Raw genomic sequence first — 72,089 nt, 5'->3', positions numbered from 1 at the left:
ATGGGTCTTGAGGTACCATTTAATAGGTTTCATATGTTTATGATATGTGAAATTCTTAGTTGTTATCACAATGTGTTTCATCTTTTGATTATGAGTGTCCAAAATTGTTATGATAATGATATTTATGTTTCATAGATGGAGGCTGATCCTTTTGGTGGTAGTTCTGATGAGGGAGAGCAACGCCCTAATTCTCAGTCAGTGGAGCAAGAAAATAAATCTGTGAGAGGACGTACATGGATGTCTAGAAACACCAAAAAAAGGAGTGAAGGACATCTTACTCCTGTTGAATACAATGAGTATGGTCAACTAGTGGGTGGATCTAGAAGTAATGTTTCATCACAGCTTGGATCAGTTGTTCGAGCAATTGTGTCCATCAACATTAACAGTTGGAAAGATGTTAGTGTGGTGGATAAAAATAAAATATGGGACAAAATGAAGGTATATTTTTATTAATTATATTTCATTTAATGTTTTTAAAATATATATTATTTTGATAATATGCTTCTTATTACTTTCAAACTTGCAGAAAACTTATGATTTGGACCCCAAACAAAAGCAACAGATGTTGAAGGATGCGGGAAAGTACTTCCGAAATTGGAAGACTAATCTTACTAGGGTACACGTTTACGATGCTTTGAAAAAATACCCAAATGAGTTCCCGCCAGCTTTGCCATTTGGATTTGAGAATGTCATAACTCCGGATGAATGGTTAGCGTTTGTGAACTCAAGATTAACTCCCGAGTGGCAAAGAAAGAGAGAGGAGATGCAAAATTATCGAGCACTGAATAAATACAATCACAACCTCTCTAGAGGAGGCTATGTGCGTATTGAAGAGATGTTAATGGAACAAAGTGGGAAAAGTCTGACTGAACTTGATAGGGCAGATTTATGGAGCATGGGTCGTCGGAATGCAAAAGGAGAGCTAATTGGAGAGGCCTCTGAGATTCAAAAAAATATTGTAAGTGCTCATATTTAATAATGTTGATATGTCAAATTATTAGCTTATATATATAACTTTCTGTGAATATTGTTTCACAGGATCATTACCGGCAACTCCAAGCTGAGGGTAAATGGGCACCTGATGGCCCTGATGATGTGCTGACGAGGGCGTTGGGCACTCCTGAGCCTCGAGGACGTGTTAGGGCTGGAGGACACGGTGTGTCCCGCTCAGTATATTGGAATACTCCAACACCTACCTCAACGAAAAATAAATCAAAAGCCTCTTCTTCGAATGACGACATTAGAAAGGAATTTGAAGAAAGATTTCGAAAACAAGAAGAAGAGCATCGTCAACAAGCACAACGCCTAGAAGAGCGCCTTCAACAACAAGATGAGCTCTTGAGAAAATTATTGGCCCAACAGAGCGGGTCAGGATCTAACGTTGGAGTCCCACCAGCGCCATCATCATACTATGTGCCCGACCCACCAGTGCCACCAGCGCAGGCGTCCTACTATACTCCGGACCCAGTAGTGCCTCAAGCAGAACACCACATTGTTGCACTACAACCGCTTTTGCAAGAGGTAATTAAACTTTCTTGAATATTCTGAAACCAAATAAATTTCTTTACTGCTTCAACATGATTATTTGTATATAATATGTTTCTTATGCAGGGCCGAGCATGCCAATTAGCAATTGGTTCGGTTTCAAACATTGTTGCATCAGGTACACTCATTGAAAGAGAGGCAGGCAACAACTTCCAAGTTATGATTACGAGTGTTCTTAAGCCAACCTGTCCTCTCCCTTTTGCATATCCTGATTTGGACATGTACATAGTTGCTCAGGCCATTGGGACGCCAATAGCGTGGCCTAAGGATTTTGTCATTATATCTGAAGATGTAACTCATGAGGTGATGCCATGTTTTTACATAATTATCTTTACAATTCTATATTTGTTTGTAATTTTTTTAATTGTTGATATAATTGTATACAGACTCCCTCTACAAGTAGGACCAGATCACAACGACCAAGAGCTCCATCAACACAACAACCTCGAGAAAGAAGACGACAACAAACTCCTCCAACACAATTGGCCCAAACTCCATTGGAACGATTACAGAATATCGTATCTCATTGGGATGATGGCGAGTGTGTCAATCTAGGCATAGAGTCTGAAGTTTTTGATCAGGATATGTCTCACTGTTATATATTTAAGGATGACATACTTCAGTTTGCTCGAAAGGAGAAGATTGGACAAGCAGTACTCGTCAGCTACATGAGGTATATATCTGACAAATAAGTTTGTTCATTTAATTTTCTAATTTGATTTATTCATTCATATAACAATTTTTCATATTTTTGTATTAGGTTCATTTACAGATATGTGGTACAACAAGGTCGCCAAAATAAGTTTTTATTTGTCAATCCTAATATCGTCGCCACTCAAGGGAGTTCATTCGACGATCGTGTTCAGAATCTGTTCAGACGTTGCAATGACGTAAAATCAAAAGAACAAGTTATGCTTGTCCCTTGGAACCATGGGTAAGTTTAAAAACTTGTCATTTTTCCGACCCATATCAATAATTTCTTTGTTTAACATTTGAGCTATAATTTTTTTGTTTTTCTTATACAGTGAACATTGGATGTTGCTTATTTTGGCACCATATGCATATCATGTTTATTGTTGTGATCCGGTGAATTCAGAGCTAAATAACCGTGAGGAGATTGTATCAGTGATCGTCAGCGCTTTCAATCTTTTTTTCTCTATGAATCTTCCTGATGTCGAGATCCCTGATACTCTACGCATTAAGCAACCTCAGGTAAGTAACTTTAGCAGAAATTTTTGAACATTTATAATAATTAAGTAGAATAATATGTATGCATTTTTTAAAAAGTTTCAATTTAATAATAAATTACTCATATTTTTAAATAATTAGTGTCCACACCAACCGGACAATGTGGCATGTGGATACTACTTAATGAGGATGTTGAAGGATTTGATTGAGCATGCGAGTCCTGGGCATTACTTGAGAACAGTATTATTAATTAAAATTTACAAATTATTTTTGAAACTATAAATGTAATCAAATAATTAATTAATATATTTTACTTTATATTTCTTGCAGCTAACAAGCACATCATATACAGAGGCACAAATTGATGAGTTGCGACAAGAATGGGCGACATATATGTTGCCGATAATCCAAAGTTACCGACCTCGTTGATAGGTTTTTTTTTTTAATTTTTTAACTCTTTCTTCATACACAATGCAATATTTGTTCATTTTGAATATTTCTAACAAATATTGTATTTCTTGTATATATCTAACAAATATATTTTTTTCTTCCAATTTAATTGATTATTAAATTAATTTAAATTTAGATTAAAATAATTTAAATTTAAATTAATATTATTTAAATTTAATTAATTATTAAATTAATTTAATAATATTAAATTAATTAATATTAATTATTCAATTTAAATTAATAATATTAATTATAAATTTATTTAATTTATTTTTTTTAAATGTGGGAGACTTTCAATGTCTCCCAATGGGAGAGGTGGGAGACTTCCCACGTCTCCCAATGGGAGATGTGGAAAGTCAACATTTGACTTTCCACCTCTCCCATTGGGAAACGTGGGAAGTCACTCACCTCTCCCAATGGGAGACGTGGGATGTCTCCTAGGGACTTCCCACGTCTCCCATTGGGAGAGGTGAGTGACTTCCCACGTCTCCCAATGGGAGAGGTGGAAAGTCAACGTTTGACTTTCCACCTCTCCCAGTGGGAGACGTGGGAAGTGAGGCACGTCTCCCAACGGGAGACGTGGGATATATACCTACAATGACCCTAGCAACAACGTCTCACTAAGTGGGAGACATTGTAGACTTCCAATGTCTCCCAATTAAAGTCATAAAACATCTATTTTGTTGTAGTGAAAATCAAGATATTTTCATTCCCAAACTCTATAAATAGGACCTAGTACCCAGCCATTATTCACCATTTGCTCTAAGTTCAGAAGCTGCTAGTGTAAAGTGAGTGTGAGAGTGTAAACACTTGGTTTGGGGAAAAACTATAAGCTTAAACATCATAAGCTTATCAAACACTTTGGGAAGTGAGTTCTATAGTATTTCGGTGAAGGTTAGATTGATCTTGCAATCTTTGAGGTAAACCCAAAACTCTAGTTCCTTTCTGTATTTTATGTTATTTCCTTTCTCAAAACCTTCTACTCAGTCCCCTAACCTTATTCTTATTTTGGTTAGGGAATCCAAGCTCTTAAGCATATAAGTCGGTAAGTATGTTTTTTTTATGGTTTAGTCTTTCCATCTCTTTCATTTCATCTCCTTTCTTTAGACTCACTCTTTCTTATGGTTTTAGGAGTGTTCCAAAAGTCCCAACTCAGTCCATAATCCCGGTAACTTTGGTAAGGAAAATAGGCTAGAATCTATATGTTTATGTTTATGCTATTTTATGTGTTATGTTTTCATATGTTATGAATATGTTATTGATGTGTATGTTGTAGGCTTGGGCATATGCCCTATTTGACTAACAAGACCCCAAAAAGATTGTGGGCATAAGCCTATTTAGCTGGTAGGACCCCACTAATCTCATGGGCATAAGCTTGTTTAGTCTATGGGACCCCAAGTAATAATGACCATTATAATAAGTGTATGTTATATGTGTTATGTTAAGTCTTTATGTTTCTTATGAAATTATGTATATGATTAAGTGTTAGATTTTTCCTTGCTGGGCATTAGGCTCATTCCTTTCTGTTTATGTGCAGGAAATAAGCTTTAGAGGTGGAAAGATTCGTGACGCTTGGAGGATGTGTATCGATGGTGAATGGAGTCAAGGGGGCCGAGCGTTATTCGATTCGAGGATGTAGTCTTGTTTATGTTTTTTTTTTATGGTTTTAAATGTATTTTCCGCATTTTCTACGTAACTCTTTTTAGTTTTTAAGTTATTTTTGTTTTAAAGACAATGGGTACCCATATCCTACTTATTTTATGAAAGTAAACTTTGTTTCTACAAGTTTCTGATAAATTATGGTATTTTCGCAAAAATGTAAGTTTTATGTATAGTTTCGTTAATGGTCCAAAAAGTCTAGAGTAGTGGGTCATTACAGATAAATAGTAGATTTTAATAAAAAAATAGTTTAAAACAATTCTTAAAATAAATCAAAATTGAAATAACATCTTCCTAAAAAGACTAAATGTGTATAGTGTTTTAAAAAAAATCTAAATACAATATAATCGTTTAACCTTAACGTTACATCTCCTATTTTCTTCCTGCTACTGTAGATCGGCTAGAGGTGGATGTCCAGAGGTGAGATGGATGAGTATTCTTATTTATGTCGCTACGACTATACTAAAGAGATCTGTGGGCAAGAACTCTTCAGCAACCTATGAAGGAAGTGACTTGCTATGTCAATCTGGGCTGAAATGCAAGGGTGATGACTCTAATCTAGGTTGGGAAGATGGCTTGGCAGATTTGGTCGATGGTTGGAGCTCCTTAACAAACAACGACCAGGAGGATCTGAGGAATGCTTCCACAAAGATGACGATGAAGATTGCGATCTAAGTTGTTGAAAATTCTAGGTTATTATTCTTTGTATTTGGGTTTTTTTTGTTTATAGATTTTCAGATCTAGTTTTTGCATCTGCGTTTTTTGTTTATGCATTTCATGTCAGTACCTACTCAACATGGAAAAGTTTCATGATTCTACATCGTTAGTCAACGCTTTTGACCAACGCAAATGAGTGGCACAATATATATAGCGACAATAGTGATTATGAAAAACACAATATTTTTATATAAGAAATGATTACTTTCACTACAAGAAATATGGGCTTTAGGAGCGACATCAGTCGCCCTTAAGGGCATCTTCAATGAGATTCTATCTTTATCTTCAAAACTACTTTTCCTTCATTTTGAACAAAAAATTCATCTCCAACCAAGCTTCAACTTCATTTTTATAATGAAGGAAAACACTATTTGTCTTCAATAATGAAGACACTACTATTCATTTAAAGTCAAAATTAAATGTCTAAATTAGCCTTGATAATTTTTTTAAGAGAATTTACTCATTTGGTACCCTATGTTTTTGCAAAGTATCATTTTGGTACCCTCTGTTTTCAAAATGCTCATATGGTACCCTGTATTTTAAAATTATACATATTTGATACCCTAGACTCAGATTTGATAGATAAAATTTTGTCAATATGATCAAACTGTCATCAGTTATATGTAATTAAGTAATTAAATTTAAATTTGGAACTTACATAATTGACAGCAGTTTGATTAAATTGGTAAAATTTTATTAATTAAATTTGAGTTTAGGGTACCAAATATGCACGATTTTAAAATATAGGGTACCATATGAGCATTATTGAAAACATATGATACTAAAATGATACTTTGCAAAAACACAGGGTACCAAATGATTACCTACCTTTTTTTTTTAAATACAAATATATCCTCATATATAATATTATAAGTTTTAATTATTTATTTTTGTTATTTTAATTATATTTCATTTATAAAATTTAAATTTATGTTATACTAATAATTAAAGTAAAAAAGTATACAACACAAAAATTAATAATAAAAATAAAAAGCCTATAACATTATCAAATTTAAAACTACAAAATTTAAATTACTGAATTAAATCAACAACAATTAAAAAAACAACAACAATTAAAAAAACCAACAAAAACAATAAAAAAAACAACAATTGTTACTAAAATTAATTGATGATTAAAAAAAAGAAAAGTAGAATATTGATGATCAAAATTTAATTATTTATTGATGATTAAAAAGAATAAAAGTAGATTTTTCTTTTTTAAAGTAATATTTGAAGTAGTGATTAATAATACCAAAAGTCATCACTCATTGTCATTAGGGGGTGACATGTCACCGCTAATATTTCGACACTAATGCTGAACAAGTTCTTCTTCTTCTTCTTCGTCTTCTTCTTCTTATTCTGTTTGTTTTGTTTTGATCTTCAATCGTAGTTCATTCACTCTATCTAATCGAATTCAACCTAAATCTCAAAAAATGAAAGTAATGTCTAGCGATGATGATACTAAAGTATATATTTTTGTTGATTTCTTGAAAGTTCTGAAAAGGGACACCCAATGGGAGACCTACATGACCACAGAGTTCATCACCGGAACATGTCTTCAACTGTTAAGGTGTTACGATAATAGATCAGAGAGTTACAGAGCCCAATTGCTCGATGATGTAATTTCTTGATCACTTCTCTTCGCAATTTTTGTTTAAAATACATTGGTTGCTCATTGAATTAGATGGTTTGATTGGGGTAGGATGGATCAGCTTATGTCTTGGTGTTTGTTAGCATTTGCGCGACATTCATAAGGAAGGACCTGTAGAATATGTACTGGCATTGATTGATGAAATGATTGAAGGTACTTACTTGCAACTTCTTTGTATTTATAGTTATATATATATATGTGTTGTTAGAATTATTATTATGGACTAATATAATAACAAACATTATTCAATAATTACAACCATGAACTAAAATGCCTATTAATTACTAATAACCATAATGGGATGGTTCACACTTACTGTAATGACCCAAATTTCCTAATAAGGCTTATGACTTTGATTAGGAGGTCGGGAGGACCATAATTGATTTATTATGCAATTAAATGATTATATGCATGTTTATGTGTATTAAATATGCATGTGAACCCATTTCTGATTAATTGGGTGATTTTCATAATTTGGCCATTTCAGGTATATTTGGCATATATGTGGCATGTGTGGTGCTTCGTTATTATTTGGTTATGCTAGGGTTACTCAACACGAGACGATCCTAGGAGGTAAGCTAGCGGGAAATTCACACCGATATTTATACTTGACTCGGAGTGAGTCAATGGGGTATTTAGCACATTACCGGGATGTTGGGTAATGAGAATAAATATTTGATGATAAATTGGGAGTAACGGAAATTGGAGGGCGTTAATTATAATTAGAGTGATAGAGGAGAAAGGATGGTTTTCCCCTTAGTGGCTATTAAGGGTTTTAAATGACCTAGGGGCATTTTGCTCTTTTGACCTAAAGGATATATATCAGTTAGAAAGCTGTAGAAAGCTAACCAAAACAGAGCATTGTTTTTCTTCTCCCGATCATCTTTTTCTCTTCTTTTCTCTTTGAATTTTTGAGCTCCATTTGAGGAATCAAGCTAGGAAGTTGAGCCTTGATGGTCTAGGGTTATGTTCTACCATTAAAGAGGGTGTAATTCTGAGCTTGAGGTAAGTTTTTAACCATGGAAGCTTTGGTTTATGCTCTGTTTTCTTATTGAGTTTTAGTTGGAATTTTGAAGTTGAAAGTTGAGAATTGATGGGAGTTTTTAGCAAAGTTTGGTTGGGTTATGATGCCTATGACTTGTATGTTGGGTATTTGGGTTCATTTGGGAGTTTGAATGAAGTTTGGAATCATGTTTTGAAGCTTGAAATTGGAAAACTCGAAGGAGGAAGAACTACAGCAGATTAAGCTTGGTCCCAGCGCTACAGCGCCCAAGGGAGGGCGCTACAACGCTGTCCAGTGCCAGTCAGCTCTGGTTGTAGCACTGGGACGCTAGGGGGCAGCGCTGTAGCACTACCCTGTTTTTCCAGGGTCCTATTTTGGGCACTTTTGAGGGTTTTTGGCTTGGGGTTTCAATTCCTAAGGCTCGGGATCGAATCTACTAACCTTTTGAGTATGATTCGAGGTCTTGGGAGTGAGGTTTAGGTCAAGAACCTTTTATTGTTGATTTCATTAATTGGATTCCATATTTGGTTATGACTAGGTGACCGCTAAGGGATCAAATGATTGATCGTTCTCAAGGGTCCTTCATTTGTTATTTCTTGCTTGAACCAGAGGTAAGAAAACTACACCCAGTATGTGATGCATGTGATGCATGAGATACATGTGATTAGGGCATGACATGATTATTGAATATGAGATTGATCAGAGCTTGAGTCTCTGTAAATGTGCATGGTCATAATTATGCTAGTGATTGTTGAGTAAGCATGCTGAATGCCCTATATCTGGATATTTGACATAGGATATATGCCTGGTTGCATTGCTTACTTGTGAATGGAACTGACCTATGAGTTAGGAATCAACAATGGTGTCAGTATTAACTGTGAAGTTGTGACTTATTAGTCAAGTTCAACAGTAGTACGCATGAGCACTGGTCGTATAGTATTGGCTTAAGAGTCAAGAATGGTATTAGCGTGTTTAACGCAAGCCGAAAAGATTAGATCTATTCGACATAAGCATTGAATGAATCATCACGAACATTAATGCTTGATCGACCTCAAGTTCGATGAAAATTAAAAGCGCTTGTCTAGTCTAAAATCTATTTACTTAGAGCCAAGGCCAGAAGGCCCAGGTGACTGCATCGTCACATGGCTAAGGGTGCGGAGCCCAAGTTTGTAACTCACTCATCATTCACTCATCTGATTAGGGCTACACGCCCCAGCATGATTATCAGAATCTCAAAGTGTTAATCACTCATTTGATTAAGATTGAATTGATAGTCATCCATACAGGAGGGCAGGATCCACCATCATTATCTAGACTTATTTGCATGCATGAATAGGGCTAATATTGCTAGGCATGCCTATTATGATTTAGTAACATGTTATTACTTGTTCATGAGCATATTAAGTTTTCTTGCCGAGCTTCAGCTCACGGGTGCTATGTGGTGCAGGTAAAGGCAAAAAAAAGCTAGACCATCCTTGAGTTGGAGAGCTTAGGTGACGATGTGTACATATGCGGCTACTCAACCGCCACGGCCGAGGGTTTAAAAAGGAATTAGGGTTAAACCCTATTTTGCCGCTTAGGTCGGCTGGTTGTAAATATTTTCTTGTAATTAACCTTTAAATTATATTTTTGGGATCCCAATGTATATAGTAAACGTTTTAGTGAAACGTTGTATCTTAACCAATTTTTTTTAACCCTAAACCACTAATCATACTTAGTTACACAATTATGGCCAAATGACTCAATTATCAAGTTTAGCACTGTTTAAAATGCACACTGTAACGGTCCCTGGAGATTAGGGCGTTACACTTACTAATTGCATTAGAGGCACATGGTGGCACCCTAATGACTATATGTTGGCCCATTAAACTATAGTCCACCACCACTATCATAATGAACCCAATTAACCCACTAATACCCCTTAGGGTAAGAGGGTATACTAAATGAGAGGGCATGTAGTTGCATTAATGTGTATGGTGGTATTGTGGTAAGGGTATCTATCTATAAGCTCCCTCTTGCATTTCCACTTGATCTTGTGTGTGACTTTGGCAGATTTCTAAGTGTGGAAATGACTCAAGATAGGATGGGCAATATGGGAGGTATGTTCTCTTCATTGCTTAATTAATGCCCTAAATAAAATGTGTTCTTGGATCTATTGTGAGCATTAATTGATTGTGTAGAATCTGTTTTGAGCATTAATGATGCTCATATTGTGTTTACAAACTAACAATTGATATCAAGAGCTGGTTCATTTGATTTTAGGGCTTAATATTTTAACATAAACCCATTTTTCCAATTTTGATTTTTGCACAAACTTTTCAAAATAATGCTATGTTAATGTGGGAAATCGGGTTTGATAATGTGTGTTGGGTTTTCACAATGTTGTAGACAAAACTTTCGTGTGTATTGCTATGAAACCGAGCTTTTCTTGGAGCTCAAAAATGGAGGAGACCCATTTTGTGTTTCATGTTTTTTTGACATTTTTTATTGGAGATGAGGAGAATGGAGATGCTAGGGTGGTCGATGATGGTGAGAGGAAGAAAACCCAAGTGACGGTAGCCAAAACGGTGGCCGGAGTTGCTCGTTTCAGTCAGGTCGGACCTGCGGACTGAACCGGGTCGAAAGCGACCCGCGCACCTAGAAATAGCTCAAGGACGACGAAAAAAATGACAAGTTGTTTTTGCCTCTGTCAGGAAAAACGACATGTCATTTCCAAGGGTATAGAGGATGTCGTGTTTAAGCAACACATGTTGTACGAACACAGATATTAAAAAAAAAATCCAGACTTGTTTTTTGGGAGCGTGGGAGGTCCATTTTGGGCCAATTTTTTACCATTTCACTCCATTTTTAATATCCTATTATTTTCATATGTTTATGCGCAATATTAATCCATGAATTTTATTTCATAATTGTATTTGTATTCAATCTTTTGTGGCATAAATCTAATTATATATTGACAACAATTATTGCTTATTTTCTTGTTTGTCGTAAGAATAAGCATGTAAATTGTTTAGTGATGAAGAATATTTAAATAATTATTTATTTAAATTTTGTGTTTTTCCTCCAAAGTTACATTAAGGTCCATATGAGTAATTAATTATCCTATCGATAATAATTATTTGGTAAGGATGCTTAATATGGTGAAGAAAGTCTATTGAATTTTATAAACCACAATTTGTTTATCCTCTAGATAGTAAATTCAAGTATTTGGTTGTAATGCTTAATGGATTTTTCTTACTTGTGAATGAGTTCTATCTTTTGTTTATTTAAGAACTCTAGCATACATAATGATCATTTGTTATTTTTTGCAATCATTTATGAGAAAAGAGCACAAATGACATGATTTTTTTATAACATGCATTTAATAGTTATTGCTCTTGTTTCTCATTCAGCGCTAAGCTATCCTAGAACCTCCGTCGTCTTGACACTGAATGCAACCAACCACAAGCAGTGGGTTGAGTCTATCACGATGAACTTGACTTTCATGAAAGTGGACTTCGCCTTGAGAATTGATGCACCATCTAAGCCTACTGACGATGCTACTGAGAAGGATAAGAAATTCTACGAGGATTGGGAACACTACAATCGTTGTTGCTTGATGCTCATGAGATATCACATGGATGAATCCATTCGTGATAGTATTCCTAAGTCCGAGAATGCGAAGGACTTTCTTGTTGACATTAAGGAAAAGTACCAGAAATTCTCAAAGAATGAGAAGAATGAACACTTGAACATGCTCCATCACACCATTTATGGTGTTTCAAGTGACATCAGGGCTCATATTGATAAGCTCATGGGCTATTATCACAAACTTAAGGCCATGGGTATGGACCTTGGTGAGGATTACATGGTATGGTTAGTGATAGAGACCATTCCATCTCAGTTTGATGCGATCACATCAAGCTACAATGCTCAGAAAGAACAATGAACTGTTGGGGAGATGTCTGCTATTCTTGCCAAGGAAGAGGAGGACATGAGAAAAGGTAGGGCAAGAAGCATCTCTATGGTGACAAATCCTAACAATCCTCACAAGAGAAAGTTCACTTCCAATAACTCTGGTAACCAAAAACCTCCCAAGAAAAATGCACTTAGTCCTAAATGGAATGGACAGTCAGGCTCATCCTCTAATGGTCATAAGAATGAGTTTTTCAAAGGGAAGTGCAACTTTTGCCAGAATTTTGGGCACATGAAAGTTGATTGTCGAAAGCTCAAAGCTCACTTAGAGAAGAAAGGTAACTGTCTTGTGATGATTTGTTTAGTTACCAATATTATTGATGTGCCATCAAATTCTTGGTGGTTAGATACTGGAGCCACAATTCATGTTACAAATTCCTTGCAGGCAGTGACAAGTTGAAGAAGACCGAGTAGTCTGGAGCAGCATGTGTACATGGGAGACAATATAAAAGTCCAAGTTGAATTTTTGGGGACAGTTAGATTACAGTTGAATACAAGACATTTTTTGGAGTTACAGGACGTTGCTTACATACCCTCTATTATGAGGAATTTGATTTCTGTATCTATTTTGGATAGACTAGGTTATAGTCTTCTTTTTGGAACTGGAAAACTTACTTTGTATCGTGACTCTCTTTTGGTTGGAAATGGAACTTTATGTGGAAATTTATATAAACTTGATTTGTATGATGTTGCTTCTATTTCTTCTACTTCTTGTCTTAATACTGTTGTTGGTTCTAAACGTGCAAGATTAGATTTGAAATCTTCTATGTTGTGGCATAAATGTTTAGGCCATATCTCTAAAGACAGAATGGAAAGGTTGGTCAAAGATGGGGTACTTCAAGATCTGGATTTTTCAGATTTCATTGCCTGTGTTGATTGTAATAAAGGAAAGTTCACTGCCAATGTTAGAAATAGTAAAACAGACAGGTGCACAGGATTGTTGTAGTTGATTCACACTGATATATGTGGACCATTTGTTCCACCTGCCATGGGTGGTTATAGATACTTCGTCACCTTTATTGATAATTTTTCTCGGTATGGCCATGTAGAGCTCATTCGTGAAAAATCTGAATCTTTGGATGCGTTTAAGATTTTTAAGACGAAGGTTGAGCTTCAAAAGGGGAAGAAGATCAAGGCAATAAATTCTGATAGAGGTGGAGAGTATTATGGGCATTATGATGAAAATGGAAGGAACCCCGGGCCTTTCGCTAGGTACTTATAGGAATGTGGCATTGATGCAAGATAGACAATGCCAGGAACACCCCAACAGAATGGAATTTCTGAAAAAGAGAAATCATACTCTTCTTGACATGGTGCGATGTATGTTAATCCATTCTAGTTCACCAGAGTTTTTAGACTGCAGCTTATATCTTGAATCAAGTGCCCACCAAGTCTGTCCCAAAGACGCCTTATGAGCTATGGTCAAGTAAGAAACCAAGCTTGTGTCATTTTCATGTTTGGAGTTGCAAAGCAAAAGTGAGGCCCTACAATCCACAATCTAAGAAAATTGATCCGAAGACCATTAGTGGCTATTGTGTAGGCTACACCATTGATCAAGGGGTTCTAGATTTTATTGCCCATCCCACACCACCAGAGTTATAGAATCAGATATAGCTGTCTATTTTGAAGATGAATTTGGTTCAAGTCAAGGGTCAAGAGAAATTGTTTTCAGGGAAGAATGCATTTTTATCCCTGTACCTGTCGCTTCCGCTCCTATTGATGAACCTATGATTGAAAAAATTCTAGTAGAAACTCATGATGAACCTCAAAATCAAGAACAAGGTGAAAATCTTGATGTTGAGGATGATGAAGTTATGGTGAGAAGATCACAGAGAACCCGCAGGTCTGCTATTCCTGATGACTACCTTATCTATTTGTAAGAACATGAGTTTGATGTGGGAGACACTTTTGAGCCAGTCACTTATCAAGAAGCCATGAGTAGTCCTAAATCTGTGCTGTGGATGGATGCAATGAAAGAAGAATTGAGTTCTATGTCACAAAATGAAGTTTGGGAGTTGGTTGAACTACCCAAAGGTTGCAGACCCATTGGATGCAAATGGGTGTATAAGATCAAACGTGACTCGAATGGACAAGTGGAAAGGTATAAGGCTATGCTTGTGGCTAAAGGATATAACTAAAGAGAAGGTATTGATTTCAAAGAAACATTTTCACTTGTTTCTACCAAAGATTCGTTGCGAATCATTATGGCTATAGTGGCTCATTTTGATCTAGAACTCAATCAAATGGATGTGAGGACCGCCTTCTTAAATGGAGATTTGTCTGAAGATGTTTACATGACTCAACATGTTGGTTTTGAAATGTCTGGCAAATAACACACGGTTTGCAAGCTCAAGAAGTCTATCTATGGGCTTAAACAAGCATAAAGGCAGTGATATCTTAAGTTTGATATGATTGTCACTACAAATGACTTCAAGGAGAATGTAGTAGATCAATGTATATACATGAAGGTCAGTGGGAGCATCTTTATTTTTCTAGTATTGTATGTTGACAACATCCTGCTTGCATTTAATAATTCTGACCTGTTGTTTGAGACAAAACAACTTTTGTTTAGCCATTTTGATATGAAGGATCTTAGTGAGGCCTCCTATGTGCTTGGGATTCAGAATCTTTGGGATAGGGATAATGGTATTCTTCATTTGTCTTAGAAGACTTGCATTGATAGGATCTTGAAAAGATTCAATATGCATGCTTGTTCTCCTGGGAAGGCACCAATAGTGAAGGGTGACAAGTTCTCAAAGGCTCAATGTCCACAAAATGATAAAGAGAGAGATGAAATGAAAGTCGTTCCTTATGCGTCACTGGTTGGTAGCTTGATGTATGCTTAAGTATGTACACGCCCTGATATTGTTTTTGTTGTCGGCGTGTTGGGTAGATACTTAAGTGATCCTGGACTTAGCCTTTGCAAATCAACAATGAATCATGATAATAATGCAATATTCCAAACCCTAGATGTTAATCAAGATTGAAATTTAAAGTATGAGTGAAATTCTTGATAATTAAATAAACATGTTCATGATATGAATGTTAATCTTGAATATAAAAAACTAAATGATTAAATGATGATAAGATAAATTTAGATAGATTTAATCATCTATACCAACAATGAAAAACATAATAGAATGACAAAATACAAGATTAGGGTTTGAGAGATACAACCTTATTATTGAGCAACTTGAATCTTCAAACTTGGAGAATTTCTAAGGCTTATACACAATATGAATATTGTTGTCCATAATATCTATTCCAAGCCTTCCTAATTGCTTGAGCTTCAACTAAATAGAATGAGATTTTGGATTGAACAAGCCTTGAAACTCATGCAAGTCAAGCAATCTTGATGAGTTTCTTGGAGAAAACTTTGGTCTTAGAAAGCTAGAGAGAAAATGAGTTTTAGAGAGAGAGTTGGAAAGTGTGATCAAAACTTTTCAACTCTAATAACCCATATATATAGTGTAGGTATCATCATTAGTCTATCAAATAGGATTAGAGCATTTAAAACACATCATTTGAAGTATTTTATGTAAATTGTACGACCCTAAAAGACCGCCTGGGCGATACGTCGCCTACTAGGGTCTTTGAAGCCCTTCGCGTTTTGGCGATGCTATGCCACTTAGGGGGCGACGCATAGCCACCCTCTCTGACTTTGGACCCTTCCAATGGTCCTAAAATTGCTCCAAATGCTACTGAACTTTTTGAAAATGTTTGGATACCTGATTGTATCACTTTAGACCCACATAAGTCACTTTCAGATTCCTATTACACAATCTCATGTTTTCACTTCTCTTTAAGTGAAAATCGTTAAGTGTTTTGCACCTCAACATGTAAACATCTTAACCATTATATTTAACCAATCTCAGCACCTACTTCACTAATACATACCAGTTCATAACCTTTTGTTATCACCGCAACACACAATATGCATCTTAGAATCTACTTCACTCTGGATAAATATTTAGGATATTCAAACTCCTCTAACAATAGTAAACAACAACAACAACAATAACAATAATAATAAAAGACTCAAAAAATTACACAAATTTATTTTCTTCTAAATAGAAAACAAAGTTAGTAAAAAAAAATTATAACACATATAAAAAAACACATAAAACATATGTATATATACAACTCATACACATATACATATACACCACACACACTCACACATGTATATTTATATACTTATACACACACATATACATATGCATATATATATATATATATAAACACACACATATACACATATATATATAGTTAATACATATATAATACACACATACACATATACACAAACGGTCACACACATATATATAGCTAATACACACATACACACACCCGGTAACACACATACTTATATACACACATTTATATATATAGTTATACACATATTTATAAAAATATAAAACTAAAATAAATATAAACAGAAACAAAATAAAATTAAAAAAATTAACAAATATATAAAAACAGAAAAAAAAAAACATATATAAATATATATGCATAAAAGTACATTTATATATATAGTGGTGGTGGTGGTGGCGGTTTAGGTGGAGGCGCGACGGAAGAGCGGTGGTGGCGATGACACTCTAAATCTGACGAGGGAGAGAGAGAGAGAGAAAAAAGGGAAATGTGAGAGAATGGGGTTGGGTTTATGGCTTGGAGGGTTGGGGAACATAATTTAAGGCTTAGATTAAGGTTTGGGGGGTTCGAATGGGATTCTCCGACGGGGTAGGCGTTAGGGGCAGCGGATGTGTAGGATTTGGGGCTTAGGGAAAAATGAGGAAGAAGACTCTATCAAGCTGTGTATATAAGACTATTAGCGGCAACACGTGTCGCCACTAATAAGAACATTAATAGCGACGAATCATGGTCGCCACTAATATTATCGCTGCTAAAAAGCATTTTTCTTGTAGTGTTTCCTTATAGCACCAATTAATTTTAGGCTATTTAGGATTCCCCCCCCCCCCCCCCCCCGAACTATTACATATACCAAATCATGCCCCCTCAGTTTTTAAGCCCGTTAAAAATTCCCCCCGAACTATTGAGTGTGTTGAATTGTGAGACTTCCTTCCAGTTCCGTTCAATTTTCATAACGGAGCTGTGATCTGGCAATTACCCCTACCATGTGGCCTAACATGTCAGTAATTGTTGATAAATGTATTGAAAAATAATACAAAAAAATAACGCTAGTTCTATATATAATGGTTTAGGGTCTTTGTTAAGAACATAGTTCTTCATGTGCAATCGACTTATTTAGTTTTTTTCTCTCAATCAGCACCAGCGTAGACCTCATTTTTCATGGGCAGCCAGCAAATATGTCTTATTCCAGCAATTCAATCAATAATGGTAGAATGTATGAGGAAGAGCTTCAATTTAATAAACCCATTTGTGATTGTGGGTTCGAGTCTGTACTCCGCACTTCTTGGACAGTTGATAATCCATGTAGAAGGTTTTATGGCTGCCCAAATTACAAGGTTAGTTGTTAGTTAATTATTTTTCTTTTAAATGGGGTTATGACGCTTTACAATATTGGTCTAGTGCCGTATTTTTTCTTTTTGTTTTGCAGAGAAATGTGAATGATGGTTGTCGGTTTCTTAGATGGATAGACCCAATACACGGTGCAAGAAATAGGAATGATTTAGGAGGATTGTTTAGAAGGTTGGAGGAGATTGAGACTAATGTTAAGCAGCTGCAAATTTTGGTTGAAGAAAGAAATGAAGAAGTTGATAGAATGTTAAAGTTGTTGAAAAATGTTAAATTTGGTGTATGTATTTGTGTTGTAATATTTGCTTTTATTTTGTATTTGATCTTTGGCAGTGTTTGATATATGTAATAGGTAGTGATTGATATATGTAATGGGTAACAATTATCATTTTTTTGTTATGACTAAAAGAAATGAATTTTTTTTGAATGGTTACTAATCTAGCAGTCTGTATCATTTGTTGTTATGAACTATTAAAATAAGAACTCCAAACAATAATGTGAACTCATGATAGCACTTGTGCTTGAATAAGAAACATGTTTACAAAGAGTTCCACAAAGGCCTTTTACACAATCTTCACAAACTAATCGAAATGGCAGACAAAAATTAAGAACCTTCTGAGATGCTGTACATAAACTAATCAATATGACAAATCTAAAATCTCAAAGTTCATGGTCATCCTTTACACAAACTAATCATAATGGAGGACATGATTTTCCAATTTCCCTACTGATACACATAAATGATACACATTCAAAATGGGGAAAAGCATCCCAGTATTAAAAAAAAAACATGCAGTGGTCACATTCATGGGTCATTGTACATTGATGCAACTCTCACTTTCTTCCTCAAAATGTTTCCACCTTTATCTTGCTTGTTTGCTGGTTTCATTCGAATAGATTACTTGGCCTGAGCTCTATTCTGCAAAAATCAACAAGTTCAGAGGTTATAAAGGTGTAAAAAACTAAGCTAATAATAATTGATGATTTCATAAGTTGTTTGAAGTACCTGAAACTGTTGAGTGGTTTCTTGTGCACTTGTTTTTTGGGTTGATGAGCTTACTGAATCATGAGGCATTGGATTATGGTTTCTTGCATAAGTTCCAGGATCCTTTGGTGGGTTCTTCTTAGCCTATAAAACAAGTTAAAGCAACCAAATCAACAACATTTATGTAATTTCAAAACTGAAATAGAAACAACTTCATAAATAAATTAAAAAGAGCATACCGAGGTTGCTGCATTTCTTGCACATGTTCTAAAATTGTGCCCCTTTCCACCGCAGCCAGAACACTTAATTGTGATATATCTGCTTTTCAATTTCTTTCCAGTAGCTGAAGTCATTTCATCAAGCTCCAATTTCCTTGATTTCTTTGACCTACCTGGCTGTTTTTTGCAAATAGGGCTAACCATTGCAACCTTCCCACTTCTAGGCCACTCATCTTGGTGAGAGTAAGCCTTCTGTAGTATTCTTTCATGTACCACTTACTGACATACAACTCATGATCTTGTTTATTATGCCAAATAGCAGCCACTCCATGACTACATGGAATGCCAATAAGTTCTCATTTTCTACATGAACACACCCACGTTTTCAAATCCACAGAGTACATGAACCCATACATGGTTTGGTCTGGTAAATCAAATCTCCTGACTTTGTGGGCAAGTGTGATCCAGCTTCAACCTTGATTTTTTCAAGAATGGTCACTATTTTTGGTGCAAGGTTAGAATTCCATGCGTTTGTAGTCTGTCTATTTTTGGTCATTCTTTGCATCAAGTACATCCTGAGCCGCTCTAGCATTGACAATATTGGTTTGTCTCTAGCAGCCAATATTGTTTTTGTTCCATTAAAAGCCCCGCACATGTTATTCAACAGAATATCACATTTAGGGTTAGTCCTAAAGTGTGATCTAGACCAATGTTTTGGACCTGCAGCAATCAGCCACTCATAGGCTTCATTATTGATCTTTCTAATCTCTTCCATAACAGCTTCAAATCTTCGAATAGTTACTTCTTTAGCAGCCTTCCATAACAGGTCTTTTAATGATTTATCCTTGAACACCTTGATGAAAATTTTCTCCAAATGCCTAGCACAATGTCTATGCTCAGCTTCAGGTATCCCTTCTTCCCACATCCCCTTCAAAGCTTGTTCCAATCCTTTTTGTTTGTCTGTGATAAAGGTCCAGTGGTTAGAGTTGTCAATTTTCAAGTCTATCCTCAGTAGGTTCACAAACCAACTCCAAGAGTCTTTATTTTCTATTTCTACCACAGCAAAGGCAATAAGAAACATCTGGTTGTTTCCATCTACACCAACTGCTGTTAGTAGCTGGCCCTGGATGTACACCTTTAATATGGCACCCATCTAAACCAATGACGGGTCTGCATCCTCCATTAAAACCATCTCTCAACCCAGAATAGCATATGTACATCCTCTTAAATCGTGGCACCCCATTTTCTGCAATTTCTGTCAGAAACTCAATTGTTGAACCCCTATTAGTTAACTTAATTTCCTCTGCATAGTCCCAAAGAGCAGCATATTGTTCCTCATAGCTCCCTTCAATGTTTTTTGTTGCAATCAGCCGAGCTCTATAGGCTTTATCCCTTGATATTTCAAGCACATGGTCCTTACTAACCTTGTGCATAAATGTGGAAACACCTATCTTTTCATTAATCTTGAACTCTTTCAAGTATTTGTCACTCAACCACTGGGAAATTGCAAACCGGTTATTATTTTTCCTAGAGCACTTGTGTTCAGCTTCATATGTTTTGATGACAAAAGTGGGAGTGTCATCAGTCTTAGATGCAAAACACACCCAAGGACAGTTAACACTCTTACATTGTGCCCTGACTCTATGTGGATCATTCTTCTTAAACCATATATCCTTTCCATTTTGTATTGCATACTCCCTTATTGCTTGCTTAAACACTTATTCTGATGGAAAGGATAATCCCAATTTAAAGGTTGGTTTGGCCATGTAAGTTGCTGCTACAAACTTAGGCAAATCAGGTAGTTTCACTTTTTAAAATCTTTTCTTTCCTTTGTGGAACTCACTACCATCATTCCCATCACTCTCATCCTCTGTTGAGCTATCATGTGCACCCATTTCATTGTCAGATTCCACCATACCCCCATCTCCTACATCAATTTCTATAGGCCTTTTTCCCTTCCTTAGCAAATGTTGTTTGGCCATTTGGTCGACATCCATTCCATCATCATCCCGTGCATACTCTGGGTCTCCTTCATAATCATCAGTTTCAACATCACTTTCTTCAGTACTGTCATCCCCAGCTTTAGATTCATTTCTAACTGCACCCTCATCACCAAACTGAGTTGTGTCATCGACCAAATGAGGAGCATTTTCTGTCAAGTGTTCCCCTACCAAATCAGCTGCATTTCTTGTCAAGTTTTCCTCTACCAAATCAGGCCTACCAAAAAGAGGCCCAACATCATCTTGAGCACTTTCTCTCAATTTCTCCTTTACCAAACCAGGCCCAAACTGAGTTGTTTCATTAACCAAATCTGGCCTACCAAAAAGAGGCCCAACATCATCATTTTGATTACCTAAAGCAGACCCAACATTAACCCCAACACTTCCCAGATCAGACCTATTCAAACTAATGTCATGTTCTACATTTTGGGTCAAGTTTTCCTCACCCAAACCAGAACCAAGTTCATCATTTTCAACACCCAAACTAGGTCCCACACTAACCCCACTCACTAAATCGATTCCAGTAACAACAAAAGCTTGAGTTTCATTTAATTCAATTTGACTAAAAAAGCAGTCAACCGCTTGATTAATCTTAACAGAAGCACTAACTCTCTTAAGTAACACAATGTCACTGCTTACACACTCCAGTGTCTTACAATTTGCCCACTTAAAATAATAACCAATTGAAGCAGGATCCAAGTAACCTAAATCCCTTGCTATCCCATGTAATTCAAATATGCTCATAGTGTCGACACTACAGTGATGCACATGATTAACCACCCCACTAATGTAAGTACTAGGAATGTTACCTATGTACTTTGTTTCTCCTTTGAGATGCACCTTGAGAGTGAATGCAGAAGATGTTGGCTCTGCACAATAAAAAAAAAAATATAATATGTTAATCTGTCAAAACTAAGCAATCAGTGGTCCCAAAAAAACTTTGTACTTATTTAATAAATGGAATCTTGACCAAGTTAAAGCACACACACACCAATACCCCTCCACAATCACCCATCAAAAGTCTTAAACAATTTCACTATACTTTGCACCCTGACTACAAAGGGACAAAATTACAGTCGGACCCAACATCACTACAATGACCAAAAACACCTATTTCTATGTGTATAAATAACCTAAAGCATAATCATAAGCATTTATTGTTGGAACCATAGTAGCCCATCACCTTGTTCATATAACATTATTTTCGGGAAAGGAAAATGCCGAAACAAAGGAGAAAATGAAACGAAGGAAAAAAAAAACTTACCATAAAATGGAATCACATCCTCACTTGTCTGCTTCGGGTGGCCTTTCTTTCTTCCAGCACGAACCTTTTTCCTCCCCATTATCGTCGACCCAACACTCACAATTCAACACACTAAAAATTTCCCCAAATGACAGCCTTATTTTCCTCCCCAGACTTATCTGAGACAATCGATTTTCCCTCCTAAAAATTCCCACATCACCAGCCATAGGTGGTCTAAGTGCAAGCCACGTCACATGAAAAAAATGCCAGATCACAACTCCGTTATGAAAATTGAACGGAACTGGAAGGAAGTCTCACAATTCAACACACTCAATAGTTCAGGAGGAATTTTTAACGGGCTTAAAAACTGAGGGGCACGATTTGGTATATGTAATAGTTCGGGGGAGAAAAATCCCAAATAGCCTTAATTTTAAGTTAAAACCTCAATTCTTTTACAAAAAGGTATTTTCCTTCTAATTTATATATAATACTTAACTTAATGATAAGCGGCAAAGTTTAATTATTAAAAGATTCCAAGAGTGTCTTGTTCAATAATAAACACTATTTGTTAACTTTTCTACTAAACTTAGGGACATTTATAAATTATTGTAAACTTTTAATTCATATTACTTTTGGTACATGTCGATTTTTTGTGGGCTAATTAGTCTAACTTATCCCATAATTATATATGATGAATTCTTCCAATCACTATTGAGATATGGTGCCTGCATTAATCTAAGTTTTTACTGGTTTGGTAACCAACTCTAATATTGGTTGATCTAAACAGCAAACATGGTTTACAATTAATTTGTTTTCACATTCTAAAAACAAATATAAGAGTCTGATGATGAATACAAGTTCGATTAAGATAGAAATTCTTGACAAATTTTGAATATTGAAATACTTAAGCAATTCATTAACTATGATCACCTTTTTATAAAAATGAGAAAAGATCACAAGGTATATGATCTGAATCAAATCGATTTGGCTTTTCTTCTGAGATCAAAATCTTTACTTGGTGTAGTAGATGATCAAAGTCATCCTGAGTCCCTACGAGGCTAAGTCGTACAAACTTGTCTTCTGCACCGTAAGTGCTTCCTCTACAGCCCATTATATTTGCTGCTGCGAGAACTGCATGGCAATCTTTTTCTTCTTTTCTCAGGCACTTCAACCATGCAAAAGCTGCCATGGAAGTTCACTGTTAGTATTTATGCTTTAAAATTTAATTAACAACCATGCATACAAGCAAAAGAAGTTTAACATGGTTGAAACTAGCTAGATAGGAATGTTAATTGTAAAATAGGTTTGACTTGAGTTTTGCTATCATTGTCCATTTTGGTGGGACTTATGTGTGATTATCATAAGGCCAAATGACCTTTTCATCACTGGATCATGTGTCTTAAGAATGGTTATTGCTTCTCACTTTTGGTTACAAGACCTTAAAAAAGGTCTTGGACACATGGACCAAATGACCCCACCAAGATATGGATGACTCATGCGTCAAACGACAACTCAAAAACCACAAAAAGGTGCTCTTAATTTAGGCCTAAACAAACTAAGTTCCATGTAGAAGATATATAGTTTTATCGATTTTGGTGAGGAATAGTATTATAGTTCTTAAAAGCTTATGAATGATATGAGAAAATGCACATAAATTATTCATGTGAAAATGTTGTAGTACCATTATTTATTCCCTGAAGATATTTGATGGTACAGTGAAAGTGTCCCATATCTTACCTGGAGAAGGTGCTCTAATTTTGTGGAAGAAATTACAGTATTGAAATTCTATATTTTGAAGGGAAAAGCGTTTCGAGATTGATACGATATCATTCAATTTTTCCCAACGATTTCTCATTGTTTTATACCCAAAATCAAACATTGTCTCTTCTTCTTTTCCTTGAATAATTACTTTCATAAGACGTAGAGCTCTTAATTGAGACTCGTGTGAAACTCCCACGGTGTTCAGAGTCAAGTATCTACTCATCCTTGTGAACACAGTCTCATCCTTCACCACCGCCCATCTACACAATGCACAACAATCTCGTTATTATAGCTAGTATGAAATAATAAGAATAATCTTCAACACTAGAAGCTAACACTAATTAAATTTGATACAAGACTCTTAACAAAATGGTACTTTTGAGTGTTGTGTCCCTCCATATCAAATTTGATAACAAATAAAGCATATATGTGTCCTAGCAACGGGAAAAGGAGAAATTGGTTTTTGAAATACCTACTTCGTCCTCATTTTTTTCCGCTCCATTCCTACACTAATTCTATCTTTGTTTTTTGGGTGGGACAATTTTTTGAGAAAATATATCGATTTTTTAAATATCATCCCCACCCCCATTGAACATTTGTATAGTATGTATCAAATAAAAAAAATGAACACACATAAGACGTTTATAATGTCTAAAATAAAAATAAAATTATATATTAATTAATGATATTTGTAGCATAAATAAATAGTCTAAAAGGTTGGACTTTAGTCACCAAGCAAGATTTTTGGTAGCAAAAGTTAGTAAATAATGTAAGATAAAAAAAAAAAAAAAGCAAAAGTCAAATTTTAACCAATTTGGTGCAGTCAGATAGTAGTATGTTATATTTATACTTAAGTCAATATCGACCACCCTCCGTTAATTATAAAGAACTACTTACTAACTTTTGTCGCACCAAATAAGTGTACAATGTGACTTTTACTGCTAAAAAGTTATTTAATTACTAACTTAGGTAGAACATTTCAAACTACTTATTATTAACTTTTGTCACTGCGGGAAAGTGTAACATTTCATACTACTTATTGATTTTTGCTACAAAATTTTTATTTAGTTATAATATAGGGAGTTTACTTATTTGATACTCTATGTTTTTGCAAAGTATTATTTTGGTACTCTCTGTTTTCAATAATGCTCATATGGTACCCTGTATTTTAAAATTATACATATTTGATACCATAGACTCAGATTTGTTAGATAAAATTTTGTCAATATGATCAAATTGTCATCAGTTATATGTAATTAAGTAATTAAATTTAAATTTAGAACTTACATAACTGACAACAGTTTGATTAAATTGGTAAAATTTTATTAATTAAATTTGAGTTTAGGATATCAAATATGTACGATTTTAAAATACAGGGTTCCATATGAGCATTATTGAAAACAGAGGGTACCAAAATAATACTTTGGAAAAACACAGGTACCAAATAGTTACCTACCCTATAATATATAAATGATGTGGGGTAAGCAATACCACCATCACACTATACTTAGAAAAAAATTAAATGCGAAATTTCCACCCCACATATTTCAGAAATTAATTACACCATTATGCGGTGCATCACACCACCGGGTCATATTATCATACTTAGAAGTGTACTAACAATTAGAAATGCTACAACTAGTCATAAAAAAAATTGTTAATGGGACATCAAGGAGATATAAAATTATGAGAAAGGCTAAGTGTAAATTAATGCATCTATATATAAATATAAGAAATAGATGGAGGGGCAAAAGAAAATGAAGAAGATTGGTTTACCCAAATCTAGTGCCTGCATGGCCAATGAATTTGGAAAGTGAAAAGAGCATAATATCGTCATCAGCAGGAGATGAAATGGCAGTGAAATGTGACCAATAATAAAATCGATCGTATATGGCTTTGTCATTTGGGTGTTGAAGACGGGCATGATTGAGCTGCCCATCTGGATTGTTTGGTGAGGTTACTATTTCAATTAGATTATTGGTAGCACTATCATTCATCCACAAAGATGCATCATCTTCAAACTTGTATTCCACCTCTTGAAAAAACTCTGTTTGTTGTTTGTAAAGCTGCCAAAATTAATTCAAACCAAAACTAAAGCTTTTCATTTATAATATTATTATATGTTCAAATTAATATTTGTGCACATCCCAAAATATATTGTCTTTCAGAGAACAAATCTCATAATATACTCCCTACACTACAAGAAATAATTGCGCCGGCAAAAATGACTTTCACAGGCGCAATTGGTGAATTGCGCCGACAAAAATGAACACCTTTTCCAGCGCAAAATTGTGCCGGCAAAGGTGACTTTTGCCGGCGCAATTCGAGGTTGCACCGGCAAAAGTATTGGGTTTTAAAAATTGCATCACTTTTGCCGGCGCAACTTCGAATTGCGCCGGCAAAAGTACAATCAGATTTTGAAAAAACCCACAAACTTTTGCCGGCGCCTTTCACCTAACGCGCCGGCAAAAGTCAACGTGTTTTTTAAATTTACACACGTTTCAAAGAAGGTAGGTGTGTATACTTTTGCCGGCGCGTTTCGTTGCGCCGGCAAAAGTCAAAAAATGCGCCGGCAAAAGCCGTAATAACTAAAACGATGCCGTTTTGTAGTAGGGTTTAGTTAATACTTTTGCCGACGCATTTTTTGACTTTTGCCGGCGCAACGAAACGTGCCGGCAAAAGTCGTAACGATATATCAGAGCCGCAGCCTCCTTCTTCCCCATTTCAGTTCTATGTTTGATAAAGTTTTGCTCTCTCTCTCCTCTGTGATATTCTCCGACCACCGGTGACCGATAATCCCACCGAGGCTCAAGTTATATAGTGAAGCTTCTCTCAAGGTTAGTAAAATGAGAATTTTTTTAACATTTTTGGATTTTTTTCTCAATATTATGTTTTGTAATTGTATTTTAATTTTGTTATTCTCTCCCTATGAACAGGTGTGTTGTAACTCTCTTGGTGAAACAAGTGCAAATGTTAGTTTATATATATATATATTTATATATGTTTATATATATATTTTGGTTTATATATATTTATATCTGATTATATATATATTAATTTATATATATCAGTTTATATATGTTGACGCCGTTTTTCGTCAAACAGTGAAAGAAGAGCACATAAACAAGAATTGATAATGGCCAAATACAATAAAACAAATCAAACACACGATTTTTACGTGGTTCAGCAGTTAAATCTTCCTAGTCCACAAGTCTCTGTTATTAATCTCAAGATTATCTCTGAAAATTCTTAAGCATGAATTCTTCAGAGTTTTCTCTCAAGGATCAGAATTTCGGTCCTTTACAATGGTGCATGGCCTCTCTATTTATAAAGAAGGCTGCAGAATACTATCCCACATATTTTGGGTAGTTACTCTTTTTGTGTAAATAAAATAAATGGCTTTAAATGCCTATAATCATATATAAAAGGAAACGTCTCTGAAGACCAGGAAACACATAACTGACCAAATAATATCCCACGATTCCAGGGGATTTACATTAATAAATGAGGATTACATCTCATATTTATAATACTTGTAGATATTCAAGATGGTTATCGCGTATCTCTAAGGCTTTAGCTTCCCAGGTTTCCCGTCATCTGTCGAGCTGAAGATATCTCTCGAGTTCACGTGGCTTTCGAGATCGCACGTACATCGAGCTCGAGACCCCTGATCCGAAGTCGTCCCTGAAGATGAGGGTGTTCTCGGAGCTACCTTCCGATATCCCGATCGTTTCGAGGTCACCATCTTCGAGGTCATATATCGTACTTTGCAGGCTCGATATACAATCCTGGAGCATACTCTAATCCTTACGAGATCGTTTGTTGCGAATCCAACTTTCGAGGTCACATTTTCCATGGCTCGAAATCTGGGTATAACATCTTGCCCCCTCAAAAGTATTTGATCGAATCCTAAGAGAAGGAAACTTTTGAACTACTTTCTTTGAGAACTCTACCGTCATACACTCTTGAAAATGGACACGCGTCAGTTGGGTATTGCTCACTTTAGGTACTTGAGTACCTGGGAAACACGCCCACGATCGTCCGTCTGACAACTTTTCGGCGCCTTCTTGTCATTGATCCCCATCCGTTCGATCTAGTGAGGATTTCATCCGACGCTCCTGATTAATTCCTTTTCCCCACCTATATATACAAGACCCCACTTTTCATCTTCTTCTTCACTTTTACCTTCATTCGCCATAAGCAAGAAAAGAAGAAAAACAAACCCAGAGACTTCTTTGCAAAGTTCCTATTCTGTGCATGTTTTCTCGACCAAAGAAACAAAGGAATCCTGGTCTGTTCGAGTTAGTGAGTTCTTTCCTGCAACCTCTTCTTCAATCGACAATCTCTCTGCAATCGCCATTACTGTGTAAGTATGCCATTTTTTTTTCCATTTTGCCAGTTTTTATTTAAACTGTTCTTGCTGTGTATCTGTCCATATTGGTTTGCATCCACGATAGGAAGTTTTAACCCGATAGGTTTTCATGCCTTTTAGACTTTCATTCTGGATTTTCGTCTCTGGTTTATACCCAGTTTTGACGTTTGAGTGTGGTTCCCATTTTCTGGGTTTTGAAATTTTTAGGCAACGTTTCTTGTACACTAAGTTTTCGGATAAAAACGTGGGCCTTGATAAATGCACGAAACCCAAAGACGCCCTTCCTGGTTAACCGCCACTCTTCTTTCCCTTGAATTTCAGGATTTTTTGAAAAACTTATCCACGCTCCTTTTCTTTTTCGTGGAATACACGCCCCTGACTCTTCAATAAGGATCTTAGTATTTAGTGTATCGTTCCTAAATTTCCGAGCTCATTCCATCGAGCTCGTGATTCTTGCATGCATGGCCCTCACCATATTTTCTTTCTCGTTAGATGTCACAGAATCTGGAAAGACGATGGGGGTCATTGCTGGCAATCCCTTACGAGCCAAAATCTCCGAGCCCAGAATCGCTCTTCACTCGGAACCAACGTTGGATAAGAGAATACGAGCTTGCACGCGAGCAAGAAGACATTCGAGCCCACTATCGCCGCCAGATAGACGAGGTCATTGAAAAGAAGAGAAGAGTTCTTCGGGAGGCCCTCTATCCGGAGCCCAATTCAGGACCTAGGCCAATTCCCCTCGACCCTGCGCTAAGAGTCACTGTTGCATATCATCCAGGGGACCTCCAGTTTTCATTAATGGGGGAACCTTCCTCCTCACAGCCGAGGAGAGAGATGTTCGAGGCCGAACTCTACTGGAGCACGGTTACCACAACCAGTCAAATATCTGAAATCCTGGCCTTCCATGACCTTCATTTGTCAAACACCTTGAAGTTTCGAGCTCCGACTGGTCAAGAACGAAGCTGCTTCGCCCCTGGCGGCCGTGACGCCACAGTGAAATATGCGGCATGGAGCCAAGAACATATGAGGGCAGGAGCACTGCTGCCCTTGAAGTCTTTTTTAAAAGACTTTACTGATTTCGTTGGGTTGGCTCTGTTCCAACTCAACACCAATTCGTACAGGGTGCTGTCTGCCCTGAGGTCCTTGTTCCACGAGCTGGGGTGGGAAGGACCTTCACCTCAAGAGATTTTATATCTCTTTTGTTTGAAAAGTAACCCCTCCCGAGCTCGGGGAGGGGATGGTTTTTACTATCTCTCGAGCTACCCCAAGGAGACGAAGGTTTTTTGGGATCTTCCCAACCACCCGCCTGATTTCAAGAGGGCCTTCTTCTGGACAGATGGTCTGTCCCCGTCTCGACATTATTCGTTCAGGCAGATTCGTAAGTATTCTCGTTACTTTTATTCCTGAGCTCGAGACTTTAGTTCTTAAATCCATATTTAGTTGAAATGTGTTTCGCTTTTCAGCTAATTTTCAGCGTCCCACCCCTAATGAAGCGATGAAGAGGCACAGAGAGGCCTTGCTCCAACTCCCTTATGGCAGGAGGTCTCTCTCGTACCCATTACATGAGGGCAAGCTCCGAGCTTGTGGGCTGTTGGGTGAGGGTCAGTCAACCTCTGACTGGTCCAGTAAAAAATATGAACACTGGGAGGAGGTGCCACTGCCCACAGGCGCCCTTCCTCCGAGGAGAGAAAGGAGGCCATCACTCCCAGTTCGTCTGAGGAGTCCGCGGTCCGGGAATGAGGCCAATGATGAAGCCTCGAGCTCGGACTCAGATGAAGCTAAAGTCCTCCCTACTTCGAGGATGTGGTCCCCCACATTACTAAAACACAGGCCCAATAGGTTAGTCTCGTGCCCACAGGATAGATACCACTTCTACATATGGAGTTGGGTAGATGACTGTGTCCATAGGTTCGATAGTGGGCTCGGGAAATACGATACCATGTACACCACGGACGAGGTGTGGAATGGGATAGTTGTGCAGTACGAGACCAATGATTATAGGGACCTTTCGAGGTTATCACCTACTTATAGGGAAGGCACTCCCCCCGCCTCCTCTGAAGACGAGGGAATTTCATGGTCCCCAAGCTCGAGCTCGGGGGAGAGTTCCAGTTAGGTTTCTTCTATCATCACTCTGTGTCTGTGATACTGAAATAACTTGTATGCTTCTCTTTTATTTATTCGCGTTGTGTTGTGACTTGTGCTGGCAAGATGGATTCCGACCTTGACAGCATCATTGACGGCGCTGGCGCCAAGAGGAGCAAACGCCCCAGGGCGGGGGCACAGAAGGCTGACCAGCTGGGTAAAGGCCCCAAGAGGTCCAAGAAAACACCTCCCCTTGTTCTGCCGGTTTCGAACTCCGTTGCTGCGTCGACTGCTCAAGCCAGCGCTTCCATGATGGCGCTGTCTTCACAGGTCGTCGCCTCGGCAGTGGCGCCGACCTCACTGGTCGACCCCTCCGCTATGGCTGAGGCCCAACCTCCTGTGGTGGGTCAATCATCTTCTGCTCCACTTTCTAAAAGGCCTTCTGCTTCCCGAGTCCAGAAGCTGTCAATCTCCACCCATATGGACGCATATGCGGTGGACAATGCTGCCAGATCCCACGGATCCACGCTGATCTCGGATGTCATGTACCGGATCGACCAGAGCTATGGGAGTTTCGAAGCTCCCCAGTGGCAGTGCTTAACTGGTACCCGAGATTGCACTGCTCTTTATGAGAAGAGTATCAAGCACACCGCCGCGGTAAGTATTCTTCTATACTCCTTCCTTTTCCACTTGTAATCATACTGACTTGGAGCTAATGGTAGTTTATTTCTTTTTCAGGCTCTTGCCTTCACTGTTCAGCTCAATTACCAGTTAAACCACAAGATCCATTCGAGCAAGATTCATGCTCAAGAGGCGAAATATCTTCACCTCAAGGCGAGTGATGATCTGAAGGCGGCGAACGTGAAGCTCGAGGCGGGAGCTAAAGAGCGTGAGGGGATGGCCACTGAGCTCGGAAAATTGAGAGCTAAGCTCGAGGAGCAAAAGAAAGAGAATACCCAGCTTCGGGAGACCAATAAGAAGCTGGAAGAGGACAAGGCCTCCACTTTCGAGATCATGGAGGATGAAAAAACTCGCCTCCTTGCTGAATACAAAGAGTAGAAAGAACAAGCAGTTGATTCTGCTATGTACCGGATGTGGGCCTACAATGAGGATCTGGACACCAGCTTCTTAGGTCCTCACGAGGCGTCGCTTCTCGAACGGTGGAATGCTCGGCTCGAGAAGGAAGAGGCTGAACAGCTCGAGAAGGAGAAGGCTGCTCCGGACACCATTTCGGAGGGAGCTCAGGAGGATAGTCATGCTATTCGTCCTGAGGGGTCTAGAGCTACTGATGCTGAGAAGGCCAAGGAGACTCCTCTTCCTTGAATCTGATCTCGGGGAGATCATTTATTGGGGTTGCGTCCCCCTACTTTGTAATTATTTTAACTTATGCCCACGGGGCTCATACAATTTCTTTAACTATTCTTTTACATGCTTTACATTTCTTGGCTCGAAATATTTTGCACATTTTATGTTGATGAATCGGTTATGTTTATTTATTCGTACATAGTTTGGATTTTAAGCTCGAAACTCGATGCATTCATGCATAGTTTGTTCGATTTATCCGCTTTCGATCTCGTTATTTATCAAGGTCGGATGTTACTTTAACCATGAACCCGGAAGTACTTATGGTATGTAACGTAAACGATTTGGTTATATCTTTTTTGTTTAGTCACTTTTACTCATCCTCAGCTTTTGCTCCGAGGTTAAGAGTTTGAAACTATTTTTCTCTAAGATATTCCAGCCTCGATCTCGACTTGTCTCGAAATAGGTTTAGGTTCCTACTTATCATCGATTAGTTTTTTGGCTGGTTTGTTCCAAACCTGTTAAGTTTGCACATCTGGTTAACTCCAAACGTTTTAGGTTTTTCGGTTTTGTCCGAACTATCTAAGCTCGCACATTTGGTTATATCCAAATACTTTATATGTTTTTTGATAACTCGGTTATGTCCGAACTATCTAAGCTCGCGTACTTGGTTATATCCAAATACTTTATATATATATTTTTTATTATTTTCAAGCTAATGGTATATATATACCAATGATGCCCCCTTAATATCCTATGAGTTTGACCATAGGTTATTAAATTAAGAGAGATTGCAAAAATAAAAAACAAAAAAAGATTACATATTGAACAAAATAGATCTTTTATTTGATGGAATCCAAAAACAGACAAGCTAATACAGATAGAAAATCATGGTTACAGGCAACACGCTTCCTACACTACTGATAGTAAGGTCTAAGGTGTTCGCCATTCCATGCTCGGGGTACTAGGCTTCCGTCCAATCTCGCAAGTTTGTATACGCCAGGTCGGATGACTGACTCTATCTGCTATGGTCCTTCCCAGTTCGGCCCGAGCACTCCAGCTGCTGGATCTCGGGTTGCCAAGAATACGCGTCTCAAGACCAGATCTCCCATTCTGAACTTTCGATCTCGAACCCTCTTATTGAAATATCTTGTAGTTCGTTGCTGGTAAGCAGCATTCCTCAGCTGAGCCTCTTCTCTTTTTTCTTCAATCAAGTCTAGGGTTTCTTCGAGCTGAATGTGATTGGAACTTTGGTCGTAAATCTGAGTTCGAATCGTTGGGATTTCGACCTCGATGGGCAACATTGCCTCGCAGCCGTATGCTAGAGAGAACGGGGTATGCCCTGTTGAGGTTCGAGCTGTGGTCCTATACCCCCAAAGGACATGAGGTAATTCCTCAGGCCATCGTCCCTTTGCTTCTTCCAACTTTTTCTTCAGAGAACTCTTGAGAGTTTTGTTAACGGCCTCGACCTGACCATTCGCTTGAGGGTGAGCCACAGATGAAAAACTCTTTATTATGCCGTTATTTTCGCAAAAGCTGGTGAACAAGTCGCAATCGAACTGGGTTCCGTTATCGGATGCGATTTTTCTCGGCACTCCGTATCGGCATACGATGTTCTTTACCACGAAATCAAGGATCTTTTTCGAAGTTATGGTCGCCAATGGTTCAGCCTCCATCCATTTCGTGAAGTAATCAACGGCGACTACAACATATTTTACTCCGCCTTTGCCAGTCGGGAGAGAGCCTATGAGGTCGATGCCCCATACTGCGAAAGGCCATGGGGATGTCAACATGGTCAGTTCGGATGGTGGAGCTTGGGGTATCGTGGCGAATCTCTGGCATTTGTCGCACTTCTTCACATACTCGAAAGAATCTGTTTTAATGGTTGGCCAGAAATATCCTTGTCGTATGATCTTCTTGGACAGGCTATGCCCCCCGGTGTGGTCTCCGCAGAACCCTTCATGAATTTCTTCAATGATCTTCTTTGCTTTGGGAGGGGTTACACATCTGAGCAGTGGCATGGAATATCCTCTTCTGTATAGCTTTCCGTCCAAAATGGTGTAACGAGGAAGTTGATACATCAACTTTCGAGCCTGATTTCGATCTTTTGGAAGAATTCCATTTTCGAGATAGTCAATTATTGGACTCATCCAGGTCGGCTCCATCTCGATCATACAGACATCTTCTGGCTCGTTAATGCTGGGTGCTGACAGGTGTTCTATGGGTACAACATTCAGCTCTTCATTTTCGACGGAGGTGGCGAGTCGAGCTAAGGCATCTGCATTTGAGTTTCGTTCTCGGGGAACCTGTTCGATTGCATAAAATTCGAAATCCTCCAATGCAGATTTTGCCTTCTCCAGATAAGCTTCCATTCTTGTGCTGCGAGCCTGGTATTCTCCCAATATTTGATTAACCACGAGCTGGGAGTCACTGTAGCAATGAATGGCTTTAGCCTTGAGCTCCTTTGCTGTTCGTAGTTGATAACTCTTGAATAAAGAGTTATTTCATGTGCTTTTGAACTTATATTTGTGAAAAAATCATGAGTGATGTTAGTTTATTTTTAGTTTTTGTAGCTAACTTGGATGTTTTCATTATCTTAATTAAGTGTAATTATTTTTTTTAGTTTTTAATAGCTATTGGGTTAAAGATAATGATTTCATGATTAAATATTTGCATAAAGGAATGAGTGAGCTTAAGAGTCTATTGTGATGAAATTATTGTGTTGATGGCTGAATATTCAGGATTGCTGCAGCAAAACTGAAGCATTATGATCAGCTATATTTTGGAGGAGGGAATACGTGGCAGTCAAGAGTCAAGCTTACATTTCAGCTGATGTGGCAGTGGCATAAGGAAATAATCAGCATATTGGAGAAAAGGACAAAAGAGAAGGAAGACTTGATGTTTTGGGAGGAAAAGAGGGGCATTATGGTACTTTTGGAGGAGAAGAAGATAACCTAATATACCAAAATAATGCTCCAGCCGTAACATACAACCAGCAGCCATTTTTGGCAAAGAAAACCAGAAAAAAAGAATAGAGAAACAAGCTGAGATACCAACAAGGAAGAAGGAGGACAAGCATAGAAAGCTCAAGCATCATTTGGATTTGTTCTTTCTTCTTTTCTTAAACTTTCTGTTATTAATTTCTGAGTTAGATACTAAATCTGAATATTATGGGCTGTTTTGATTGGGAATTACTGTTTATGAAACCAGCCATGAACTAATTTCTTGGTGGCTTGGATTGTTGATGAACCCTATGTTATAATCTATCCATTTCTTGCACTTTATTTTAGTAAAATCTCCCTTGATCATTCAAGTGTGGTTAAATTAATTTCTTGTTGTTGTTTGGCCAACAATGGCAAGTTATTTTAATTATATTTAATGCTGGAAAGGTTAAATGTAAGAGGAAAAACTTGGATGACACAAGTCATAATCTAGGTTAGGTTATGTTAGTAATTAATATAGGGATATGTTAATTACCTTGTGTAACATATGAGAAGTGAGTTGTGATTGCATTCTTAAATCTGATTTTGCATAGGAATATGTTTAATTAGGTAGAAGAATTAAGGTCATAAGATTTGGGAAAGTTTTATGCGTGTTAAATGAACTTTTTGTTATCCTGGGAGTTTTGCTAGAATATTGCTGCAGCAACACGTTCGCAATTTGTTCAGGACGAATAATATAGGGGAATTCAACAATTCAAGTCTATTTTGCAATTCAGATATTTCTCTCAATTTTCTTGTTCAGTTCAGTTTTTAATTTCAGTATTTCTATTTCATTTTAATACTTTGCTTAGTCTATAAACAACCACTTGACTTTTAATTTTCTAAAATTGTTTAGTAATTGTTTTACTTACTTTTTAATTTGCAATCCCTGTGGAGACGATCTTGAATACTTACTACTTTATTACTTGTTTTGTGACTGTGTACACTTGCACATTTTAATCGAATCAATTCTCACAACAAGTTTTTGGCCACATTATTCGATGCCTTAAAGTCGAATCTCAAAGCGGAGTGAAATTTGCTCCCTGCGGGGGTGATCAGAATAACCCCTGCCCCCGCTCCATTTTCATTTGACGAGCCATCGACGTAAAGTTTCCACAGCTCGTGGGCCGTGGTTATTACTTCGTTGTCGGCTATACCAGTACATTCCACTATAAAGTCCGCCAATGCCTGTGCCTTAATGGTCGTTCTTGGATGGTAGGTGATCTCGAGCTGTCCGAGCTCAACAGCCCATTTAAGAAGTCGACCTGAAGCCTCTGGTTTAGACAAGACCTGCCTAAGTGGTTGATCTGTCAGTACATGGATGGGATGTGCCTGAAAATAAGGGCGGAGCTTACGAGATGAATGGATTAGATTGAGGGCGAGTTTTTCCATCAACGGATACCTTGACTCTGCCCCCAGTAATCTTTTACTGATGTAGTAGACGGGTTTTTGCACTTTTTCTTCTTCTCGAACGAGCACCGCGCTTATCGCGTGTTCGGTGGTTGAGAGGTATAGGTACAATACTTCTCCCGTCTCAGGTTTTGACAGGATGGGTGGTTCAGCTAAGTGCTTTTTGAGCTCCTGAAAGGCCAGCTCGCACTCCTCTGTCCATTCAAACTTCTTACTTCCTCTCAATAAGTTGAAGAATGGAAGGCCACGATCCATTGACTTCGAAATGAATCTGCTTAGGGCTGCCATCTTGCCGGTTAAGCTTTGAACATCTTTGTGCTTCCGAGGTGAAGGCATGTCAATCAGGGCCTTGATCTTGTCCGGGTTAGCCTCGATTCCACGAGAGTTTATAATAAAGCCTTGAAATTTTCCTGAAGATACCCCAAAGGTGCACTTCTGAGGATTCAACTTCATGTTGTATTTCCTGAGCACGCCAAAGCACTCTTCGAGGTCATCAACATGGTTCTTGTTAAGTTGAGACTTGACAAGCATGTCATCAACATAAACCTCCATGTTGTTCCCTATCTGCTCTGAAAACATCATGTTTACGAGCCGCTGGTACGTGGCTCCAGCATTCTTAAGTCCGAATGGCATGACATTATAGCAGTAGAGCCCTTTATCTGTGATAAAGCTCGTATGTTCTTGGTCGGGGGCATGCATGGGAATCTGGTTATATCCAGAATATGCATCCCTGAATGACATCAGGCCATGCCCCGCCGTGGCGTCCACGAGCTGGTCAATCCTTGGCAGCGGAAAACAATCTTTTGGGCAAGCTTTGTTGAGATCTGAGTAGCCAATACAGGTTCTCCACGTCCCATTGGGCTTCGGGACCAACACTGGATTGGCTACCCAATCAGGGTAAAAGGCATCCCTAATGAAATGGTTTGCATTTAACCTGTCAACTTCCTCCTTTAATGCTTTCTTTCTGTCTTCGTCTAGCTGTCTTTGCTTTTGTCGCTCCGGGGGAAAGCTTTTGTCTATGTTCAATGCGTGGCTCGCTACATTCGGGCTTATCCCCACCATGTCTGAGTGTGACCATGCGAAGACATCCTGGTTTTTCTTCAGAAAGCAAATTAATTGCTATTTTTCCTTCTCTTGGAGGTGTTTTCCGACCTTCACCTTCTTCGAGGGATCAGCTTCCTCGAGCTGAATTTCTTCGAGCTCCTCTAAAGGTTCGAGGTCAATTTTCTCCTCAATCCTCAGATCGATCTCCTCGTCAATTTCTAAGACTGTTCCGTCTTTATTTTGTATGATAACGAGTGTTTGAGCGCTCGTTTGTTTCTTTCCCCTCAAAGAAATGCTATAGCACTCCCTTCCTGCCAATTGATCTCCTTTTAATGTCCCGACCCCGCTTGGAGTTGGGAACTTAAGGGCCAGATGCCTCACAGATGAAACTGCCCCCAGCCCGACCAGGGCGGGTCTCCCGAGTAGTACATTGTAGGCAGATGGTAACTCTACTACCACGAACTCCATTATCTTGGTCACCGAGACCAGATAGTCTCCCAAGGTCACAGGGAGTTCAATGGATCCCATACAGGCAGTTCCTTCTCCTGAAAAGCCGTACAAAGTAGTTGCACACGCCTTCAGGTCACGAAGGGAGAGTCCCATTTTCTCAAGGGTCACTTTATAAAGAATGTTGACTGAGCTCCCATTATCTATGAGAACTCGGCGCACTCTTTTGTTGGCAAGCTGAAGAGTAATAACCAACGGATCATGATGAGGGAACTGAACATGGGAGGCGTCCTCCTCAGTGAAGGTTATTGGTTGTGCTTCAATCCTCTGGCTTTTCGATGCCCTAGGTTCGGGTTCATAAGGGGACCCGTCCCCTGTCTTCAGCTCGTTAACATATATCTTTTGAGCATTTCTGCCCCCTCCTGCGAGATGAGGTCCTCCCGAGATGGTTATCACGTCCTCTCCATCTATCGGCGGGGGCCTGTCTTCCTCCCGAGATCGGGAGTTATTATTTTGCGCCGTCGAAGGCGCGGCTACTCTCTGGCTCGTAGTAGTTTGTCCAGTACTCTGGTTTTTGACGTACTGCCGGAAGTAACCTCTCGAGATCAACCCTTCGATCTCGTCCTTCAGCTGTCGACATTCATCAGTTGTGTGTCCGGTGTCTCTGTGGAACCGGCAATACTTACTGGATTCCCTCTTGGATTTTTTATTTCTCATTGGGTCCGGACGCCTGAAGGGGACTTGGTTTTCATTAGCCAGGTATATGTTTTCCCGAGACTCGTTGAGCTCGGTGTGTACTTTATACACGGAGAAATACCTCTCTCCTTTCTTTTTCTTTCCTCCCTCAGCTTCGGGGTTATTTCCCTCGCTCTTTTTCCTCTTGGAGGGATTCTCCGAGGTAGGCTGTGGAGCTGCTGGGTCAGCCGAGGTTGAGGCGGAGTTAATGTTTATCATTGTAGTTTCGGTCTGCGAGGTCGCCTTGAGCGTTGACCTTGCCTCCTCTACATTGACAAACCTCTGCGCTCGTCTGTTAAACTCGGTTATTGACCTCACCGGTTTCCCTTGCATGTCATCCCAAAGGGCACTTCCGGGTAAAACACCAGCTCGAATAGCCATAAGGTGCCCACTGTCATCCACATCTCGAGCTTGGGCGACCTCCAGATTAAATCTTGTCAGGTAGCTTTTCAGTGTTTCGCCTGGCTGTTGTCGGACGTTAGTCAAAGTAGATGCCTCTGGCCTGACTCCCACCATGGCTCGGAACTGCTTCTTGAAGTCTCTAGAAAAATGTTCCCATGAAGTTATTGAGTGTTTCTTGTACTTTTCGAGCCAACTTTTGGCAGGTCCTGCCAATGATGTTGGAAACAACATGCATCTGAGCTCGTAACCCACGTTACTAGCTCTCATAATAGTGTGGAATGTACTCAGGTGACTACATGGGTCGGTTTTTCCTTCAAACGCTGGGACGTGAGGAATCCAGAATCCTTGAGGAAATTGAGTGTTGGAAATATGTGGAGCAAACGGCTCGAGCTCCTCATCAGAGTCCTCATATCGACCATTTGCTCGTTCATTCTTTAAAAACCTAAAGGCTTTTTCGAGCTGATCGATCCTTTCTTGGACTGGGTCAGTAGGAGGTGTTGTCTGTAATTGACTGTCATTGATCGTGATTCCAGGCTCGCGTCTCCATGAGGGATCTCTACGCTTATTCAAGTAATCCCTCAGGTCCGGATTTGTCTGATCTTCCTTCCCCTTACTCTGATTTAGATGACTTCGCAGGTCATGACGATTCTTGCGACTTCCAGTATTTTTACGACCTCGGTCGTGTTTACTGACGGACCTGGTCTCTCCGGACTCGTCACTGGTGAAACTCATTGATCGGTCATTTTGTGATGGATTCTTCCCATGTCGTCTCGTCTCCGCAGTGCGAGACCGAGACGTCTGACTTTTCTCAGATGGTGCGCCTCTCCGCTCCTGGAATGTCTCCCTGTTTCCTTGTCTTTCCCCTGTACGCCCTTGATCCTGATCTCGAACAGGTTGAGCGTTTCTGCGGGGAGGTGATGGATATCTTATGGGAGATGCAGGGAACCGTATAGGCGATGGTGGCTGCCGCCCTTGTCGCGGCCTAGAGGGTCCAGAATTTGCTCGAGAAGGGTCAGTCGCGTTCGGTGCGCTCCCAGGTACCTGAGTCCGAGCCTCTGCAGGGGTTCGGTTATTCTCAGTTCCTGCAGGCACTTCCACAGGCGGGTTAGGCGGGACCCGAGCTCGGGTACTCCTCTGGGGCCTAGGAGGAGCAGATGGCTCTGCTGGCGCCAAAGGTTTAGTCGGCCTCCTTGTGGCGGCATCCTTTCGTGGACGCCCACGGGGCCTCCGGGGAGGAACATGTACGTCCCTTGGAGGAGGGACTTGGTTTTCGCGCGGAGGCGGGGGCTGAGCCACCTGCGCCTCTGCAGCCATCCTAGTCAACTCCTCATTCCGTTTGTTGGCCTCTGTCAACAGCTGTTTCAATTGTCGGTTTTCCAGTTCTACAATAGGAATGTAACGCTCAGGATTGTAGTACATATCCTCATCCCTTGGTGGAGGCAGTGGTCCCCGGGAATCAGAGGACCCACTTCTCTCCTCAGCATCCGGGTACTCCATTGGTTGTTTTCCAGGACGCCTTGGGTAGCTTTCATCAGGGGTGTTCTGATTGTTTGTGGCCATGGCTTTTTCAGGGATGAATGCTTAAGGCTCTCAATGAAAGCACCAAACTGTTGACGTCGTTTTTCGTCAAACAGTGAAAGAAGAGCACATAAACAAGAATTGATAATGGCCAAATACAATAAAACAAATCAAACACACGATTTTTACGTGGTTCAGCAGTTAAATCTGCCTAGTCCACGAGTCTCTGTTATTAATCTCAAGATTATCTCTGAAAATTCTTAAGCATGAATTCTTCAGAGTTTTCTCTCAAGGATCAGAATTTCGGTCCTTTACAATGGTGCATGGCCTCTCTATTTATAGAGAAGGCTGCAGAATACTATCCCATATATTTTGGGTAGTTACTCTTTTTGTGTAAATAAAATAAATGGCTTTAAATGCCTATAATCAGATATAAAAGGAAACGTCCCTGAAGACCAGGAAACGCATAACTAACCAAATAATATCCCACGATTCCAGGGGATTTACATTAATAAATGAGGATTACATCTCATATTTATAATGCTTGTAGATATTCAAGATGGTTATCGCGTATCTCTAAGGCTTTATCTTCCCAGGTTTCCCGTCGTCGTCCGAGCTAATGACATCTCCCGAGTTTACGTGGCTTTCAAGATCGTACGTACATCGAGCTCGAGACCCCTGATCTGAAGTCGTCCCTGAAGATGAGGGTGTTCTCGGAGCTACCTTCCGAGATCGCGATCGTTTCGAGGTCACCATATTCGAGGTCATATATCGTACTTTGCAGGCTCGATATACAATCCTGGAGCATACTCTAATCCTTACGAGACCATTTGTTGCGAATCCAACTTTCGAGGTCACATTTACCATGGCTCGAAATCTGGGTATAACAATATATATGTATATATTTATATATATTAGTTATATCCGAATATATATATATATATGCATACTTAAATTTGTCTTTTTTTTTATATATCTGTATATATGTTTGTATATGGATATATGTTTATGTATTTCTGTAAATGGGTGTGTATATATGTTTATTTAATGTTAATTTTTTTTAGATAATTGATTAATATAAATTTATGTGTGTGATATTTGTTATTATAATTATATTTTTCTGTTTAAAAATAAATAAATGTGTAGTTTTAGAAAAATGATATTAATAATGAAAAAGAAAATATAATTTTAGTATTTATTAAAAAAAATTGATTTGAGAATGTATATTTTTTTAATTTTAATGCTTAATATGTATATTAAAAAATAGATTAGATTATGTATATTAAAAAAATATATATTATATTTTTTATATTAAATATTATTTGTTTATAAATATTTACTAAATAAATTGTTTTGATGTTACTGATATAAAATGATATAAAAAGATTTGATATATGTTATTAATCTTGGTTTATGTTGTGCATGTTATGAGAATGTTCTGTATATTGCTTTGGAATATTCTGGTTATATATGTGTTTAATTTGTAAGTTTTTCAATTTTTGGGATAGTTTGAAATATAGTTGTTATGCTGCCCAAATTTTGTTGGAGTTAGTAAAATTAATAAAAGTTTAATAATTAATTAAATAAAAATTTAAGTATAATTAAAAATTCATCAAAAAAATAATTTTTAACTATAATTTAAATAAAATAAAATTACCAATCATAATAATTAATAATTAATTTTAACATTAATATTAGATGTTTTGTAATTGAAAAAGTTAAAAATATAAATGATTTAATAAAATATAAATATAATAAAATTATTATTGATTAAGTAAATAATCCAATATAAATTAAAGAATTTAATAAAAAATTACAAAATGGAGATTAATGTATAATTAAATTAATTTTAAATTAAAAATAATAAATAAGTAAATGTTAAAGTAGACTAGTCAACGGACACGTGGCAGTACATGATTGATCTACATTGTTATTATTCTTAAAATATTTTTTAATTTAACAAAAAAATAAAATTTACATTTTTTAAAAAAAAATTCAAATTTTTTTTCAACTTAAGATTAAGTATGAAAAATACATTATTAAGTATGAAAAATACATTTTTTTAAAAATTTAATTTTATATTGTTAATACCCTCAAATTTTTTAATTTATTATTATTATTATTATTATTATTATTATTAAAATCTTTCTATTTATCATTTTGTATACTTGTTTGCAATTAAAGATTAAGTAATTTTGTTTAAAATCTAAGCAATAATTTAAGATTAAATATTTTTTTTACTTAATCCTAAATAATTGATTAAAAGCAGCAAATTTGATTTTTTTTTTGTAAGAAATGAAAAAAAATATTTTTTGTTACCTTTAAATTGGAAAACAATAAATTGGATTTTTAAAAAAAAATAAAAAATAAAAAATGATTTTTTTTATGAAAAATTATTTAAAATAATAATAATGTGTACCAATCATGTGGTGCCACGTGTCATTTAAGTGTTAGTAAGTTGTAAGTTTGAGTAATTTAGCCGGAAATATCTCTATAAATAATTATTTTTGCCAGAGATAGGATATTATTATCAGTTAGTGATAATTAGGGAGACAAACAGTCATGAAATACTTTGACTATCATTTCCCTCATTTTAAGACAATTATTAATATTTTCTTAATTATTTCGCTTAAAGATGGCGAGCGACAGGAGCTGGATGAGTGCGAGGAATCGTTGGTCTCTGGAGTATAGAAATGGTGTTAAGGAGTTCTTCGATATCGCCAAAAATCAGTTGAACGATCGGGGTTTGGTTCGCTGTCCGTGCAAGAAATGTGGGAATGTTAAGTTCCAGCCTATAAATGCAATTTCGATGCATTTATTCAACAATGGCATCGTACAGTCCTACAAAGTGTGGCATTACCATGGAGAGGCGCTGCCGTCGCCACCAGCTGTGGTACGAGATCATGATAGAGATGAGATAGCGAATATCCTGGAGGATGTTTACGCTGAAGATGACGTTCCCGCTGGAAACTATAATGATCCTCCCCAAGATGATCCTCAACATCGCGACAAGTATGACAATTTATTTAAGGAGATGTCAAGTGAACTGTACCCGGGTTGCCGAAAGTATTCCGTGTTGAACTTCTTGGTGGAGCTGATGCATCTCAAAGTAATTAACAAGTGCATCAATCATTACTTTGATGGTTTGCTGGAATTGTTAGTCGACGCTATGCCTGATGGAACAATTTTACCTAAGTCTAACTATTAGGCGAAGGCAAAGTTGCGGAGTATTGGATTGGGATATGAGTCCATCGATGCTTGCAAGCATGACTGTGCACTGTTTTGGAAGGAGAATGCGAATTTGGAATTCTGTCCGGTTTGTGGTGAGTGTCGCTGGCAAGATAATCGTGGGAACGGGAAGAAAGTTGCCCATAAGGTCATGCGGTACTTTCCGTTGACGCCGAGATTGAAAAGGTTGTACAGTTTCAGATATACTGCAGAGGATATGAGATGCACTATTCTAAAAGGCCAAGGGAAGATGGTGTGATGAGGCACCCCGCTGACAGTAAGGCGTGGAAGCACCTTGATGAGTTGTACCCATCTTTCGCAGTCGAACCTCGAAATGTTAGGCTTGGGTTGGCTACAGATGGTTTCAATCCTTTTGGGAACATGAGCAACTCTTGCAGCATGTGGCCTGTGATACTTGTCCCATACAACTTGCCGCCGTGGAAGTGCATGAAACCACAGTCATTAATGTTGTCTATTCTTATTCCAGGTCCTTCTTCATCTGGAAAAGATATCGATGTCTATATGAGACATTTGGTTGACGAGTTGAAGGAGTTATGGATGAATGGTGTCGAGACAAGAGATGCATACAATAGTACCTTGTTCAATATGCGTGCAGCAATCTTGTGGACCATTAACGACTACCCAGCTTATGCTATGATGTCTGGGTGGAGCACAAAAGGGTACAAGGCATGTCCCACATGCAATGAAGAAACTCCCTCTATAGGGATTAGAAGTAAAATTGCATACATTGGCCATAGGAGATTTCTTGATATGGATCATGAATGGAGGAGCAAACGAGCACTATTCGACGGTAACAAGGAACTCAGGCCACCACTGAAACATTACTCCGGTGATGATGTGTTGAAGCAATTAGAGAATTTGCTGATTAGACATCCTGGGAAACACAAAAAATTTGGTGGTGTGAAACGCAAAAGGGCTCCGATTGAACTTAATTGGTCGAAGAAGAGCATATTTTTCGAGCTTGATTATTGGAAGGAGTTATTGTTGAGGCATAATTTGGACGTAATGCACATTGAGAAGAATGTTTGCGACAGTGTCTTGGGAACTTTGTTGAACTTAGAGGGAAAATCTAAAGACACTGACAAGGCAAGACTTGATCTAGCAGACATGAAAATTAGGGAAAAAATCCACCTCCGCAAAGAGGGAAACAAGTGGGAGAAACCGCACGCCAGTTACACCCTCAGTGTCCCGGAGCGTCGAGTTTTCTGTGAATTTGTGAAGTCAGTTGAATTCCCGGACGGTTTTGCTGCAAACCTTTCGAAGAATGTCAATTTCAATGATGGCAAGATAACTGGGTTGAAATCACACGATTGCCACGTGTTGTTTCAGCAGTTGTTGCCCGCCGCAATTATGTCGTTTTTTGGAAGTTCGGAAGCCAATTATTGAGTTGTGCGGTTTTTTCAAAAAACTTTGTGCACGGACTTTGAATGTGAAAGACCTTGAGAAGATGGAGACAGACATTATCACCATTTTATGCAAGTTGGAAATGATATCTTCTCCAGCATTTTTCGACATTATGGTGCATTTGGTTTTGCATCTTCCGAAAGAGGCAATTCTTGGCGGTCCCGTGCACTTTAGGTGGATGTATCCCATTGAACGTTCGATGGGAGTTTATAAACAGTATGTAAGAAATCGTGCACGTCCGGAAGGTTCAATCGCAGAAGCTTACGTGGTGAATGAGGCTTTAACCTTTTGCTCAATGTACCTGCGGGGGGTTGAGACTCGATTCAATCGACCTGAGAGGAATGACGATCGCGTTGAATCCTAACCAAATCGGGAATATTCTATTTATAAGGCTGTTGGTCGTCCATTTGGTAAGAAATCAAGTATGCTCCTCAATCCGCAGTTAAAGCAAAAGGCTGAGTGGTATATCTTGAACAATTGTGCCGAAATTAAGGAGTATCTTAGGTGATGTTTGGTTTATATACCGAGTAAATGCCAAAATCATAATTTTTTTGTTCATTTGTAGTGAGCATATGGATGAATTAAGAAGACGGGGGGGCTTGAATCTTGAAGTTCAACAAGAAACTGATTTTCCTCAGTGGTTCAAAGATAGAGTATGTATATTAGTCAATTCTTTTCTGAAACCCCACTTAATCAATCCAAAACTAACTTTCAATGTTAATGTTGATAGGTGAACGGTTTGCATGAGTCAACACCTACTGAAGTGAATAATGAATTGTATGCTCTCGCAAACAAATCAAGCGGCACCGTGTATTCATATCCAGGGATGATAGTGAATGGTGTGAAATTTGTGACTCGTGGTCGTGATATGAAGCTTAAAACACAAAATTGCGGTGTAATGGTGCCAAGTGAGGAAGGAGTGAACTACTATGGAGTTTTGGAAGAAGTAATTGAATTGTCCTACTTGATGGGTTACAGTGTTGTCCTATTCAAGTGTAGATGGTTCAATACAAGTAGAATTAAAGTGGAATCCAATTTTACGAGCGTATATGTGAAAGAAGAATGTTATAAAGATGATCCTTTCGTTCTCACATCTCAAGCGAAGTTGGTGTATTATCTTCGAGATGTGAAAAATGGGGATGATTGGAGGCTCATTAATGAATACATTCCAAGGAATGTATGGGATTTCTCAAATTCCGATGTTGATGATACTGAGACCACAAATGATATACCAATATTGCAAGAAGTTAATTCTTCTTCATTTCAGTTGTGGGTAGAACTTCCAATTTTTGATAATCTTCAGTATGATCGGGTTGATGTCAATGCCACTGAAGTGCACAACGTTGATGATTTGGTTGGCGAAGGTTCAGATGAATTTGTTGTCGATGATGAAGTTGAATTTGAAGACGACATGTTGGCCGAGTATGAAGACGATGAGGATGACGATAATGTTCTAGTTGATAGTGATAGTGATAGTGATGTTCGTAATGATGTTGTAGTTAGTGATGATGAGGACAGTGATATGTAATTTAAACAAGTGTATGTAACTTTTTATTTAATTCAATGAAAACTTTATTTATTATCATTAATTAATGATAGTATCAGATATAGGTACACACGCACCTATTGGATGCTTTGGGGATAGTCAATGTATTCATGTACTAGTACTCATTTTTTCAATATATTTAATGAAATATGTTGAAAAAATGGGTAGTCGCACATGTTTGCTTACTATCTCCAAGGGATCTATTAGGTCGGAATAGGGTAGGTTGGGAAAGACAATGAGTAATAAAATGTTAATTCAATAACAAAAAACAATAGTGATGCACCTAGTGGATGCCTTGAGGATAGTCAATGTATTCATGTACTGGTACTCATTTTTTCAATATATTTGATGAAATATGTTGAAAAAATGGGTAGTCGCACATGTCTGCTTACTATCTCCAAGAGATCTATTAGGTCGGAATAGGGTAGGTTGGGAAAGACAATGAGTAATAAAATGTTAATTCAATAACAAAAAACAATAGTGATGCACCTAGTGGATGCCTTGGGGATAGTCAATGTATTCATGTCCTGGTACTCATTTTTTCAAGATATTTGATAAAATATCTTGAAAAAATGAGTATTAGCACATGTCTGATTACTATCTCCAAGGGATCCACTAGGTCGGAATATGGTAGGTTGGGAAAGACAATAAGTAATAAAATGTTAATTCAATAACAAAAAACAATAGTGATGCACCTAGTGGATGCCTTGGGGATAGACAATGTATTCATGTACTGCTCCTCATTTTTTTAAAATGTTTGAGAAACATTTTAAAAAACTGAGGAGAAGTACATGACTCCTTACTATCTCCAAGGGATCCACTAGGTCGGAATAGGGTAGGTTTGGAAATACCATAATGAATAAATGTTAATTTTATAACAAAAAACAATAGACATACATAATTTGAATTAGTTAATTAATGAATATTTTAAAGTAGAATGGCCGAAACAAGTAATGACACGGGTGGTGGCTCCAAGAGAGGCAGGGGAGCTTATTACGGTGCCAATATCGAGAAGGAGCTGGCCATCAAAAAAGTTAGTCATTTGAAAGTAGAGTTTGATAAAGAAACTGGAAAAGCTATTCAAAAGTACGGCAAGTGGTTCAACAATTCCATGGCTCGTTATTTGCGTAGCACCGTACCCCCAACTACACTAGCTTGGGAACAAGTAAAACCAGCTGATATCGAAGTTATTCGAAAGAGACTATCTGTAAGCATTCTTTAAACCTTTAATAACTCATTATTAAATATTTTGTCTATCTTCATAATATTTTAACAAATTCCAATTTTAATTGTGATTTTAGGAAAAATTCATTTATCCAGAAGACAATCCAGTAATCAACGATTCCATGGTAAGACAAATGCAAAAACATCTGACTGATTGGCGCCACACGATGAAGAAACATTGGGTAGATGTTGGAGGAGAGGTGGACAATGAGAGAGTGAAGTCAAAACCTTTTGTGTCGATTACTTCTTCTGATTGGGCAATTCTGTGTGATTTTTGGGCTTCTGATTCTCACCAGGTATGCCGTAGATTTTACATTAATTTTTAATTATAAAATTACAATTTAGATTAATGAGTACTGTTTTCTTTTTGAAGCGTATATCGAAGAAAAATAAAGAAGCTCGAGCTAAAATGACCATACCAGGAGGACACGATTCCAAATCCATCGTTGCCCATGTTTATGATCACGTAAATTATAATAACTTATATCCTTACATTTATGAAAATATTATAAATGTCACAATGTTTAAATAATTTGCTTTTTTAGATGGACCCATCTACTGGCCAGCTCCCGAGCATGATCGACACATTCGAGCACCTCCACAAGAAGAAGGATAAGTGGATTAGTGATGCAGCGGCGACAAAACATGTAAGTTGCATAACCTTAACTAATTTATGATCATTTAACTTTAAAAAAGTTTAGTAAATAATTAATAAATATTAATTATTAATTGGTTGTTATCAATTAGTAATTATTTATTAATTATTAATTAAATTTTTAACAATGAAATCTTTATAATCTATGTGCCAATATTTTTATGATTAATGATTGTCGACTAAGATAAAAAAAAGAATGTAACTAATGTTGTCCCCGTATCAGGGAGCATGCGGGTTAAAGTAAATTTGGTCATGAAAATCCATTTCTGACTGAAAAACATGCAAATGTAGTTGATGTATATGTTTGGAGACGTAAATTCCCCATTAATGGAATTAACTGCACCTACCGTATATATCAATAATATCTTCATGATTTTCAATCAGAAATGGATTTTCATGACCAAATTTACTTTAGCCCACTTGCTCCCTGATACGGGAACAAAATTAATTACATTCTTTTTCAATCACTGATCTGCAGTCATTAATGATAGGATGTTGGCAGATAGATAATAAAGTTATATTTTATATGTTGTTATATTAAAAATTTATAAGTTAGGTTTTCAAATAATGTTATATTGGAATTCGAAATACGTGCTTTTTATTGTGCAGAATGAGATGACCGAACGTCGAGCATCGCAGAGTACGACCCCTGCATCATCTGCTGCTTCTTGTGTCGGCGATAATGTCGACGGTCATTTCCCGCCTGGATATTGTCACGGATGTCCTTGGACCCCGCTCGCGTTATAAGAAAGGGTTTGGGGGGTTGCCTAGGTTGAAGGCAATTGGCGCAAAGAGGGCAGCATCTTCGTCAACTTCTCAAATGTCAGGGCAATTGCCACCTGAAGTGGACACCATTTTGCAGCAAAATCAGGACATTATGCTAGAAAATCAGAACATAAAGACGCATACGACTAAACTTGAGAGTCGTCAACGGCGTCAAGATCTCCTGCTCAGTGCTTTGTTGAAGCAGGTTGGTGAATTAGCTCCTGGTTTTACTGTTGACTTACCAGACCAGGATTCAGACGAGGACGATGATGCTGACGGGGGCGGGAATGATGAGGCGGGCAGTACTCATTTGTAGAACTTTTTTTCTATTTATTTAAAATTTAATTTATGAGACATTTATTTTACTAAATTACTTTTATATTTTCATGTTTGGTGGAGACAATAAATATTAATAGTTGTAATTTTTTATTTATTTATTTATAAAATTTTAATTTTAATTTTATTTCTAATTAAATAATATTTTTAAAAAATTAAATAATTATTAATATATTAAAATTGAAAATTATTAATTAATATTAATATATTGAAAATAACATTAGTAATTTAATCAAAATTATTATTTTAAAAATACTTTTACCGGTGCAAAATTACGTCGGCAAATAGTTTCAATCTTAACTTCACATATACACTTTTACTAGCGCAAAAATGCGCCACTAAAAAAGTAAACTATTGCCAGCACATTATTGCGCCGCTAAAAGTGTTTTCCACAATATCGTGACAGATTTTTTTACCGGCGTATTTTTTCGTCACCAAAAAAGGCCATTGCCGGCGCATTATATTTGCGTCGGAAAAAGTGAAATTAGCGACGGAGATACGACGCGATTCTTTGCCGGCGCAAATTTGCGCCGGCAAAAGTCTCCTTTTTTGTAGTGCTAATAGAGATTCCTACCAATTATAGAGTAATGGAGAGCTTATATCATGTGAGTCAACTATATATATAGAGATTTTATCAACCGTATATACTAAGAGTAATGATATATGTATAACATATACATAATTTTTATTTTCTAACGTATTCTTGATTTAAATATATCTTATTTTTATTATATATAGTTTATTTTTTTAAACAATAAACAGTATTTTAGTTTATTCTTTTTAATATGTTTATGTCATTATTTATTTATTTAAAATTTATATAGTAATTAAAAATATATAATAAAAATAAATTAATATATTTTCTAAATAAAATTAAGAAAATGTATTGCATGTTTCTTTTACCAAATATATATATATATATATGCACGTGGTAAGTTTTTTCAATAAATTATATATATTTAAGATAAATTTCATTATATTTAATGACTTGTGTTGTGTGTTTGTACGTTTTGATATAAATTTTTTTTTTTTTTGAAAAAAGAGACAGAGGTCAAAAGGCTGACCTCCTCCCAATAAAATTGAGAGCCCTCACTTATGGCGGAGGAATACCGTGGTTACAACTCGAAAAAACACAACAGACCCCAACCCCAACCCCAACAATTAAAACCAGAAATTGCCCCAATCTCTAATAAGGTCCAAAAAGGCAACCCCCGCAAAACAATTGTTTCGATATACCCAAGTAGCCACCCAAAATTTTATCTTATCCCAAATAGACTCAGGAATACTGGAAATATCTTCGAAGAGTCTATTATTACGCTCTAACCATAAGGCCCAAAACGTTGCCAATACGGTAGTTTGCCACAGACGAGAAACCCGCTTGCCGCCCCCTAACCTTGTCAGGAACAAATGAGAACAGTTAGAGGGCATACACCAAAGAATACCAAACTCCGCTAACACTTTTCCCCACACTTCTCTAGCAAGACTACAATCCATGAATAAATGGGTAGAGGATTCCCCTGCCTGCTTGCAACAAACGCACCACCCTGGGGACAAGCAATGGTAAGGTCTTCTTCTCTGCAAGTTGTCGATAGTATTTAATTTATCGTTTAAAACCAACCAACCAAACACTTTTAATTTCGAGGGACAGACACTTTTCCACAAAGACTTTGCCCACTCCCGAACTGAACCCAACTGAGCATAACTCAACCTCCAAAAGGCCGACTTGCAAGAGAAGACTTCACTCACGTCCGGTGTCCAAGCCCTCCGATCTTCTAAAATTGCTGGCAAAGCCACCCTCTCTAACAACCATAACAACTCGGTGAGGCTGGTGATCTCCCTAACGAACAAATTCCTTCTAAAACGCAAGTCCCACCCCTCTGTTTGCAAGCCCGACTCTCCTCCGAGAACCACCAAATCCTTAATCAAACAGTTACTGGAAGTAGATACCAAAAATAAATCAGGGAATTGATACTTTAAAGGTGCACCGTTAATCCAAGTATCTTCCCAAAAACGAATACGATCCCCCTTCCCCACCTTGAGACTAACTAGCGGAAGATAATCCTCATAAAGAGAAGAAATATTTTTCCACAGACCACGGACAGACAACCTCCCTCCTCTACCGGTGTTCCACAGACCTCCATCCCCCCCATATCTACTCAGCACCACTCTATGCCACAAAGTATCTTTTTCCAACGGAAAACGCCACAGCCACTTCATGAGCAAAGCCCTATTTCTTGCTTCCAGATTACCAATTCCAAGGCCACCATGGTCCCGAGATTTACAAACTTCTTTCCAAGAGACCAGATGATCCAACTTGTTGTGATCCGCACCATCCCAAAGAAAGTCTCGCATCAACTTTTCCAAAACATCTATCACCCCTTTAGGAATACGGAATAACGACAAGTAATACACCGGAATAGAAGAAAGAATCGATTGAATAAGTGTCAATCTACCTCCCCTAGAAAGGAAAGCACACTTCCACCCATCCAATCGCTTTGCACAGCTTAAAACGACGGGCTCCCGAAAACCTTTGTAGCGAAGGGAAGCCCCCAGAGAGAGACCCAAATACTTCATAGGCCATTGACCCACCTCACACCCAATCTCCCTTGCACGAAGTTCCACTATTTCCTCCTCCAAGTTAATTCCTAACAATTGGCATTTCTGCAGATTAATAGAAAGTCCAGAAACCACACCAAAGACGCTCAGAATATCCAGCAACGTTGACAGAGATTCATTATCTTCCACAAAGAATACTGTATCGTCCGCGAACTGAAGGTGGCTGACTTCCACAAGATCTTTTCCTACTTTGAAACCTCGTAACGCTGAGACACTCTTGGCCTTATCCACCATCCTCCCCAAAACATCAACAACCAAGGTAAACAAAAAAGGTGAAAGGGAGTCCCCTTGGCGAAGACCTCTAGAACCCTTAAATTTCCCTCTCAGTCTCCCATTTAAAAACACCGAGAAAGAAATAGAAGACATACACCCCAGCATCCACTTTCTCCAAATTTCACCAAAACCTTTCTTATCCAGAACGAAGGCCAGGAAATCCCAATCGACACAATCGTAAGCTTTCGCAAAATCAATTTTGAAAACCCAACCCTTCTTACCTTTACTCCGATACTCCTCCACCGCCTCATTAGCCACTAACACCGTATCCAAAATCTGCCTACCCTCTACGAAAGCACCTTGAGTCTCAGCAATTGTATCAGAAAGAACTCCTCTAAGACGACCAGCCAGCACCTTTGAAATAATTTTGTAGAGACTAGTCACCAAACTTATTGGCCTGAAATCTCGCACCCGACAACTATTCAACTTCTTCGGGATTAGGCAAATGTAAGTCTCATTGGTCTTCCCATGAATAACCCCATCCTTAAAGAAGCCATCGAACACTGCCTGAATATCAGTCTTGATTGTATCCCAATTATCCTGATAGAATGCCATAGAGAATCCATCCGGTCCCGGAGCCTTAGACCCATCGCAATCGAAAACTGATCGACGAATTTCCTCTTCCGAGAAAGGCCTCTCAAGGAGAGAGGACAAAAAGGAGGGAATAGGCTCCCAAGAAATACCATCCACACCATTCCACCTCCTATGGACCGAAGAATACAGCGAAGAATAAAAACCAACAATTGTCTTTTCAATATCCACATCTTTGTCTAGGATAGTTCCATCCTCTTGCTCCAATCTAGAGATGAAATTCCTAGCTTTACGAGCACTAAGGATACTATGAAAGAGCTTTGAATTAGAATCTCCTTGTTTAGCCCACTGACATTTTGACTTAAAACCAAAATCCTCTCTCCTCTTCAAAAACAACTTGCTGCCATTCTTTCTTAATCTCCCTTCGCTCCAAAAGAAGTTGATCATTCCACTGGCCACCTTCCTCTAATCTATCCAACTCAAACATCCTTTTTTCCAAGGACTGTTTGAGCAATGATCTAGACTTGAAAACCTCCCGACTCCACCCCTTAACTTTATCTTTTACCAACGAAAGTTTTTCCATGAAACCATATCCCGGCCACCCCAACAACTTAGACGAGTTCCACCACTTTTGACAAAGAGCCTTGAAGTCTTTATGCTCGAACCAAGAATTATTAAATCTGAACGGGCTAGGGCCCCACGAAGGAGGGGTGGAATCCAACACAATAGAACAATGGTCTGAAACAAGACGAACCAACACTTCCTGGCGAATGAAAGGATAAAACTCAGTCCATAATGGCGAAAATAAAAATCTGTCAAGCCTACTGCAAATAGGCCTCTGCCTAAAATTAGTCCATGTAAAACGACCATTGTGAAGCTCAAGATCCACCAAGTTCATCTCTCTGATCAGAGCATCAAAACTCTTCATGCTTCTAGTGTTGGACTGTAGAGTCCAAGAACTTTACTTAGCTAAGATAGATAATAGTATGATAGTATTTATAGCATTATCTTTGTTACTGTGGATTTTTGGTTCAGACCGGGAATTATTTGGACACTCATAGTAGTACTTATAGATTTTCTAAGTTTAATCTATAGTTTAAGAATATTAAGTATAACCTAAGGTTTGATTAAAGTGACTGATATTAAGGATTATATTTATTATATTATAAGGTTTAGACATCAACCAATAGGATTTTAAACACATGTTATGAATGGTGATTAAGGATTAAGTATTTTTGGGGATTAAATCTAATAAGGAGTAAAGTTTGAATGTTATAGGGTCAGTCAGCAGCTTTGAGTACGTTGAGGGCTTAGTCAAGGCTGTTTACTCCATTCAAACTTAGCTAAAAATGTGTAATTTTGTGTTTAAATATTCAGCGTGTGCCGATATATCGCAGCACGTAGATACGGAAAACACAAAATGATGCACGGTCGCCTCGGGCATACTGGCCCAGGCGATATATCGCCTACAGGGGGCGATATATCGCCTCCTTCAGCATAAATTCAAACTCTTTTGAATTCATTTCCTTTCAGCCATTCAAACTCCATCAATAGTCCAGCATCTTTTGAACGAGTCTTCAGCCTCTGCTGAACGATTATTCAAATGATTTTCACCTAAAAAGCCATTATTTTTATTCAAGTAAAATCAAGATCTTTTCATCTCCAAACTCTATAAATAGGACCTAGTACCCGGCCATTATTCACCTTTTGCTCTAAGTTCAGAAGCTGCTAGTGTTAAGTGAGTGTGAGAGTGTAAACACCTGGTTTGGGAAAATCATAAGCTTAAACATCATAAGCTTATCAAACACTTTGGGAAGTGAGTTCTATAGTATTTCGGTGGAGGTTATATTGATCTTGCAAATCTTTGAGGTAAACCCGAAACTCTATTTCATTTATTTCATGTTATTTCCTTTCTCAAAACCTTCTACTCAGTCCCCTAACCTCATTCTTATTTTGGTTAGGGAATCCAAGTTCTTAAGCTTATAAGTCGGTAAGTATGTTTTTTTTTTTTATGGTTTAGTCTTTCCATCTCTTTCATTTTATCTCCTTTCTTTAGACTCACTCTTTCTTATGGTTTTAGGAGTGTTCCAAAAAAGTCCCAACTCAGTCCATTATATCCCGGTAACTTTGGTAAGGAAAATAGGCTAGAATCAATATGTTATGTGCTTATGTTATCTATATGTTTTATGTTATTAATGTGTTATGATATGTATGTATGTTTGTAGGCTTGGGCATATGACCCATATGACTAACAAGACCCTAAATGGATTATGGGCATATGACCTACTTAGCTAGTAGGACCCCACTAATTCCATGGGCATATGCTTGTTTAGTCTATGGGACCCCAAGTAATAATGGCCATTATAATAAGTGTATGTTATATGTATTATGTTAAGTCTTTATGTTTCTTATGAAGTTATGTTTATGACTATGTGTTAGATTTTCCTTGCTGGGCATTAGGCTCATTTCTTTTTGTTTTATGTGCAGGAAAATAAGCTTTAGAGGCGGAAAGATTCGTGACGCTTAGAGGATGTGTATCGATGGTGAATGGAGTCAAGGGGCCGAGCGTTATTCGATTCGAGGATGTAGTCTTGTTTATGTTTTTTATGGTTTTAAATGTATTTTCCGCATTTTCTATGTAACTCTTTTTACTTTAAGTTATTTTTGTTTTAAAGACAATGGGTACCCATATCCTATATATATTTTATGAAAGTAACCTTTGTTTCTACAAGTTTATAATAAATTATGGTATTTTCGCAAATGTATGTTTTAGTAAGACTTTGTATGTATAGTTCGATAATGGTCCAAGAGTCTAGATTAGTGGGTCATTACATGGACGTGCTATTTAGTTTCTCATCTCCTCTCCTTACCACATTAAAATCTCCCCCCAAACACCAATGACTACCACAAATGACATGTAGACCTGCTAACTCATCCCAAAAACTATCCCGTTTACCATAAACCACAGGCCCATAGACACCAGAAAACCACCAAGGGTCCTTACCCTCAGCCTCAATACGGATGGAAACTGTGAACTCCCCTACCAAAGAATCCGAAACTGAGACACTACGAGTATCCCAAACCACTAACGTTCCACCTGATCTTCCTATTGCCGGCTGAAAAATCCAAGCTTTAAATCTCGATCTCCAAATACTCCCTATGAAACTCCTGTCTATTTTAGCCTTTTTCACCTCTTGAAGCACGATAATGTCAGGATTAACCTTACAGATGGTTTCTTTAATCGCCCTCCGCTTCTCTTTATTGCCGCTACCCCTTATATTCCATGATAAAATCTTCATGAGAATTTTCGACACCCAAACTTCCTCTTATCAAAATTAACATTAAACTCAAGTTTCTTAAGTTCACAAACACTCTTTTTAGGCAAGGAAATAGGGCTACCCATCTCTTCCTCCCCTTGATTACTAGATAGTAATGAAATTCCAAGCGATTCCATCACTGAAACTAGCCTTGAATAATCATGAGGCCTGTCCACCTCTTCCACAGTAATTTTCTCTGAACCCACGTTCTCTTCAACTTCCTCTTCAACTTCTTCACCCCACAGCCTTCTAGTTTGGACTATGATATCTTCAAATTCCTCCATGTTTGCCTCAGAGTCCAAATCATCCACCAATTCATCCTCTGAGCTACCTGAATCAAGCTCCTCATCTGCTGGAACAACTAAGTCATCCTCCTCAATAACTGTATCAAAAGTAGGCTCTCCCTCACCTTTATCTTCTTTTGGCTTACGATGATACACTTTCAGGCTTTTAGTTGAAAACTCAAGGCCGGTCTCTTCCTTTTCTGACTGTTGAAGAGAAACAACCCCATGGCTAAAAGTCTTAACTGAGTGGTTTGTCCAAAGAGAAACTCTTCCCTTGCCGAAGGCCTCACAAGGTTTTGGGCTTCTAAAAATTCGAGTGGGCCTATTCCTATTATTCTTGAGAACCCTCCATGGCCGGCAGCCCACTCCCAAGACATTTGGATTGAAGAAAGCCCTAATATGATTTAAATTTATATTAAAAGAGAAGGCCATGTTTTCCACAGACAAGGCCCAGCCCAACTGTCCAACATAAAGGGCAATTTTAAATTTCCTATTTGGACACGTGGATTCAGGAACCAAATAACTAAAGCATGTGCCCTCTCCTTCCTTTTCTGAAATGGAAAGATCTGAAATAAGTCTATTAAAGATAGACTTTAAGGGGAAGCATGATATTAGCGTAACCATCCCAGTTTTCCTGCGATCTGCCTCCTGGATATCCGGCTCCGAAATAAATTCCCCTAGCGACAGGGAAACGTTATGGTTGACCTCTGGCAACATCTCAGATGCCGCTTCCCCTGTCACCGGCGCCACCAAACCTGAAGAAACATCCTTCTGAAATGTTGTCTGCGGCTCCGGAATCACAGACTCAGCCACCAGATTCTGGGTTCTTTTCCTAACCCAGATTTTCCCCCTTAATCTTTGATTTTCCTCAATCTGTACTCCTCTGTCTTCAACCACCTTCTTAACCCACAACCTTCGGTCACCAACTTTGGAATGAAAAGACTGATCATCCAATTTGAAAAGCTTTAAAACTATGCTACTTCCTTCATATGGCAAGGAGATTGAACCCGGAATGAAGCCATTGGGATCTCCAAACAGTCTCAGCCGGGCAAAAGAGATATCTCTCATCTCTAACGAACCTCTGTCCACTGCCATTAAACCACCACAAAGAGCCCCAATGACCTTGAACACGTGAATATTCCAGATATTCAGAGGAATGCCTTCGATCCCAATCCAGTTTTGGAAACAACTGACTTTCCTATTTGCCTCCTGATTATACCAATTCCAAGGTTGAAAAAAAAACTGCATGTCTCCTGCAACAGTAATCTCCCTTCTACGAATTAGTTCCTGTTGTAAGCCTTCATGAGGACACCAAATAATTATTCTATCATCAGACACTAAAGTGGAATCCACCTTGACTCCTAAAATTTTCTGTAATTCTTCTAAAATTTTCTGCCACTTCGAAACACCAGCACTGCATGACCCTTTTTGCCCAAAAAGAATTGACTGGCTTGACTTCTAAGCTTATCATCAATCTCCTCTTCCTTCCCTGCTACCACGGAGGCCCACGACTTCTTTGATAGGCTGGCTTTTTGATTATGCTCCTTCTGTTTGAATCCTTCCTGTCTCCCAACCGAGCCAAGGAGGCAATTGTTTAGTTCCATCCAGCATGATTCCCAACCTTCATCCAGGATAATAACGCATCTGACAGCACTATGAGAAAAGGATGAGACTTTGAGAAAAACTCCTCTGATATTTCTGAAACATTCTATTGTCACCCTCTGGTTGTTGTTCCTGAAAAAACTTTTGAATCCTTTCCTATTGGCATCCTTCAAGGTCGACAAACGCCTTATCTCATCAACCAACCACCTTGCGCCTTCTACAGACAGCCTAATCTCGAACCCAGACAACCTTGTTCTTTCACATAATCGGACTGCCTGACCATCGTTTGTCAAAGTGACCATGAATACCTTGTGCTCCGTTTTGAAACTCCAATAACGATGAATGTTACTAGAATTATCAAGAACAGAAACATTTTTACGTCCAATTCCAGTGGGGAAATGGATATTTTGCTTCACAAAACCAGTGGGGTTATGTGAAAAACTCGAACTTTCTCTCATATCAAAACATGCTCCAAACTTAATGGACTGAGGGTTTTGATATAAATTATGGGCACAAATATCATTACCTTTAGTTACAGTTGGTAGGATCTGTATAGTTGACAAAAAATTATGATAATCTCCATTACTCTATAGTTGAATGTGGAGATTATGAGAATCTCCATTACCCTAAATTTGTTTCCTATCTACTTTACATGTAGTTAATTAGTTATGGATTAACCAAACGGTTTTGGGTCGAACAAAATCCATCCTAATACAAAGACTATATATATATATAAATTTTTAAAGAAAGAGATACATACTAACCGAGTAATAAGGGATTCTTGGTACAACTAAAGAAGGAGAATAAGAATTATGAGATGAAAGGGCATGAACAGCAGCATTGATGAGTTGTGTTGAGCCAGAACCAAAAATAATGTATCTTCCCTCAGTCACTGCATTTCCAACAATGGCATGCATTTGGCGAAGGCGAGCTTTAAGTTGTTTGGACATGTAACCTGAATCTTTAAAGGTATAACTCATCCTATGCCAACCAGCCACCATCATTGCACTGCTTTCTGCATTTTCCATCCAAAATGGCTCCAAGAATAATGGATCTCCACTGCAATCATATATATTATGATTATTATTATTATTATGACATTAAAACTGAAAATAATTATTCAAACTATATATTGTACTACAATTTTGACTTTTATTATGTATTTTAGCTGATCATGTGGTCAAAATTTTAAAGGCTTTAATGGGCAACATGGTATTATTAGAGGATGTAGGATCTCTATTAATTAATGTCAGTACTCCTGCCTTATTTACTCTACTACAAAACATATTTTTAGGACACTTTTTTATGGCACTCACCTAGATGCGAGCCCTAAAAACAACTTCTGGACTTTTTAGGACACTCATTAAGAGTCCTTACAGAATTTCTTTTAGGACACACGGTGTGAGCCTTGAAAACTGGTGTGTGTCCTAAAAGTTTGATTTTTTTAATAAAAGTTCTTGGACTTTTTAGGACACTCATTGAGAGTCTTTAAATCATTTCTTTTAGGACATGCATTGCGAGCCCTAAAAACTTATGCGTGTCCTAAAAGTTTGAATAATTTTTTTAACAAAAGTTTTATTATTATTTATTAAAAAAAATCACTCAACCCTTTCTTTTCCTCTCTCTCTCTCTCCTTGCGTCGTCTCTGCTAGAGTCGAATGACCGCCCTCCCGTCGCTGGCCACCGCCACACGCCAGCCCAGTCGATGCGCCGTCCCTCGAAACCCCCAACCCCCGAAGATCGACACCTCACGCGCGGCCTACGACCCTCAACGGGGCACTCGAAGTTCTATCGTTCATGAGTTTCTCCCGAACTTTTGGAGCACTTATCGACCACCACAAGCTGAACCACCACCACCACCATACTCCTTGCTTCTTGGGCTTCAAAAACCACTAAAGAATCAGACTCAATGGTCACTGGAGTTGGAAGTCAATGCTCGTCGATAAACAAGGTGACTTCCGAACCTTCAAGCGTAGATCCGAGCTTTTCTGAGCCATTTCAAACTAAACCACTGCCACCACGACATTTCCCTTGGCTTGGGCTTTAAAACCCAGAAGTTTGTTTTTCGAACCACCACCTTTGAATGGTGGCGTCGCTGCCGTCGCCTGAGCCCCGCTGGCTCCGACCATCACTATGCTTTGGTCTTCAAAACCCACCAATTAAATTTAAAAAAATTAAAAATAAAATTTTTCAGGACTTGCAATGCGAACCTTAAAAAACTTCAGTTTTTAAACTTTTTTAGGGCTCACAAAATTCTTTTTTATAATAGTGTTAACTTTTTATAAATATACATAAATCTGCTGGTTAAATATTGAGTAAGTAAAACTCTATTAACACACATCTAGTATTATGTCATTAATCTTTAAAAGAAAAAAATACAAGTACTTTGATTAGAAAATTTAATTTTTTTGAAACTAATTTATAATTATAATAAAAAAAAATTAAATAAAACAAATCTTACTTAACGTTATTTTAGGAAATAAAATATTTTAAATAATAGCTATAAGATCAATTTAGTATATTACTAATTATCCATAAGTAAATATTCACTTACCATTTAGTACTAACTCATATATTGAGTATTATTTTTGACATCTTAAAATGTTCAACACCACTAACGCGACATATTATTATTGATATAATTAATATCGGGTCCTAAATTAAAATGTGTGGTACCCGATATTGAATCACACTAATAGATGAGATATGTCACATCAAGTGGTGTAAGTCACTTAAGATACTCCTTAACAATACTATATATTTGTATATTTATAGAGAGAAGGAGACCTTTTGGCATTTACAGGACAAGAAGGAAGAAAGTTCTGACAGTGAGAGCCAGCATAGCAAGAATTGCACTCACAAACAGGTCCTTCTTCTTCTTCTTCTTCATCAACGACCAAGCTGCTATCGATAAAGGCTCTTCCATGGCCGGAGCATGAGATGGCTGCCACTCTCTCAGCTTCCCTTGCAGGCCTTCTACTCCAACTCAGCTCATCACTACTACTACTTTCATCATCAAAAACTCTCACTCTCTTAAGTATAAACAAAACATTTAGAGCTAAGGAACATACTAATAACAACAATATTGATAGGTTTTTTGTAACCCTAACTTTTCCCATATCTATCAAAGCTCTTCTCTCTCTTTTTCTCTTGCTATTCTTATGGCGTTAAGAATGACAAGAGAGACATATAAATGGAGAAAAAAAAAGAATCTGTTTTTTGCTCAAGTAAACGACGAGGAATTAATATGTGTGTGTGTGAACGTCGACTAATTTATATATCCCACACATATAATAAAACTAGCTAGTGGCAAAGCACAAGCACATGCATGTCATGAACCCATAAATAAATAAAAACTAACATTTTATTCAATTTAATTTCAATATGAAAGAATTTTTTTAAGTATATGCATGAACCGATCAACATTACACAGACGTAATAATAATTGTCTTGTTTTTTTAATTATAAGTTTTAAATTAAATAAGATTTTACATATATTGTTATTTGGTAATGATTTTTATAATCTAAGTCTACTAAAGGAACTAAAAAGAAACTAACATAGCATGTTTTTTTCTCCAATGATATATGTTTATGTTTATGTTTTTGTTAACATAAAACATTTTGGTAATTTGTTTTATGTTGGATTATATTTTATACATTGTGTATTTTAATTTTAAATTAAATAATATTTAAAATGCTTATAAGTTAAATTTTTAATAAAACATTGAATTTTTTTATGGTTATTGAACTTTAAATTATTGTTTTACCAATTTTAATAATTAAATACAATTAGTGATAAGATTGTAAAATATATGAAAACGGGAATATATATATATATATATATATTTATATATATATATATTTATATAACTGGTTCTAAGAGAGAGGCGGCTATGGGTTTCGACACAATAACAAGTTTTGAAAATAACATTATTTTTGTGTGTTGAAGTTGGGAAAATTCGGTGATCCATTTGACACCACATTTATTCGATGAAATTAGACTAAGTGCTCACTTTTAGATAATTATTTTATTTTTATCTATTTATTAATCCTCTTACTTTTATACCCAGATTTATAATGAATATTTTCATTATACCATTTTTCTACGCAATAATACATTACAACAACACTTCGAAACATATCCTCAAATAAGAGTAATTTGGGAAGTCTCATGATAATAATGGGTAAAATTCAACTAAATATATTTAGTGTCTAATTTTAGTTAACTTACTACAAAAAACAAGGTCTATACCGAGAACAAATGTCATCGGTATAAGCCTACATGTTCTCGGTAGACCTTATACCGAGAACATGTCGTTGGCAGTAAGTCCTCGATACAGCCGCGTCGGTAGAAGTAAACTTCTATCGACGATAATCAACATGTTCTCGGTATAGGTTGTACCGAGGACAATGTCATCGGTATAGAGTGAAAAATGTCCTCGGCACAACCAACCCAAATTTCATTACCATTACCATTTCATAAATATATATATATATATATAAAATGAATAAATAAACCTTACCTTTAACAAATAGAGAGAAACTCCTTCACCTTTGGAAATTTTTGGGCTTAAAACCGAAATGTTTGGGAAGAAAATGGAGGTTTTCGGCAGAGAGAGGCGGATGGCGCAGAGAAACCAGAGGGAAACCAGAGAGGAAGGAGAAGGGGGTTCACGGCTGTTGGGCATATTTATAAACCCTATACCGAGAACATGTTCTCGGTATAGGAACTAACCCTATTTCAGAACCGCGAAAATGTCCCGCGCATCTGAAATGTCTATACCGAGAACATGTTGTCGGTATAATGTTCTCGGTATAGAACCTTTTTTTTGTAGTGTAATGACCCAACTACTCTAGACTTTGGACCATTAATGAAAACTACACATAGACCCTAATCCTTAATAGAACTTACAAGTGAAAATATCATAACTTTATTAAAACTTGTAAAAATAAATGTTAAACTTACATAAAATAAGTTAGGATATGGGATCCCATTGTTTTAAAATCAAAACATAACATAACTATAATTAAAAGAGATTACATAAATAAGTGCAGAAAAATACACATAAAAACATAAGTAAAGACTTCATCCTCGAATCGAAACTCTCGGCTCTTTGAATCCATTCCGCCTCAATACACATCCCCAAAGCTTCCAAGAACCTTTACCGCCACCAAAGTTACTTTCCTGCACATATAAACATAAAATGAGTGAGCCTAATGCCCAGCAAGGAAAATCTAACATATAACTATATAGATAAAATTCATAATGTAACATAAAACATATCATAACACTTATGTCACATATATACTATAATGGCCATTATTACTTGGGGTCCCATAAACTAAACAAGTCATATGCCCATTAGATTAGTGGGGCTTGCTAGCTAAGCAAGTCATATGACCATAATCTATTTGGGGCTTGTTAGTTGTACGGGTCATATGCCCAAGTCTACAAACATACTTAACATAGCATATTACATAACACATAATCATAAGATAACATATAAAATCATATAACACATAAATCCTATCATATTTTCCTTACCAAATTACTGGGATATGAGAACAGATTTTGGGACCTTAGAACACTCCTAAAAACCATTTATAACAATGTGAGTATATTGAAGAAAAGGGATGAAGCAACTATACCATCAAAATACACTTACCAAGAATCTTATGCTCAAGAACTTAGATTTCCTAACCAAGAATAAAGAATAAGGTTAGAATGCTGAGTAGAAGACTATGAGAACTTAAAGAAAATAATACCAATTGAACTAGAGTGTAGAATACCTTGAATGCTGGTCAATCTAAACCTTGAACCGAAATGCTATAAAACCTTACTTCCCAAGTGTTTGGTAAGCTTATAGTGATCAAGCTTTATAATTCCCAACCCAAGTGTTTACACTCTCAATATAATAACTTAGCAACTTGCAGCCTCTGAACTTAGAGTAATAGATGAATAAATGGCTGGGTACTAGGTCCTATTTATAGAGTTTAGGAATAAAAGATTTTCATTTAACTTGAATAAAAATAATGGCTTTTTAAGTGATTTTTTTTTTGAATTATCGTTCAGCAGAGGCTGAAGACTCGTTCAGAAAGATGCTGGACTTATCAAGAGGTTGAAGATTTGAATGGAGAACATTTTCAAAATGTTTCAAAATGCCCTGAAGGAGGCAATATATCGCCCCCTTTAGGCGATATATCGCCTGGGCCAGTATGCCCGAGGCAATCGTGCGACGTTTTTTTTTCTTTCCGTGCTGCGATATATCTCCCCCTATAGCTGCGATATATCGGCATACGCTGAATATTTAAACACGAAATTACACATTTTTAGCTTAATTTGAATTGAGTAAACAGCCTTGACTAAGCCCTCTAACGTTTTCAAATCTGCTGATTGACCCTAGGATATTCAAATTTTAACCTTAATAAATTTATTCCTCAAAATACTTAATCATTATTAAACATACACATGACATGTGCTATAATCTTATTGGGTCTTATCTAAACCTTATAATATAATAAATATTACCCTCAAAATCAGTCATATTAATCAAACCTTAGGTTAAAATTAATATTCTTAAACTATAGGTTAAACTTAGAAAATCTACAAGTATTACTATGAGTGTCCAAATAAATCCCGGTCTGAACCAAAAATCCACAGTCATAAAGATAATACTATTATTACTATTATACTACTATCTAACTTAGCTAAGTAAAGTTCTTGGACTCTACATGTAGTGTCTACTACTAAAAGTGAGCAGTTCTCAACTTTTCCCAATTTTTTCGGATCATATTAAGGTCAACCTGTGTGATAGGAATTTTCCCATTTATGTTCTTAATATCATTAAAATTATTAATTTATAGTTAAAAATATTATTTATTTCTCATAAAAGATAAATCTAAAGTAGAAATAAAATTTCTTAAAATAATTTAGCATAACTTATTCACATTTATAATTCATTGATATTAAGAACTTTGTTTATTAATAATTCATTAATTTTGTTTATTTAGAATTATATATATATATCTATGTAAAAGAGTCAAAAGGATTGATACAAACAAAACTAAAATAAATCAATAATGTGTAATACTAATAATGTCTATCAAAATGTAGTGTGGAATGAGTCTATTTGACATGTGAACATGATGGGTCGACACAATCAAGATAAGGTTGACTAACTAGACATGTCAATCTACCATGACACGACACGTACGAATACGAACACGATACAATGACATGAATTGCTACCTCTACCCATGTGTAATTAGATAGGGAATACTTTTTATATAAATAATTAAAATAGTTACCTTTAGGAAAGAAAATTGTCGACCGAAAAAAGTAAAAGACGAAAAAGACTGATATTGAATTCTTCTATGCAAAGAACATATGAATTTCCATTAAGGACTTATACCTGTTTGGTCAACAAGATTGGACTGACTATGGACTATTGGGTGGGATTAGGACAGTAATGGATTGAAAGACACCGTATGAATTAAGCGTTATATTGTGTTTGGTGCAATATATAAGACTAAATTCATAATGAAAATTTTTTTCACACTTTTATCTGATTCATAAAATAAGATAAGCGAACATATGAACTCATGCATGCATTCTATTCAGATAAGTGACTATAGTATCACACCGGGGCCTGTTGTCCTAAATACGTGACCATAGAGTCACACCGGGGCCGCTGCCCTAAATAAATGACTATAAAGTCACACCGGGACCCATTTCCCTACAATATGGGACTATAGAGTCACCCCGGGGCCCATTGCCTTATCCTCTGTATAACCAGCCTTAGAGCTGGCCCAACATACTTGGCGCTTTATTTTTCTAACGACCATAGGTTCAGTCAAGCGTATATCACACTCTTGATTAGGCCTAACCATATTGGCCTGCACTCCACGCGCTATTGCCACCCTTGACTTATAAGTCAATGCTTTCAATCAGATAATGCAAACAAGCATACATCATTTAATAATTATCCAGATACAGAGCATTCATGCATGCTTAATCAAACAATCACATGCATAATCATAATCGTTCTCATTCACTGGGACCCGAGCCCTAATCATATTCATATTTAACAACCGGGCCAAGCCCTAATCACATATATCACATATTAGGTGTAGTTTTCTTACCTCTGGTCCAAGCACAAGCTAATTAACAACAACCCTTGAGCACGAGCCCTAATCATATCTGTTGACCCTCAAATTGGCCAACGACACGGAGTCAAATAAACGATATGAAATGGGATGAAATCAGGAAAAAAGATCAAATGGAAAGCAAGCGACACAAACGATTTATAGTGGTTCGGCCCCAGTTGAATGATAATGACCTACGTCCACTTAGTGTTCTTATTGATGTTGAATCCAAACACTGTGATCAATGAACTAGGGTTCACGAGTTTCACAAGCCTCGGGAGGATTACAACCTAAGTGAATAACCACACTATTTTTCTCTCAGAGTACAATGATCAAAAGTTCAAAAGTCCCTTCCTTAAGCCCTTTGATTCTTATTTATAGGCTTAAGAAGATTACATGGGCCGATGGGCTTTAATTATCATTAAGACTTACGTATCTAGGCAATAAAAGGAATTACAATTAATGCAAATATTACAAGATTGCACATCAAAAAGGAAGCAATTGAAAGTATGCGACCAGACTGGTCGCACATAAACGTGATGCTTGATAAATGAATGACGTTCTGGTCGATGGTCGAACAGGATTCATTCTCTTAATGTCGTCACGCGCCTGTCACGTGTAGGTCAATCTTGCCACATCACCAAGAGCCATTTTTTGGGTAAAAAATAACCATATTTAACAATCGGTCCAAGCCCTAATCACATATATCACATATTGGGTGTAGTTTTCTTACCTCTGGTTCAAGCACAAGCTAATTAACAATGACCCTTGAGCACAATCTCATCCTGAGCCCTAAAGGTATCCTAGTCACAACCATTATAAGAGATATCCATCAATATTGAGTAAATAAAGACTTCCGGACCGAGTCCTAGTCTCCGGGACCTCGAATTCTACTAAACTGGGTAGTAGAATCATTCCCGAGCCCTTAGGTTTAAGTTCCAGTAATTCAAAACCTCGTTTGGCTGACCTTCCCAAGTAGCACTGCGGTGCACTCCAAAACAGAAAGCCCTCAACCTATTTTCCTTGGACACGCGTCGCGGCGCAACACACCCAATGTCGTGGCGCTAAGGCGATTCAGAAGACCATCCTGGCTTATGAGTTCATGCAAGCCATGATGCTCCAAGAACAGCGCTGCGGCACAACCCCGCGAATCCTGATTTTCAAACATTTTCCCCACCAAATTCCCTCAAAATCCACCCCAAAGCAGTACCAAACCCATAATTAAGTCCCAAAACATCATCAATACATCACAGGTAGCAAAACCCAACTCAAAATCGAATAATAACACTCTCAAAATCACAAAATTTAAGCAAAGCTAGAAACTTAAAAAACAAAACTCAGAAACTTGAAAGCTCTAATTACCTCTTATAAATTCATTTTTCAGCTGAATCCCTAGGCTATAAAAGCTTCTAATCTTCCCTAGAATTGCTATGATTCTAATCTTGCTTGAATCTGAGCTCTAAAACTCGAGTTTCCTTCGAAAACATTAACGAGCTGAGAGAGAACGAGAGAGAGAGGGGGAGAGGTTTGTGTTTTTTTTAGTTAATGAACTTAGCCTTAACCTTATATTCGAACTGTCCCAAATGACCAAAATGCCCCCACTCAACCCGCTTCTCTCTCAGCACCCCATAAGATCAAAAATGTCATTTTTCAAGCTATAATCCCACTCTATACCCAAATCTCCTCAAATAATCTCACTAAACCCAGAATATTTCTATTTCTCCCAAAATTTGACTCATGCTACAATGAGTCCCGGTGACTCTCCAGATCACCCAAAATACCCCTTGGCTTGCCCCAAACCTGACATTTCTCATCGTTGTAACTAAACCACTAACTTGCTGCCTAGGATCGTCTCGTGCCGAATAACTCAAATATATCCACATAATAATGTGGTCTCAATCAATATGCACATATATATGCAAATATGACATCAACGAGTCAAAATCACGAAAATGTCATTATAATAAGAAACGGGCCCACATGCATGTTTTATATACATAAACATGCAAATATAGTCATATTATAATATAATTTGTAAGATCATGCATATAATCACGTAATACATAATTAAATCACTTATTGCCCTCCTGACCCCTTAATCAAGACACTAAACCTTGTTAGGGAAATTGAGACGTTACAATATGGAACTTTAAATAATAAATATAGATGTCATTGTAGTAAAATTTTGAAATAAATATTTTAAATAATAATCTTAATTTTTTAAAGGGAATATACAATATTTTAATACTCTTTATATTATTTATCTTGAAACCAACTTAGTACACTATTATTAAAAAAAAATTTATTATAGCAACACTATTATTTAATTAATATCATTTAATAGCTTGTGTATGGTAAAACAATTCAAAATTATACATTTTCACCAATTTTAATAATTAATTCATTATTTTAGAGGACTAGGCGAGCTTATCTCATCTTCTAACATGTCCAAACACTTGACCAGACAGCTCTGCTGTAACGCTTTTCTCCTAGTGGCAAAAATAATATCCTAGATAGCTAGTTTCAATCAAAGTGGCATATGGAAAAATAGTAAATAAATTTATAGATAAACTTATATTAAAACCAAAGGATTAAATTGTAATTAATTATATGATGATAAAAGGCCATGCAAATGCAATGTTGATGGAGTTGGTGGTGATTTTTGATTGGGGTTGACTGGTTGGCACAATAGTAAATAAATTCGTTTGTCATTATAATAATGGTGTTTTTAACCTTTGTCCTTCGAGCTAGGACTTCAACTTCGGCCAGTTTTAATTAGTATATGATTTTACTAAGTTTCAATTTATTTGAGGCTGTTTATCCTTAATTGGGTACGTGATGGTGCCAATTCAATCATAGCAACCGTCGATTGACTCTATTATATATATATATATAATTAATTTGTTTATATATGTCTGAGTGAGTCGTTAGATCTGTTTTCCTAAATCATTGTATTTAGGTTGATGATTAAATATTCTACCAATGTAGTCAACTTGGTTAGCCACTATTTATTAGGTCATCTCTTGTGTGATATATATGTGCTACATGTAGGACTGTGCCATTCATTTTGACCAGTCTATCAAATTAAGTTCATTTTCTTTCTTTTAAAATATATAAGAGAATTTTTGTATAGGCCTCATTTTAAGTTTTATTGGTGGGACTCTCAGTGTTTCTTGACCCGTTAATAGTTTTTGGCATGATTTTTTTTATGACCGTGTATATTGTAGCTATTTAGAGCATCCTGCAAATTTTCAAAAAATTCCGAATATTTTACAGTATCGAAAACTAGGTTCAAACATATTGTTTTCCACGCGCATAAAAAAAAATTAGTCACGCGTGCAACAACATGTTTGAACTTAGTTTTCGGTACTGTAAACTATTCGAAATTTTCTGAAAATTTGCAGGATGCTCTAAATAGCTACAATATATACAGTCATAAAAAGAAATTGTGCTGAAAACTGTTCACGGGTCTAGAACACTGAGAGCCCTACCGGTAGGGCTTAAAGTGAAACCCCTATAGGAGAATTCTCATATATATATATATATATATATATATATATATATATATCTTCTATATAATGAGTGTGTAGATAACGGAAATTCTTGGTTTTAACGGTTTTTTATTTTTTTAAGGTTAACTTTAACGGAATATTCTTATATTTAACAGAATATTCTTATATTTAACGGTAGTTTGTAAATACTTAAACTTAAATAAAACAAAATAAATAATTAAAAAATTAAAATAAGATATTTTTTAGATATTGTACAATAATAATTATTTAAAAATAATAAATAATTAAACAAATTAAAATATGATATTTTTGAGATATTTTACAATAATAATTATTTAAAAAATAATAAGATCATATGTTTTATAACTTAAATATAATTTAATTAAACTTAAACTAACTTATTAGAATAATATCATATTAAATATATAATATAATCTACTGTGAATTAGCAACAAATTGCTTTTTTAAAAAAACTAGCACGAAACTTAAATTTAAATTTCATGCATAATATTTAATATTACATTAAACATATAATATATGATCTTTTGTTGTCCCTCCGAAATTCAAAAACTAAAGCAAACATAAACTTAAACAAAAATAAATAAATTATTTAATTAAAATATAATATTTATTTAAAATTTATATGACATTAATATAAATTTAATAAAAATAAATAATAAATTCTATAAATAACACTAAGCAAACGTGCATATTACACATTGCGTGTATCTAGTATAAATATATATATATAAGGATATGAAAAAGTCTAAAATTTTCATCTAGATCGCACTACAACAATTTTCACTTTTAATGACTCTCTATAATGACTTACACCAATGGTGTAAGTCATTAAAAGTATTCAGGGATATTTAAAGTCTAATGGTGTAAGTCATTAAAAGTTCTTGTCGATGACTACCAAGGTAAGTCATTAAAAGTGGTGGGAGACGTTATTTGTTATAAATTAAAAAGTCGAAAAAATAATAATTAAATCTGACAATGGGAGCCCTCTAACGTCTCCCTTGGGTAGACGTGTACACATCCAACGTCTCCCCTGGGAAGACGTGTACACATCCAACGTCTCCCCTGGGAAGACGTGTACACATCGGACGTCTTCCCAAGGGAGACGTTGGAAGTGTACACGTCTTCCCAGGGGAGACGTTGGATGTGTACACGTCTACCCAGGGAAGACGTTGGAAGCCTCCCCTATATATCACCTTCCCCGAGCCATCACCAACCAGATGAAACCAGAGGCGATTTCTGGGCATTTCCTTGGCGATTTTGGGTGATTTTTCTTCCGTTTTCCTCCTCCGAAAATTGATTTGAGGTAAGTTTTTAAGTTTAATTCATGTTTAATAGTTAGGATAATGTACTATTATTTATTTTCTTTAACTATAATAGGTTAATATTGTGATTTTAGGGTATTTTGTGGGTTGCGATTTTGGGTATTGTGGGTAATTTTGGGCGAAATTGATACTGATTTTGGCCGATTTTCTCCTCCAAAAACTAATTTTAGGTATGTTTGTTCATTTTAATTAATGTATAATAGTTATGATTATATATTTTTATTTATTTTCTTTAATTATAATGGGTTAATATTGAGATTTTAGGGTATTGTGGGTTGCGGTTTTGGGTAATATTTGCTTGATTTGAAGAAGATTTGAGATATGATTTCATTATTAAAACAATGCATTATAGTTAGAATGATAGAAATAATTATTTTTGTGTATTTTTTTTATGATTTGTGAGTTTATTATAAATATTTTTTAAAAGTTTGAAAAATGATTTTAATGAAGATTTGAGATACACAATTGAGATTTAATAGTTATACCATGTTATTTACTATTTTTTTATTTTTTTTTACAATTTAATTCGAAAATTGTAGATTTTTTTAAATTAAATTTTTAGGTTGATTAAGTATATATATATGTGTCTAAAATAAGGAAAATAATTTAATTTTAATTTACATACTAAATTGCATGTATAGAAATAAGTAATTCAAGTATATATGTTTATGATTTTTTTTATTTATATTATTATTGTACGCCCTGATTTTCCCACGGGCTGATTAACGGGCTGAGCTGCGACTTAATCATGATTATCTCGTGGACATCCCCAAGACCGGAGCTTCCGTCATAAGGTCGTACCTCCTTAGCTCGAGGTAACCCAAGGGTTCGCCAAGATTGCCTAAGACCTGAGTCCAGACTCTGAAGGCCGAAGGACGAGTTAAGTATCCAGCTCGTGGTACGAGCTGGATATGGAGGCTATGACCCTTTGTAAAGTCAACACACGCAAGGTAAACGTGCATATATCAGACATCACGTGTCTGATATTCCCCTGACTTCTCACACACGCAGCAGGAACGTGCGTATTCAGACACCCACGACTGGGTTGGGCCGTGCGGCCCATTATCTCCTTACCTATTGATTTGACCACACTTATGTGTCAGGTTTAAGAATTAATCATGAAT

The 72,089-nt window shown here is 37.0% G+C and overlaps 2 protein-coding genes across 2 annotated transcripts; one reads left to right on the top strand and one right to left on the bottom strand.

Moving 5' to 3' along the window:
• The first annotated feature begins 645 nt into the window (after window positions 1–645).
• On the top strand, window positions 646–5,517 carry LOC133805480 (uncharacterized). The gene is made up of 4 exons (XM_062243669.1): window positions 646–958; window positions 1,039–1,521; window positions 1,612–1,724; window positions 5,238–5,517. Exons 1-4 carry the CDS (start codon window positions 764–766, stop codon window positions 5,515–5,517), a joined length of 1,071 nt encoding a protein of 356 aa, XP_062099653.1. The 5' UTR covers window positions 646–763.
• A 17,526-nt stretch (window positions 5,518–23,043) lies between these two features.
• On the bottom strand, window positions 23,044–61,084 carry LOC133805479 (tryptophan aminotransferase-related protein 4-like). Its single transcript, XM_062243668.1, has 5 exons — window positions 60,753–61,084; window positions 58,730–59,024; window positions 25,647–25,936; window positions 23,847–24,130; window positions 23,044–23,291 (listed from the first exon to the last, which is right to left on the bottom strand). The coding sequence occupies exons 1-5, from the start codon at window positions 61,082–61,084 to the stop codon at window positions 23,044–23,046; spliced, it is 1,449 nt and encodes a 482-aa protein (XP_062099652.1).
• Between the last annotated feature and the right edge of the window lie 11,005 nt (window positions 61,085–72,089).

Source organism: Humulus lupulus, chromosome X (assembly GCF_963169125.1).
Source record: "Humulus lupulus chromosome X, drHumLupu1.1, whole genome shotgun sequence".
NCBI lineage: Eukaryota > Viridiplantae > Streptophyta > Magnoliopsida > Rosales > Cannabaceae > Humulus > Humulus lupulus.
This window is presented reverse-complemented; position numbering and strand designations above follow the sequence as displayed.

Coding starts and splice junctions, on each gene's coding strand:
- LOC133805480 (XM_062243669.1), top strand. CDS start 764: ATGCAAAATTATCGAGCACTGAATAAATACAATCACAACCTCTCTAGA. Junction 959..1,038: donor CTGAGATTCAAAAAAATATT/GTAAGTGCTCAT, acceptor ATTGTTTCACAG/GATCATTACCGGCAACTCCA. Junction 1,725..5,237: donor ATGATTACGAGTGTTCTTAA/GCCAACCTGTCC, acceptor CTGCTACTGTAG/ATCGGCTAGAGGTGGATGTC.
- LOC133805479 (XM_062243668.1), bottom strand. CDS start 61,084: ATGGGAAAAGTTAGGGTTACAAAAAACCTATCAATATTGTTGTTATTA. Junction 59,025..60,752: donor TGTCCTGTAAATGCCAAAAG/GTCTCCTTCTCT, acceptor ATATGATTGCAG/TGGAGATCCATTATTCTTGG. Junction 25,937..58,729: donor CAAGAATCCCTTATTACTCG/GTTAGTATGTAT, acceptor TAATTTTGGCAG/CTTTACAAACAACAAACAGA.